Source organism: Adiantum capillus-veneris, chromosome 5 (genome assembly GCF_014529385.1).
Source record: "Adiantum capillus-veneris isolate H3 chromosome 5, ASM1452938v2, whole genome shotgun sequence".
Lineage (NCBI taxonomy): Eukaryota > Viridiplantae > Streptophyta > Polypodiopsida > Polypodiales > Pteridaceae > Adiantum > Adiantum capillus-veneris.
Window position 1 is genome coordinate 137,325,590 of NC_140935.1, and position 72,089 is coordinate 137,397,678.

The 72,089-nt window shown below is 39.6% G+C and overlaps 1 pseudogene; it reads left to right on the plus strand.

The window, feature by feature from the left end:
* The first annotated feature begins 4,892 nt into the window (after positions 1-4,892).
* LOC147458163 (uncharacterized) lies at positions 4,893-11,436 on the plus strand (annotated as a pseudogene).
* Positions 11,437-72,089: the final 60,653 nt, after the last annotated feature.

A 72,089-nucleotide genomic window follows, 5' to 3' on the forward strand; every position in this document is an offset into this window, starting at 1 on the left:
CACAAACCACTACCTAAATTGGTAGCTTTTATTGTCGATTGAAGGAAAAATCCATTTGCTTGCAAGTGCTCCACATCAACTGTGGCAATAATTGTGTTCCCTGCACTACAGGCCAAACACCTGGTGCTGGCCCTAGAGCCCCTACAATCATTTCATGTATCCACCATGTATGCATGTTATTGGAGTTTCAAACCACACAAAACCTTCCACTAAACCACCTGGATTTGAACCAGAGGCAGGATACTTTCTGCGTCCCCAAAAGCATGGAGCAGCAGTTCCACGTGTGACATCGTCATTCCCTTCATTGATGTATCGTGCACATCTGTTACTCTGATTATCAACAATCCCATAGCAAGTCATCTTTCGACCAGGCTCAGTTCTTCTTATAGCCCAAAGTGTCTTTAGAACATTAACCTCGTGCCAATATTTTCCAACTCCATAGCTAGTCTCTCGATGCACATCTGGCCCTACAACCGGCTCTGTAACTGTCACAACCGGCTTTCAAAACCCATCTCAGACATTGAAGAGTGTGTCAAGTCAATGAGGGATTTGGAAGCTGGCGTTGTTGATGATCGGCCCAAAAATCGCTTTGTGAGATCATCGATCCCAGGACCAGTAGAGCATTGTATTTGACGCTTTGTAGCACTGCCATTGCCATGTCTGCACCAACTGCCTCATACAAGCTAATTTTATCTTTGTAACCAATAGATGCACGCATGATTGCATGCTTAACCTCAGACAAGTTTGTTGTTGGCACAAAAATTCCAAACTCATCCTGTGTTACAAATCTCCCTCCCCAATGTTGTACTCTTACATCCCACCAAGCCATCCAAGTCTCTAAACAAGCCATCTCTCCATGGAAAACATGCCCTGCCTTCCAAAATTGGCGTAGATCTTCTTTACAAATGTCTGCTTGATTTCGGCACAAGATTTTGTGATCCTCTTGTGAATATGGACGAATACATTTCACTGCATGTCGAATCATGGACTGCTCCCAATGAAAGCCACATGATCGTTCTTTGGAAGGTATTTTTGTTTTTTCCCCACCAAAGTAAACAGTCTGAACATCAACCCAATTTGCATTTGCTTCATCTTCCATAAACCCTCTGAATTCTGGCTTTTCATACCCTTGATCTTGCACCACTTTATTTAACATTTTCCAAAACTCTATTTGAGAAAATTTATTTTCAACAGTGAATTCACAGGTTGCAATTGTCATTAATTCACGCACAAATGGGTTGTAGACATGAGCAGACATTGTTGGCCACCCTTGAATACGGTGCACATGATCAAAATGAACCCACATTTTCTCTAAAGTTCCTCCTGGACACATCTTATTCACCAAGTCAACTCCACTCCCTGGACCTATGATCGACATTTTGAACACATGTGGCTGCTCTGAACCTCCAAGCTGTCCAGGAAAAAGTACACTATGAATGAAATGATACCTACACCTGCTCTTGAGGTCTAGGACAGCTTCCAAACCTTTTGCACTGAAATGCTTTGACCTCTCGGCAATCTCTAAGCTCCTCTCTATTCTTCACTTGTTAGATAGAGGAGTAATGGTATCAAGAAATTCTGAAAACTCTCCATCTTCAATAGTGTCATTTTTGCAAGCAGTTTTCATCACTAGCTTATCTATTATCACATCTTGGGTAGCAACACGTTCTAATTGCTTGGCAGTTGTGAAAGGATCTTGGTTTGCTTTAGTTTGCAGAAGCGAATCTATCATTTGATCAGTAGACCTATTCTTTCCCTAAACACAAGGGTGCTTATGCTCTCCCATATGAATAGCACATCGAGTAACTCTTTGCTTATCTTTTGGCAACAAACAGTAATAAATAACAGCAGGACATGTTGCAACACAAAAAGGCATTTGATTGCAATGGACACAAACCATTGTCCCTAGCTTAGGTGTCAATATTCTAATGGAAATAACTTTAGAGAGACGACCACGCCATCGTGATTCATTATGAACTCTTGCTCGCAAATAGAAAGGACATGCATCATTGACACAACGGAGATGACCTGAACACCTACTGAAGCGAATGGAACTAGGAAAGCAAGCACTACTACAAGTGACATATTCTGTCCACAAATGACAATCATGACGCTGCCCCATGCCAACCATTGTATTGTCGTTGCTTGTTGGTGGAAATTCAAATGCAACATATCCATCGTATTGAGCAGGAATCTCCTTACATTGAGCAATTTCATTAGTCTTATTCAAAGCAGAATGAAGATTGTTTTTATTGGGCATTGATCGAATTATATCCATGACACTGGTCTGATTCTTTGTGACATCACTTGAACCAATATCCAGAACTATTGGAGAAGCTTCAGTTCCCGGGGAGCCTTGATGTTCATGAGTGTTTGTTATTCGAACTTTAAAAAACTGGCACACTTCATGATCCAGTAAAAAGACCTCTTCACCAGAACTTGACCTCGAGGATTCCATTTTTACATGTTCCCCATTCATGTTAATGGGTGCAGAGTAAACGAACTCGTAAACAAGCCAAAACCTTCTCTCACTGACTGCAAAGGTAATTCATGGAATCTGTTTTCAAGAAGTAACAAAACTTTCTGACCACGAACTGAACCATAGATAGTAATCTGACAACCCATTGTAGCTGCAATCCACTAGAATGACACAACAACTTTCAAATATGACGATTCCCTTTTTAACAAATCTAAAGATGTTTTTTAATGTTTACAAAAATAAATAAAATTGATTTAATATAAACTTTAAACTTTTTTGCAACAAAAGCGTTTCATGATTCTCATGCAAATGATTATTCCATATCCTGCTGCCATAAATGCAGAATCGCACATTGCAAATGATTATTCCATATCCTGACCGCAATTCAAGACACATTAGTGATGATTTTCTTTTCAACATATTTTAAAAAGAATATATACAATTAGATTTAATATAAACTTTTTAAAAATAAGCAGCGTGAACATTTAATGATTGAAAATTATTAAAAATTAAAATCATGAATGCACCAACAAACGTCGTTCAAGACAAATAACTACTCCACCAACTCAAAATCACTACTCCACTCTTTTGGTTTATTCTAAAAAATGCCTTACCCCATTGAAGATCTCTGGCTTTCCTGGGAGAGCTTGATGTGAGCGCACATTAACATGTAGTTCTGGAAGCAGCTCTCAAATGTGCAGCAGAGCACGCGCACTTTGGGAGCAGGTGTCACAGCAACTCTCAAAGAAATACCTCGAATCCGTTAAGCTCTCAAAAACAAAAAGCTAAGCAAAGCGCACGTTAACGTGCAGTCTTTGGGAGCAGTTCTTTGGGCGCAAAGTGGTGCAGGTCTCGATCGGAGGAGTTCTCAAAAAACAAAAGGTAAGATGTGCGCACGTTAACGTGGGGTCTTTGGGAGCAGGTCTTTGGGCTCCAAAAACCAAAGCTTAGCTCAGTAGTGAGCGCACGTTAAGGTGCGGTCTTTGGGAGCAGAGTACTTAAGTGTCCATCAGTAGGCTCAAATCGGTGCAGTTCGCGGAAGGTCTCGGCAACGGTAGTTCTCAAATCGTGGCAGGTCTCGGCAACGGGAGTTCTCGACAATTCTTGGCAGCGGCAATTCTCAACAGTTACTCGGCAAATCGCGATAGTGCTCGGCAAGACTGAGTAAATCTCGAGACTCGACAGCGGCAGGACTCAGCAAATCGCGGCAGGTCTCGACAGGTCTTTGGCAAATCTCGGCAGGACAGAGAAAATCTTGACAGGTGTGAGTTTGTTACTTACTGATATTAAAATTTTATTTGATTAAGTGGAAAGTGAGCCTTTGTATGTACTTAATGTTACTGAGACATCCTCACCGTGAGCACCATGAGCACCATGAGCACATCCCGCTGTAGACACTTTCTTCACACATGCAGACTCGAATTCTATCTTGGAAGGGGTTGTTCAAGGGAAGCCACTATTGGGATACCCGTATTTTGATGATCAGATGTTGAATTGTCGATGTATAGAAGAGCAATGGGGGAATGGATTGGCCCTTAAGAAGCATGGAGAGGAGTTGCTCACTCACTCTATAGTGGAGAGCAAGATTCGATCAGTTATGGCAGATGCCAAGATTCGTCAGAATGCTCTCCAGCTGAGTGAGGACGCAAGGCGTGCAGTACAAAGCTCAGATCCTAGTTCAAGTGCTCCAAATTTCAAGAGATTCATCCAAGCCTTGACTGAAGCTCAGGATGTGGTATTTTTTTAAGATTTAAGCAAAGTGATGGCAGGAAGTGTGGCTCTCAAAAGAAGGAATCAAGATCGGTTTCAATCGGCCTTACTTTGCGGTTTGTCTTTCTGGTTCTTTGGAATGAAATCTGTGGGGTAGTGTTCTTTTTGTCCTTGTTAGTATACTCTGCACATCAGCAAGGCCCAACGGAGTCCCAACATGTCACATGAGCACCATGAGCACCATAATGTGTGAAGATTTCTCTGTCATGGTTTCAAGGTTTTTGAAAACAGTTTATTATGAGCATTGGTGCGCATGTGCAGAGTATAGAATGTGAAGAGTTCAATTCGTCAGAGTATAGAATGTGCAGAGTATAGAATTCACGCACCCATGATGACTGAGCTTGCAGTAGCTTATAGATGTTTACTCCTCGGTGGTGTTGGTCTCTACAAAAGCACGTACTCAGAGTTATTGAACATACGCACATCCATCTCTCTCTCTCCTCAAATAAGCGAGACATTACTGAGACATCCTCACCATGAGCGTGCGGTCTCTTGAGGCTTTCAAAATATGGTTATGAGTCTGAGTTGCACATGCAGGTGAGAAAGCACCTGCAAAGTCTGAGCGCTAGAGCATCTGTCATCCGAGTATCCACACAAAGCTTGCATCTCCATGCCAGCATCACCAAAAAATCGGAGAGGCGCAATGGCGGGACATAAAGGACGCCCTCCTGTTAGGTACATTTTCTCACCATTTTTTTGATGTCATTATTATACATGTAGAGGTGCCCGTCGTTGTGCATGCCTAAAAGCAAATTGTATAAAAAATAATGTATATATTTTTACAAAAGCAAATTGCTTCTAGAACTACCCGTTGACGAGAATGTTTGTAGCTTGATAAATTTTATTTAGTGTCTAAAGATCTGCCTGTTAATGTGAATGCCTAGAGACGATGTTTACATATGAAAAAAAGCTTTCAAATCATCCAAGCTTGCTAAATTTCATATTAATTAAAATGTCAATTAGTGTCTAAAAACCTGCATGTTAACATGCATGCTCAGAGAAACGTGATTAATGTTTCAAAAGAGATTATTTTTGTTTTTTATATTCAATATTAAGAAACCCTCATGTGATGTGTCCATTGGATTATTATATTTTATGAAATTTTTTCCACATTCAAAGGAGGTGCTGTCCAAATATTTTCAAAGATTGATTGTGTATTTTATTGAAGGGCAACTTAAAGACCTTCATGTCAACGTGCATGTTTAAAATCAATGTTTCATTAGAGAAGCAGAATATATTGTTGTATTTCTAGAATTTGTTTTTATGCACAAAAGAGGTTCTAGTCATACATGTTACATGTTAGCATGCATCTTTACAAGCAATGTTTTGTTGGAGATAGTATTTATTTTTTGTCTTCAATCTTTATTTTTTGTCTCCTCCAATGGACTATGTAAAGATTTTGCCTCCTCCAATGGACTATGTAAAGATTAAATTCTATTTGAAACATTGCTTATGGACATGCATGTTAATGTTCATGTTTAAAGGCAATGTTTTCATTGTTAACGTTCATGTTTAAAGGCAAGTTTTCATTGCTTATAGACATGCATGTTAAAGTTCATGTTTAGAGGCAATGTAATTTTTTTTTCAGATGTTGATTGTGTATTTTAGTTGTAGTCCATCTCGTGGAAGATTAAAGAAAAGTCTACGTAATGAAAAGTCTACACAACCACTTGAAAGTAGTGAACAGGTGTCATCAGTGTCAGTAACAGAAATGTCAGAGTGTCATGGCATTGAAGAGGAAGAGATTCACTGTTGACCAAGGGTCTATGCACGAAATTGATGACACATTGGCTCCTGCAGAAAAAGAACTTCAAATTATCCCTTGAGAAATGCGAGATGAGGTAACTGCAGCTGCAGAGATTGACGAGGAGCAAAATATTTTTTATGCATAGAGGTGCCGATGTACTTTAGACCACACGTATGTTCAGTTGCTTCGACTGTCCTCCTATACCATTGTGTAGGTTGATTCCATATGCTAGAGTCAGAGGTTTAAGAGATGATTTAGGTGGATTAAAAACGGCTTTTGCAAGGGAAGGATATATGCAAGAAAAGGGAGATTTCATTGTTTCACTTTGGACATTTAAGAGAGAGCAAACCATTGCTACAAGTAAGTTGAAGCTTCTTAAATTTGTTAAGTGAATTTCTATTTTAAAAAATCTTTTTGAATTCACTAATTTTGGTTTCTTGTTTTGAAGATGAATGACATCAAGGAAAAGTGGGATCCTCTTTGGATAGAAATCAATCAGGAGTATGAGTTCGAGCTCAAAAGCCAACCAAGGTTTCCAGATCTGTCAGACCACATGTTTTGTGTTTGGGAGGGCAACCATCGCACGCTTGCATGGACTGAAGCTATCAAAGAGAAGTTTTCCACCTCAAAGGAGAGACATTGTAGGGTCCTTTGTACTATCATAGATCCCACCAAGGTTCCTGAGATTGCATTGCTAAGTAGCTTGCAACGAATGAATGTGTGAGTATCTACTAAAGCATATATCTTGTTGTTGAATACTTTATTATGGAAACAAATCAATATGGGTTTTTGCAATATGAACATGCTGCTTTGGTGGCCACTCACATACAGGATGAGATTGTGAACACCAATCACATATGTACAGCTGAACATGAAAGCTACCTAAAAACTCTCCCCGACAAAGACCAGAAACTAATTGCATCTGTGCGAAGAAAGTATGCTAAAGGTGCAGAACCTTGGTATCCACTCACACGACGCTACCTTGGCATGCTAGTTTATGATGTGAGTTTTGTTTTGTTTTTTTTGCTTGAAAATTATTTTTTAAGTCATTTGAATAACTCTTAGACAAATTGATTTATTTTTTATATTCAAATAGCTAAAGAGAAAGAGTCTAGATTGACTCAACTCAAGCAAGGAATGCCTGTAGAGGATGTGAAGAAGGAGGAGAAGAGCATTCATCGTGAGATAATACATAAATATCAAGAACGCATTGGAAAGGTACACTTCACCAAATAATCAAGCAATAGTCATTGTGTTGATTGTTGTTATGGATGTGAAGTAAAACTTCATGCTCTTTGTATTGTGTTGTAGCTCTTGAATATTTTGGATCCCAATCTTGGGATAGACTGGTTGGCAAAGATTATGTCACTCAAATGGGGACATGACAGCTGGGAAACATTAGAGAAGCTAAACTTGATTGCACTCCATGATGCCCTATGCAGAATAGAATCCAATGGGTTTCATTACTCGAGTCTGATAGGATCACAAGGACTGCTTTTGGTTTGCAGAAGGGAGATAATTTGTTTCAACAGTGAGTATGATTTACTAGTTATTTAATGTTTGGCTTGATTTGTCTAAGAAATAATATTTGTTGTGGTGTTTTGTGTTTTTTAAATTTGTAGTTGGCTGCGTAGAGAGGGCTACCTTGCTCGTGTCTATGAGAGAGCAACACAACTTGTTTTGGATAATTCAAATGTTCCAGGAGGGGCACCATTGCCACATGAATGCACATTGGGGTTCTACTTTGATGAAATTAAGTTTGAAGCTAGGCCTTTTCTCTATCCTTTGGAGGTTTCTTTGGAGGCCAAAAGCAAAGATGTAGAGAAACAAGCACTCAAGAAAGTTGATACTTTTCGAATGGCAGCTCAACGATTGGCTTACAGGTTTGTAACAATTTTGATCTTGCTTTGTATGTCACTATCAAGTCATGTGTTCAATGTTTTTGTTTCTTGTTAGGTTTTTGTCACTTTTGGTTTCAAAGGGGATCTTGCCAACTCTCCCATTTGTGGTGAGATAGTGGGCATAGACTACGTCAAAGGACACATATATGTACCCCCCTAGCATGCCCACTTTGACAACATGGGAGAGAGATACATGTCCATGGTGGTTAGATATGGTGCAGGGTCACATCCTTGAGAGAGAGGAAGAGCTTCGAGAAACCATGCTTAGGGATGCAGCAGCAGAGGCGAGACAACCACCACCTGCTACTTCAGAGGCGAGACAACTAGGTATGCTTATGTCATTCTTTAACTTTTATGTTTTCATCTTGTTGATTCTTGTAGGTTCAAAAACTGTTGTACATGTCTTTTAATGTGTCCACTTGTCTAGTGAGAGGATGGAGACTGTGGTTGATACCACTATTGTGAAGGATGTTCTAGAGCATGGTAAGTGTCGGAATTTTTATTGTCGACTTTTATTAATACTTTGTGAAAAAGTTCACATATCATAAATATGTTGTCGCCGCAGACTCCTTGGCCTTGATTGTTGTTAGGAGGAGCATACAATTTGTCTATGTTTTGGAGTCTCCTTTGCGTTACCCAATGCTTCCTGCTGATACATGACGTATTGCTATTGTTGGCGATTACATTTCTATCGTTGCATACTATAGAGAGGGTACTCGAAATGCATCGTGGAATCTTGTGCATCAACATATGTCTCGAGTTCACTCAAGCGGTGTGCCATACACTCCTGGGGGAAAGTCTGTTTCGTGGGCCGCAGATTTTGTTTTCTTGGATCTTTCTTTTGGTGGATTGCATATTGGCTCTTCTTCTCCATCTCGTTGGGATATTTTCATTGAGGAGCATGTACGATCTGCTATCCATTTGACTTTTTCTACACTTGTAGATTCTGGATGGCTGCTCATTATGGCTTCTACTCCAGGTATTTGTGTTGTGTTTGATTACTTGCACTAATATTATTTCATAATATCGATAGTTTTTTCTCACAAGAACCTATGAATAGGAGAGGTTATTGGATAGGTGGAGAGGTTCTGTCGTGCTTCAGAGATGGTGGTACATCGTCGCATTATAGTGCTCCATCATAGTTCATATGGATATGTTGAGAGTTTATCTGGTCGAATTCAGGTATTGTTTTCACTTCAGTATTGTATAGTTTTGTTGAGGCTCTTTCTTCAATGTTTCTTCAATGTTGTGGTTTTGTAATTTGATTTGCATTGCCAGTGCTCTATGCTACTTATGGTACACAGGATTAGGATGCAGCCAGCATGCTTTGGGCTGAAAGTACCACTATGTTCTCTGGCTTGCGTATCCAACCTTCAGATTCATTCATGACACACCATTTTTCGGAGCCTTCTTTAGCTAGATCAGGATCAGGGATGCCTTGGCGGGGTGAGATGCAACGGAGCCAGGCTTTTGTTGCAGCTTTTGTTGAGCTGCTTTGTCGACATGGAGGTATTTGTTTGGAGCTTGGGTGTGGTATATCTCCCGTTTTGGTTGCATGCTTATCATCTGAACGAGCATGTGCTGCGCTTGTGTAACAAGACTTGATTTTGAGGTGTTTTAGTAATAAATTTTGTTTTCTAGGAAGTTTTGGTCGTTTTAAAGTTAGTCCACTATGTAGAAGGATGTGTGGATTGTTTTCGTCCAATAAAATTTTTTGATCCGGAAGGCACTTTCTGGGGCATTTTGGAAGGTGTTAACGTGGGATTTTGAAAAAGTGATGTATGAAGCGATTGAAGCCTGCGTTATAAGGAGCAACTTTGGTTCTTTGAGTCTTTAGAGATTTTGATGTTTTGATGCTCGTTGAGGGCCAAAGATTAAGAAAAAAGTTGGATTTGCTGTTTTTGCATCATTTTTGTAGAAAATGCTGTTTTGCAGGTTGATTTTCAACAAATCGGAGCAGGCTATGGAAATTTTCCATCACATAGTCGTCGAAGAGCACAGCGAGGGCAACAAGATTGTGTGAGGCGGACTTGGGCTGTTTTGGCTCCGTTTGGGAGTTATGTTCAGTTGAAGATAGCTGCAAAAAAAAACTAACCTCTACGGATCGCTTCGCGATCACGTTTTTTTACCTTGTTCTCGCAGGTATATTGGCGCGCAAGTCGAGTCGACCGAACGCCAAAAAAAGAAAAGCGGCTATTTTAAGAGGTCACAGGCTTTTGGAGGAGAATAGAAGGACGGGTGGTGCGTTTTGGGGGGATTCACCGATCTCTCTTCTGCGAGTGAGAGTGCGAGTGCGAGTGAGACGCCGCATGCAAGCGAACTGAAGCTCGAGGGTGGTCGGGAGGTTCGAGCTCCGTACAATAGAGTGCGCCCATATATATTTTGCTCCTCTGTTGTATCAAACACTATCAATACAAAGATTCCTTCCTCTGTTTTGCTGTCTATCTCTATTATTCGGTTCCCGTGACAGCTTGACACCGATGAGTCTCTTATTAGAGACTATGTGGTTCCCTTGCTTTGCCCTAAAAAGCGAAGCCGAGAGGAGGCATCTACCTCTCTAGATGTTGAGGATGAGGGTGACATGCCATTGCATGTCGACCCTTATGATGACTAGTGAGACTTCGCTCCTGGTATGACATTGACATTACTTTTCTGTTTTTGAACTTTATGTTGTGTTTCACTTTTTGGAATTTATGTATCTTGCGTAAGAATTAAGTCTAATGTTATTAGATCCATAGATTAAATTTTGATTACATGCATAATAACTACATATACTTTTGTTTGTTTGTGGAAGTGCATTGCCGATTTATGTAGAGGCAGCGGCTCAAAAAATGGTGAAGGAATTGAAGATACGACTTTCGTATCTGTGAAACGCCTCATAAACGCAATGTTTTCATTGATGACGAATGCGACTCTTCATAGAGTCTAAGAATTATTAGCGAGTGCTTATGATGTAGAGTTTAAGTATTGACAAATGGACATATCATTCCTTCTATGATTTTCAAAGTGTTTGAAATCTTTATGTGAGGTGTCCATTGGACCATGGTTAGTTTGAAATTTTCTTCATTTTACAAAGGAAGCTTTGTCCAATTTTTTGTATGAAAATGATTTGACAACATAATTTGTATTATGGATAATATATAACATTGTGAATTGATGAGACGAATGCGCCTCCTTCAAGAATCTAGAAAATTGTTGGCAAGTGTTTGTGAAAATGTAGCTTGTTGAGTTCATTTTCTTGTATTATGATTCACTTCCCTATTTTGTTTGCTCTGTGTTTTGGGTCTTTATGTTATGTTTCACTTTTTGGCATTTATGTATCTTGCGAAAGAATTACGTTTAATGTTATTAATGAGATCCATAGATTGAATTTTGAGTGCATGCATATTGACTACATTCACTTTTGTGGAAGTGCATTGCCAATCTATGTAGAGGCAGCGGTTCAAAGGATGGCGAAGCAATTGCGATACGACTTTCATATCTGTGAAACGCGTCATAAACGCAATGTTTTCATCAATGACGGATGCGACTCTTCATAGAGTCTAGAATTATTAGCGAGTGCTTATGATCTAGAGTTTAAGTATTGACAAATGGACATGTCATTCCTTGTATGATTTTGAAAGTGAATATTTTGAAATCCTCATGTGAGGTGTCCAATGGACCATGGTTAGTTTGAAATTTTTGTCATTTTACAAAGAAAACTTTGTCCGTTTTTTATGGAATTCTCTTGTATTAATGATTTGACAACGTAATTTGTGTTATGGATAAACATTAAGTCATTGATGAGACGAAAGCAACTACTTAAAGAATTTAGAGAATTATTGGCAAGTAATTGTGATGTAGGGTTTAGTTATTAACAAATGGAATAGTGTTTGTAATATTATACCTTGTTGAGTTCATTTTCATGTATTATGATTCACTTCCTTAATTTGTTTGCTCGGATCTGTGTTCACTCGGAAAATGTCGCTCGGGGTATGGTAAGACTCGACCTTGTGGTATGCTCACACTATGGGAGAGAGAATGTTGTTGTTACCGCACAGCATTACCGCATAAGAGGAGAGAGAGAGCTTCAAGAAAGAGAGAGATTGTATGGTGCAGACCCGCCGGCGCGTTTCTCGTATTTTTCGCGAGTATTACCGCTGTCAGGAGTTTTTTCGAGCAAGGAATTGCGCATATGTACATACACATGCATGGTGCATCAAATAAAGGATTGCCCAATTTCCATAGCCAGGTGGTTACGTGGGGCCCACATGTGTACAGGTAGGACAACATGTACATAGTGCATCGATTTTCACTATTACCAGTACCAGTGTGTTTTTTCTACAATAATGAGGAGTTGGTAGCGCATCAAACTTCTCGAGGAAGCTATCCGCGGGCCGACGACATGATGTAAGCAGGTGCGTCAGATGGCATCTAGTGGCGTCAGGAGGGCGAACGAGGTCAATATTTGCACGCAGATGAGGATGGACACAACGTGGGTGTTTTCTTGTGAAAGTTACGCAGAAAGGTTATCATTAGGACCACTTTTTGGGGCCACTTCACGTGGTGGCGAGATGCATTATTGGAAAAAAGCTGAGTGCCAAGTGTGCAAATGATTCAAAAAGGTGACAACTATGCACTGCGAGGTCAGTTTTTGGCCTGTTCGGGATCCGTTTGAGGTCATCTAAAAGGCCAAAGGTGCCCAACTAAAAAAGCTAAGTGTGGGAACTGAAAAAAAGAGAGAAGACCAGAAAAAACGTGGAGAAGAGAGGAGGAACAGCCGCAGCTGTGTTTTTGCTCATTTTGGAGCCTGTTTTGGCCGTAAACTGCTCATCCGAGGTCGGATTTGAGCACTTTGACATTGTAGACTGGGGTTTTGGGCCGTTTCGGATGCGATGGCGCTGTCCATTTTGCCAAATTACTCACTCTTTTTCTGCTTTTTTTCTGTGTAATCTTCTCTGGTGAGTGAAGCTTCTTCTCCAATTTGTGATTGTATCTGGTATCTTTTACCCATATTGTGTGAGCTGTTTGCCCCATTGGTGTTGGCCCAAGCTCATTTGTATCTAAACATCAGAAGTTCTCCTCTTTTGAGCTGATTTTTTTTTTTTGTGTGTGTGTGTGTGTGTGTCTCTGTGTGGAGTGGGCAAGTGGATAGTCTCTCTCCTCTCACTCCAGAGGTGTGTTCCCTGTCTCGGCCAGGTGTGTTGTGTAAGCCGAGTGGTGCCCCATAGTGTGTGTGTGTATCTTCCCAAGAGTGTGTGTCGGGTCGTTATAGAGACGCTGTGTGTGTTTTCATCCCGCTCACATTCTTTTGGCGCCCCCACGGAGGATCTTCTTCGAGTACCTTCTGCTTCGAGCTTCAAGCTTCGAGATTCGGGATTACAGGTTGTAGGTTGCAGATTACAGGTTACAGGTTACAGGGACAGGTACAGGTGATTCACACAGGTACAGGTAGCTGGAGTACAGTGATATACTAGCAGTGATGTCACTTGCAGTTGTTGTGGGAATGCATCACTTGGCGCCTATTTGAGCGCATTGTCTGCTGGATTGTACGTTACTTGTGGAAACTGCCATTGTACGCATTTGTGGAGCCATATTTGGTTTTATTTGGCAGTCCCAGCCATTTCTGAGACTTGGTCTAGAAGATAGTCATTTCTGAGACTTGACTATATGCGATTTGCATTAGCCTTCGTGTGAGGGTCGATAGCGTGAGGTTTTATTGAGCTGGGGGATTCTCAAATGTAGAGATCCTTTCAGTGATACAGGTAGCTGGAGCACCCTTTTTGTGACCTCGCCATAGGCTATGTACTAGTGAGTCCTATTTGATGCTCGGGTTCTATTGTTGACAGTTTATGCATACATATACAATCTATATTTTGGGTTCCTACTGCTCTACTTCTGGGGAAACTCTGCCAAAATTTTTCCAAGTTAGGATGGCTGGTTTTTTGGTCTTGTGAGCCATTTATGTTGTTATGCTGCTAAAATTTTGGCAAAATCAGAGGATAAGACAGGTGTGCTTTCTTGGGAGCTTCATGGTTGGCTTTAATGGATGATCAAAACGGACCTCAATTCACTCCTTTTCATTTAACTCAAAGAATCCAGATAAATGTTCATGTGTCTAGGAAGATTTTTTTCCAGCAGCGCATAGTCTTTATGTTCGGGCCAAGAAGATTAAGGGAGATACTGGAATATCCTTTACCTATTGTAATTCCAATGATCAACTACGAAAACTCATTTGATGTACATGTGTTTGTCCTTATCTAAGTTGAGCTCCATTGAAGTTTCTGGGAATTGAGTCAGTCAAAAGTTGTGGGTTCTTGCACGTGTGTTCAAAGGGGTTCTCAAAGCATTAAACTTGGGTAGCCATGGCTTTCTCTTATCCGAAATTTCATGGAAGAAGTGGTGAAGATGCGGAAGACTTTCTGGAGCAAGTCGAGGTGGCATGCATAAGCAACAATATGTGTGATGAGGAGAATATTTTGAGGCTATTTGGATTGCTTTTGAAAGATGAGGCCCGTGTTTGGTTCATGGATTTGGAAGCTCAAGAGGCAGTGAATTCTTCTTATGGTTTGAGTCTTGACAAGTTTATAGAAGCTTTTTTAGAGCGTTTCCAAGTTTTTGAAGATGCAAATGCAGTATGGAATGAGCTCAATGCTCTTAAGCAAGGTTCTTGTCAAGGTGTTGATGCCTATGTACACGGTTTTACAGATTTATGGACTCGTTGGTGTGTTGCTCTTAAGGATGAGACCCCCCCTTGTTCATTGAAGAAAAGGTCTTTTGTTGATGGTTTGTCACCTTGGTTGCGGTTCGAGGTTGAGTTGAAGAGGCCCGAGTATTTTGAAGATGCGGTATGCATTGCAAAGCACAAGGAATGGAAGTTTAAACGTCTTGAGGAACATGGTATCAGTACAGGTATGCATGTGCAAGATCGATTTGACATGGAAGATGAAGTTAGGCCTAAGCAGGTGAAAAGTAGCCTATCCTATGATGTTTCTCGTTTCTTCCCAAGGTCTATTGTGAAGCGTAAAGAGGTCTTGCAGGTTGACAGGTTTATGGAAGAGCCTAAAGAGGTGAGTAATGCTTTGGATACAGGATGGAAAAGTCTTGAAGAGGATGCATTGGCTACTTGTGTACCTTGTGATTCTGGGTGTGAGTGTGAGGTTGAGGTTATTGATGATGAGCACGTATCTTTGGATACTAGTTCCTTGGAAATTAGGGAAGAGGGCAAGGTTGAGATCCATTTTGTGGATTTGTTGGATGTGGAGCCTGTGTTGAAGCCATATTTTGATGTATGTGCAGTGATAGAACTGATTTGTGAGCATGATTGTGGTTTAGAGCAGGGATCTGTATTCTTGGAGACTGATGAACCCATGCTAGAAGCTATGGATAGTGGTGATAGCCATGATTATGATGTGGATAAAGTTATGCGTGATGATGAGAAGGGGTTTGGCATATATGAGTCCAATCTCAGCTATGTGGATGCCTATGCTAGGGATATGTGTGCTGCGGGGATACTCTTGTGCTTTGGATATCAACAACTTTACCTTCACACAATGCTTTTAGCTACTTGGGTGCATGATTTGCAGGTTGTTGCTATGGCTGGTGAAGCCAAGCTGCCAGGTGATGAGTCACTTGAGTTGTCTCTATCGGTTGGGTTGAATGTGGCATGCAATATTTATGCTTTTGGAACTCCAGACAAGGCGGATGTGTTAGTTGGATATGCCTATGGTGCATTTTGGTTGATTGTTGACAAATGTAGGTGTGGTGTTATGATGCTCCTTGTGAATCAAGCGATATGCTTTTGGCCTTTTGATCCAGGTGGAATGAGCATCTACTAGTGCTGCTGCTGAGCATGAATGCTCTAGCAGGCTAGGGGGTAGGCAAATTATGTCAGGAGTTTTTTCGAGCAAGGAATTGCGCATATGTACATACACATGCATGGTGCATCAAATAAAGGATTGCCCAATTTCCATAGCCAGGTGGTTACGTGGGGCCCACATGTGTACAGGTAGGACAACATGTACATAGTGCATCGATTTTCACTATTACCAGTACCAGTGTGTTTTTTCTACAATAATGAGGAGTTGGTAGTGCATCAAACTTCTCGAGGAAGCTATCCGCGGGCCGACGACATGATGTAAGCAGGTGCGTCAGATGGCATCTAGTGGCGTCAGGAGGGCGAACGAGGTCAATATTTGTACGCAGATGAGGATGGACACAACGTGGGTGTTTTCTTGTGAAAGTTACGCAGAAAGGTTATCATTAGGACCACTTTTTGGGGACACTTCACGTGGTGGCGAGATGCATTATTGGAAAAAAGCTGAGTGCCAAGTGTGCAAATGATTCAAAAAGGTGACAACTATGCACTGCGAGGTCAGTTTTTGGCCTGTTCGGGATCCGTTTGAGGTCATCTAAAAGGCCAAGGGTGCCCAACTAAAAAAGCTAAGTGTGGGAACTGAAAAAAAGAGAGAAGACCAGAAAAAACGTGGAGAAGAGAGGAGGAACAGCCGCAGCTGTGTTTTTGCTCATTTTGGAGCCTGTTTTGGCCGTAAACTGCTCATCCGAGGTCGGATTTGAGCACTTTGACATTGTAGACTGGGGTTTTGGGCCGTTTCGGACGCGATGGCGCTGTCCATTTTGCCAAATTCCTCACTCTTTTTCTGCTTTTTTTCTGTGTAATCTTCTCCGGTGAGTGAAGCTTCTTCTCCAATTTGTGATTGTATCTGGTATCTTTTACCCATATTGTGTGAGCTGTTTGCCCCATTGGTGTTGGCCCAAGCTCATTTGTATCTAAACATCAGAAGTTCTCCTCTTTTGAGCTGATTTTTTTTGTGTGTGTGTGTGTGTGTGTGTGTCTCTGTGTGGAGTGGGCAAGTGGATAGTCTCTCTCCTCTCACTCCAGAGGTGTGTTCCCTGTCTCGGCCAGGTGTGTTGTGTAAGCCGAGTGGTGCCCCATAGTGTGTGTGTGTATCTTCCCAAGAGTGTGTGTCGGGTCGTTATAGAGGCGCTGTGTGTATTTTCATCCCGCTCACACCGCAATAATAACAGCACAGATTACCGCAACAGGAAAAGAATCCTATTCTATTTTGTTACTTTTCAGAAATTGGTACCCGCTTTTTGCATGGAGTGTAATAAATTCCATTCTCATTGGGATTTTTAGTACCTCTCTTCTCTTTGCTTGCCTCATCTATTGGTATGATTCTCCTACTCTAGTCATTTGTACTCCATGAGATTCTATAAACAAAAATATTTTGTTTCCACCTCAAAATCTTATGTCAACTATGCATTCATATGGAAATGGAAATCGAACGATGATCAAAATTGTATTGTCACCCCCTTTTTGCACGGAGTGTAAGAAATCCCATTCTCATTGGGATTTTTAGTACCTCTCTTCTCTTTGCTTGCCTTATCTATTGGAATGATTCTCCTACTCTACTCATTTGTACTCCATGAGATTTTATAAACAAAAATATTTTGTTTCCACCTCAAAATATTATGTCAACTATGCATTCATATGGAAATGGCAAGCGAACGATGATCAAAATTGTATTGTCTTGCGTTCATAAACAAATAGCCCTTTTGTACAACATAAGTAGAGAAAGAAGTCAAAATCCAAAAGATATTTATTAATTTTCATCCTCCAAGAGATCTCTACAAGCGCTTACATCCATGTCCAACCCCATGGTAGCTAAATCAACAAATAAATCTATTGATTCATCCTACAGCCTCTCCTATTGAATCATCATCATCCTCGTCCTCCTCCTCACTATGGTAATTGGTTATTGGGAATGGTTGGTTCTCCTTGACCTCAACTGCATCATCGTCATTGGCATCTTCTTGAGATGGTATGGTGGGATCTGCCAAAGTCTCTATGTTTGTATCTGGAAAGATAGCTCTGGTCCGTGGTGTAACTGGAATAACATACCATAGTCGTCTTCCATACATAAAAGGCACATAAAACACCTGAAGGTCATAGAGCAAACAACAACATGAATGTAGTTTTGTATGTATCATATAATGTTTTAGTGAGTTGCACATGGACTTTACCTGCTCACAACTACTAGGTTGCACCAAGTTGTCGGTCTTCCTACGATGAAATTGCCCGGAGTCTACCATATAGAGTCCATTCTCATGTCTCTTAACCTCACCCGCAAACCATCGACAGTCAAAGAGATATTTGTGAAATATTCTGAAATCCACTTTGATTATCCTCTCTATTGTTCCACATTCCCTCACCTCTTGTGTTGTCATGTCAAAGTTGCCCATAACTCCACTATCGTGAGTGGCTCGAGGCTCATCTATCTTGCGGGTTCGAAAATGATATCCTTCGGACCACATAGAGTTGAATGTGAAGGCTTGCAAAAACCAATCAAGATAGATGAGGAGAGAGAGAGAGGTGACACACATACACACACACACACACACTAAACACATTGAGTATATTACCCTTGGTAGACATCTTCGCGCGTACTCCCATTCTTTAGAGCTTATTTGTTCTCATTGTGCGTTGGCCTTGGTCATGGCATTGTGTATCCACCCAATTGGAATTAGATAAGGGTATTTGGCAAGATCTTTAGGAAAGGGAGGTGCTCGCCTACGGCCATGCGACCTCTTTCATGCTTCCCTCTCCCTTTCTCTCGTTGTACGCACCTCCACATACATATCCACCCATTTGCCCATGATGGGAGCATTGAATAAACAATGATTGTTTATTATGGCTTGAAATTCCCTATCCAAAATCAAGAGAGAACCTTTCCCACTTGGAATGTTTGTGTGTTTTTTTGGATCCTCTTCCTCCGTCTTTAAACGAGGCAATGATGGGTCTATTGTGAAAAGATATTGAGAGACATACACAAAAGCCTCTTGTACAATCCAACCCTCTGCCATGCTTGCTTGAACACATGTACATGAAACCATTAGTGATTAAATTAACCAATAAAAAGCGTTGTGAATACAATCCAATCCTAATAAGGTTTAAGGCTTAAGATCGATGAATACCTCTAGTTGTGATTGTAGCCTTACAAAGTCTTTCAAGGTCTTTCGGAACCTCTCAAGAAAGAACATCCATCTAGAGTGAACCACACCACAAATGGCTATCTCCTCAACAAGATAGAGCAATAGGTGAACTTGGCTAACAAGGATAGAATGTGGGAATGCATCCTCAATAGCACAAGTTCCTTCAATCGCTAGAAGTCGAGTTGTTGGAATGAGTGAAACTTTGATTTCTTTGGAACTCACAAACCTGTAACCAAAAAACCCTTCATAATCTTCATAGTAAAGTTAGTCTTCAAAGTAAAGTTTAGGAGGGAGGATCAAATGTTCTATACCTGACAACTTCTCCCACCTTGAATATTGCAGTCTTTACCTTCATGTCCGCAAATCCACTAATGATAATTGGAAGCACAAACTATTGCACAAACAAAAAGACTTATTAGTATCCAGAACCCTAAACCACATACACACACACTCACATATACACATACACACACACACATTATACACATATACACATACACACATACACACACACACACACACACACATTACCTGAAGAATCTTGTGCCAATTATGGGATTTGAGCCCATACAGTTGTGTGGATCCTCCTTTCTTAGTTTTAGTGAAGGCACCCTTGAGCGAACGCATATAACCTGTTGGAGTACGGATGGATGCAATGACTTGTTTCATTCGCTCTTGATCCACCCTTGATAGAATCCAAGGTGCCTTTGGAGGAACCATCTTCCCCCGAGGCCCCATGCGAGGTGTGGCCGAAGGAGGGAGCATCCTTATGGCCCTCATGTCCTCTCTAGCCCCCAATGAAGTGATCCCATATAGCTTGCCCAACATTTTTAAACACATGCATTGGGTCCAATAGGTGTTGGATTTTTAATGAAGCCCAATAGGGTAGTGATAAGAAAATAGAGTAACTAGACATACCCCTAGGTGGATCATTGGGAGGAGGCAATGTGTTGTGATGCTCGTTCCAATGTTTTGCCCAATCGGCGATGGTCCAATGGAGTGGCTCCATCCCATTGCACGGTGGAGCATAAGATGGATGTGTGGGTGGCAAGAAGCGATGGTTGTTGGGGTAGATCACCTTACCAAGTAGAGCGGGTCTCTCTGTCATCACGAGTGAGGGTCCACAAGTTGGACATACCCTATGTCCAGATGTCGATAGTCCTACAAAAACAAAAGACATAACCACATATAAGTGACCAATCCAAAGACATTAAAGAGCATCAAAAAGTATAAGCTTACCAGAAATCTCTCCAAGCCCGGGGTAATCATGCATGGTCCACATGAGAATGCACTTGATCATTGTGCGCCGATCACGAAGTGGTCTTGATACATCAAAAACATCTATGTCGTTCCATAGCTCTTGAAGCTCTTCAATCAAAGGTGCTAAATATACATCCATGTTCTTCACCTTGTGTTTTCGTGGGACTAGAAGAGAGAGCAAAATGTTCCCCTTCTTGGCTGACTCCCATGGTGGAATGTTGTAGTTCACAACAACCACTGGCCAAGTACTCCATGAGGTAGACCGATGCCCAAATGGGTTTACCCCAGCACTAGCCAGACCAAGCCTCAAGTGATGAGGCTCTTCTCTAAACTCCGGCCATGTCTGCTCAATGTGTTGCCATGCCGACGAGTCAGCCGGCACTCTCATAACCCAATTGGTGGAGCGATTTGTCATATGCCATGTAAGAAGCTCGCTTGTTTCTTTGGTGTTGAATATGTGCTTGATGCGGGGAATGAGGGGGAAATGACGAAGAAACTTGTGAGGTATTGTGGTTCCTTGCATTCCCTCTTTGTACCTTGATTCTCCACACTCCGGGCAAGCATCAAGCCCTGCATGTTCATTGCGGAATAGCATGCAATCATTGATACATGCATGTATGCGATCATAGTCCATCCCAAGCCCTGTCACCACGTGTCGTGCCTTCCTTAGATTTTCTGAAAGATGATTGCCTTTAGGCATCATGTTGCCTAACAACCTATGACATAATTAAAGAACCCACCCACATCGTACGGCAAGTGTGACCCCCCTCCCATGACTGCTTCCTAGCACAATCGCTCTTACGTCCTCCTCCCGCCTCCGCCCCCGATCACACTCCAATGGGGAGTGACATCAATGGATGCCAAAACCCTCGGATCACTAGTTTCCATTCCAGCGCGTTTTCTCGGATCGTCCCATAGTCCATAATCATCCACGTGAGCCAATCATATACGCCGAATCCGTGCAATTGCACGCTTACATCGCGTATATGGACATGGTAATCGCTCGCTCAACCATCGAGTTCGTTCCGCGCCAACCGGCGGACCCACGTCATCCCAATCGTCCTGCACACACGACCACACACTAAATAAGAGAAAGAAAAATCAAGAATGTTGGTACTGACATGACTGACACTCATTAAAGATAGAGGGGAGGTGGGTACAAGAGGTCATGCAGTCGGCCTAACCTTAATGTCTCATCAGAGATTTTAGCGGTAATACTGGCGGTAATATGAGCGGTAACCGGCGCGGTAATACTCACAGTAAAATTCCAGGCAAATGTTTTTATATAAAGGGGGCACCTACGTGCCCCCGCGAAATTGAATGTCAAAAATTCAAAAAACGACCTCTTCTTCTGCGGGGGCCTGTTTCCCTCTCCATCTCCAAGCTCTCTCTCCTTCTCCCTCTCCATCTCCAACCTCTATTACTCTCTTCATCTCCATCCCCACCATATCCAAGAGATCGAGGTCACGAATGTAAGTGCTCAAACTCTCTCTCTTTCTTCTCCTTCTTGTAGTTTCTACGCACTAATTTGTGTCCAAGCACACACTAATGCAAGCATTAGTGTGTGCATGCATTATACACACACTAATGCTTGTATTAGTGTGTGATTGTGCACAAATTAGTGTGTTTTCACACACTATTTTGTGCACAATGCATGCATTATACACACACACACTAATGCAATCATTAGTGTGTGCATACCTCTCTAACACACACTAATGCTTGCATTAGTGTGTGCTTGTGCACTAATTAGTGTGTTTTCACACACTATTTTAGGCACGATGCATGCATTATACACACACCATTAGTGTGTGATTGTGCACAAATTAGTGTGTTTCCACACACTATTTTGTGCACAATCACACACTAATGCAAGCATTAGTGTGTGCATGCATTAGTGTGTTTCCACACACCAATTTGTGCCCAAGCACACACTAATGCAAGCGTTAGTGTGTGCATACCTCTCTAGCACACACTAATGCTTGCATTAGTGTGTGCTTGTGCACAAATTAGTGTGTTTTCACACACTATTTTAGGCACAATGTATGCATTAGTATCACACTAATGCGGGCACAATCATACACACTAATTGTAATAGGACTAATTTTTGAAGTTCTAAAAGTCGAAAAGAATGGAGTAGGGCATATCTTTCGTTTCGTACGATTTGAAAGATTGTTGAATAGTCTATTAAATAGAGCTTATATGAATGAGTTTGAGATATTAAGAGAGAACATATATTCTTTTTTTAAATAATACACTAAAGACGTATTTGATGAAGATTAATGAATAACAGATAGTCTGTCTATGAAGAGTAAAATTGAGATTTTTATTAATATCAATGTTTTATATTTATGTGTTTTAGCTTAAAATGCATGGGTAGGCTTAAAATAAGTTGAAAAAGTAGTGGAGACCCAAAAATAGAGGTTTTATGAGTCGCGACCTAAAAGTTGCGTTTTCAGCCAAACAGAGACGTTTTTCGTAATTCTGTCCTCGTAACCTTGTAGACTAGACCTATTCCCGTCGTTTTGAGTACCTAGCTTGCTCTATTATGAGTTTGTTTGTAGAAGTTATGATGAAAACAAATAGAAGGCAGCAGCAGTGTAGTATACACAGGGACAGGCAGACATACAACATCATACAGTTCTCCCTGCTATAAACCAAGAAGTGGATTGTTTCTTCATGGTAGAGTATTGCAATTGAGATTATGAAGGTATATAATTATGTATTTTTACTTTGATTATCATGTTGAATTGGTTGCACGAGTATGTTCTTTTCACTATTTTGTAGGCGATGCAGAAATCAGTTTGTGAAACCGGATCTGTGCAAAGTGTCATGATAAAAATATAACCTTTACGGATCGCTCAGTGATCACGTTCTTATCTTATTCTTGCAGGTATACTTGGTGCGAAAATCGAGTTGATTGAACGCCTAAAAAGCGACCATTTTGAGAAGCCGCATGCTTTTTGAGGAAAAGAAGGATTAAAGAACGACGGATGGTGCATTTGGGGATCATTCACAGATCTCCTCTTCTGCGAGTGTGAGTGCGAGTGCGAGTGCGAGTGCGAGTGAGACGCTGCATGCAAGCGAACTGAAGCTTGGGGGTGGTCGGGAGGTTCGAGCTCCGTACAACGGAGTGCGCCCATATTCAATTGCTCCTCTGTTGTATCAAAACTCTACAAAGATTCATCAATACAAAGATCTCTTTCTCTATCTTTTGCTGTCGATCTCTATTATTCCGTTCCGGTGACAAGTGGTATCAGAGCAAGCGGTTGATTCTGGATATGGAAGGATACGAGAGGAGGATGAAGGAGCAAGAAGACCTGATTTCGTGACTATGAGAAGATATGGAACAAGAAAATCGGAAGCGTGCTGAGGCTCTGCGGAGCAAAGCAGCACGAGAGCCTGATATCTATGTGGACCTTGATGGCAAACATGAAGGTGAAAACCATGCTACACCACCAAGAAACAATAATCATTCTGGCGACGCTCGGATACTTGGCGATGGTGGAAGTGGTGATGGTGGAAACGGTGATGGTGGATGTAGAGGTTGTCAACGCGAAAAAGAAACGATGATGATATGGAAAAAGTGACAACCAAATCATTCTTAATGAAGACTAAGCTTAAAGAGTTTGATGGCATAAGAAAGATATGCGAAGATTTAGAAGCGTGGATTGAAGAACTCAAAGATTTGGATTATACTTTCAATATTGAGAACACGACCACTAGACTTTCGAATGCTTAAGCAAGGTGACCGATAAGACAATATGTACCAAGATGGCTGAATTGGAGACTTTTGGCGATGCGTACGATAAAGGTAAGTCATCTACCCCTTCTTTGTGATGTTTTATGTCTTTGATACGTCCTTTGAAAGCTTCTGTGATGGAATTTATGCGTAAAAGTTGAGATTTAAATTTGAATTTCTTAATTGATTTGGATAGTATTCATTGATTCTTCTCGTCTAAATTGATTGAGAAATTAAACTTGAAATTAAATCGAGAAGTTAAAAGACTTTTGGACTTAACCAGTGGTAATAATAGTTTCACAAAAGAGTTAGTAGAATTTATTTATTTTTTTCTTTGAGGAGTCGGAAACATAAAGATGATTTCTATATTATTCACATTGATATGCATGGTGTTATCATTGGTATCAATTAGATCATTGAAAATCATGTTTTGATTGATTGTTAAGAAAGAAAAATATATCTTTAATCATTTGATGATGATAAGTCACATTCTTTGTGGAAAGAAAGAGATTCTAAATCTAGTTTTGGCAATGGAATTGATAAGGTGACTTAGATAAGAGTGTGAGACGTTGCTTGTGTTTGCTTGTGTGAGACGTTGCTTGTGTTTGCTAATGAGATTAAAGAAGAATCTGGGGATAAGCATAAAGAGACAAATCCACAATTTATAGAGGATATCTTACATGAATTTAAGGATGTGTTTCTGGACGATCTTCCTGGTATGCCTCCGCCTAGAGCGGTAGACCACTCCATAGATCTATATCCAGGAGCAATACCTTATTCAAGAGCTCCATACAGGTTCAATATTGATGAGCTTAAAGAGATCAAGATACAACTTGATGATCTTTTGAAAAAGGGTTTCATTAAACCTAGTGTATCTCCTTGGGGTAGTCCTGTGTTATTCCAAAAGAAAAAGGATGGTACATATAGGTTATGCATTGACTATAGGGTATTAAACAAACAGAGCATTAAGAACAAATATCCTCTTCCTCGCATAAATGAATTGCTTAGCCATTTGAGTGGTGCCACAATATTTTCAAAGGTCGACCTTTGTTCTGGCTACCATCAAATCCGCATCAAGGCCGAGGACATTCCAAAGACTGCTTTTCGTACACATTATGGGCATTATGAATTTACAGTTCTTGCTTTTGGTTTGACTAATGCACCAACAACTTTCATGTGCTTAATGAATAATAGTTTTCACCCGTATCTTGATGACTTCATTCTGGTAACTCTTGCATAATATTTTTGTGTATTCTACGAATGAAGAAGATCATGCATTGCACTTAAATAAAACATTTGAGGTTTTGCGTGAACATAAATTGTATGCCAAAGCAAGTAAGTATTCTTTTGCAAAGGATCAGATTGTGTATTTGGGAAGAGTGATTTCTAAAGAGGGGATTCACATTGATCTTGATAAAGTTAAGACTATGTTAGTAAGAGATGTAAGAAGCTTTATGGGTCTAGCACAATATGAGAGAGCACACATTAAAGATTTCTCTAAGATAGCAAGTCCTTTGACCGAATTGACCAAGAAAGACAAGGGTTTTGTGTGGACTTCTAGCTGTGAGACTGCTTTTGAGACCTTGAAGGCTAAAATAGCGGAAAATTATGTTTTAAAAGTTCCTGAGATGGGCAAACCATTTGTCGGTTCCTGTGACAAGGTGAACAATTAGGTTGTGTTTTAACACAAGAAGGAAGAGTGGTTTCATATGAGTTTAGGAAATTAAGACGACATGAATTGAACTATACAACACATGATCTAGAATTGCTTGCTGTTGTTCATGCATTGAAGCATTGGCGTCATCTCTTGCTTGGTGTAAAATTTGAATTGCGTACTGATCATCAAAACTTGAAGTATATTTTCACTCAGCCATTGTTAAATAACAGACAAAGAAGATGGATCGAATTGCTGGCTAAGTATGACTTTGATTTGAAGTATTTGTGTGAAAAAGAAAATAAAGTTGCAGATGCATTGAGTTGTAGGCCCATGTGTAATTTTTTGACTGTTGTGCGATCCAATTTGATTGATGAGATACATGCTGAAGTTGAAAATGATTCCTTTTATATGGCTATTTTGAAATTCTTGCGTGAGAATATTGGTGAGATGTATGAAAACAGATATCACTTGTATAAGGGAAATCTGTATTGTTATGACCGCTTGTGTATTCCTGCAAATTCTTCTTTTAAGAGTCAAATTCTGCATGAGTGTCATAATTCACCTTTTTTTGGTCATCCTGGATTAAATAAGACATATGAAAAGATTAAAACCTCATTCTTTTGTCCGCGTGTGAAATTGGATGTTAAGAATTATGTGTGTGAGTGATTTCAATGTCAACAAGTTAAGATTGAGCATAAGAGGATGCCTGGTGACCTTCAACCCTTAGACATTCCTTTACAGAAGTGGGAGTGTATATCCATGGACTTTATCATTAGACTTCCTACTACTCGTGGAGGGTATGATTCGATCTTTCTGGTGGTAGATAGACTCACAACACAAGCTCACTTCTTTCCTGTAAAAATAAGTGATGCTGCATTGACCATTGCACACTTGTTTGTGAAAGAGATATTTCATTTGCATGGCATGCCCAAGAGTATAGTGTCTGACAGAGATTCTAAGTTCACTTCTCATTTCTGGAGAGCGACTTTTGACTCTATAGGTACCCAATATCGCATGTCTACTGCTTTTCATCCTCAAACTGATGGGGAAACGGAGAGAGTGAATCGTATTCTAGAAGATATGTTACGAATGTATATCAATGAAAACCAATCTAATTGAAATGAATATCTACCTTTGGTTGAATTTGCATATAACAGTTCATATCATTCATCTATTAGGATGACTCCGTTTGAGACCATGTATGGCTACAACTGTCCCACACCTATTAATTTCCTTAACTCGAGGAATAAGGTAGAACTCTCACGTGAGATGCTTGAGAAAATGGATAGCGAGTTGGTCAAAATCAGGGGGAATATTAGAGAAGCTCAAAAGAGACATAAATTGTATTATGACAAGAAACATCGTGTTGTGGAGTATAAAACTGGTGCTATGGTTTTTTTTAAAGGTTATTCCCAAGAAGTCTCATTTGATTCTTGGAAAGGATAAGAGATTGTCTCCACCATTTGCTGGGCCATTTAAAATTTTGAAGCGCATTGGTTCATTAGCTTACAAATTGGAATTGCCTTCTCATGTTAAAGTGCATCCTGTATTTCATGTGAGTTTATTGAAAAAGTATGTTCCTAATGTGCATCATGTTTTACAAAAAAACTCTAAGTTGAAAGATAACGGACCATTGATTGTAGAACCACACTTAGTACTAGGTAGGTGTGTTAAACATCTGATAAATAGAGACATTGTGGAAGTTTTAGTTAAGTGGCAGAACTATCCAGTAGAGGATGCATCATGGGTTGATCTTAGTGTTTTGCAAACAGAATTTTTCTCTCTTTCCAACTCTGAGGACAGAGTTAATTTTGATAAGGGGAGAATGTAATAGGACTAATTTTTAAAGTTCTAAAGGTCGAAAAGAATGGAGTAGGGCATATCTTTCGTTTAGTACGATTTGAAAGATTGTTGAATAGTCTATTAAATAGAGCTTATATGAATGAGTTTGAGATATTAAGAGAGAACATATATTCTTTTTTTAAATAATACACTAAAGATGTATTTGATAGAGATTAATGAATAACAGATAGTCTGTCTATGAAGAGTAAAATTGAGATTTTTATTAATATCAATGTTTTATATTTATGTGTTTTAGCTTAAAATGCATGGGTAGGCTTAAAATAAGTTGAAAAAGTAGTGGAGACCCAAAAAGAGAGGTTTTATGAGTCGCGACCTAAAAGTTGCGTTTTCAGCCAAACAAAGACGTTTTTCGTAATTCTGTTCACGATGCCTTGTAGACCAGACCTATTCCCGCCGTTTTGAGTATTTGGATTGCTCAATTCTGAGTTTGTTTATAGAAGTTATGATAAAAACAAATAGAAGGCAGCAGCAGTGTAGTCTACACAGGGACAGACAGACATACAACATCATACAGTTCTCCCTGCTATCAACCAAGAAGTGGATTGTTTCTTCATGGTAGAGTATTGCAATTGAGATTATGAAGATATATAATTATGTATTTTTACTTTGATTATCATGTTCAATTGGTTGCACGAGTATGTTCTTTTGACTATTTTGTAGGCAATGTAGAAATCAGTTTGTGAAACCGGATCTGTGCAAAGTGCAACCTCTATTATGTTTGCTCTTGGAGAGATCTTTTGTTGACTCTTATATGACATTTTGATGACTTTATGATTAAAATATTGAGTTAATTCTACAGAGATATTGTTTGACTGGTTAAGTCATGTAAGTGAGTTTTTTGTAGATTGGATGACCTATAACTGGTTAAGTCATGTGATTGAGATAATCATGACTGGTTAAGTCTTATGATTGAGTTTGATGGATTGGATAAGTCATGACTGGTTAAGTCAAGATTGGTTAGGTCATGTGATCGGGTTCTAATGAATCGGATAAGTAAGGATTCATGAAGTGATACGATTGAGCTTTTGGTGGACTGGATAAGTCTAAGTTTCGAAAGTACCCTACTCATTTGAGTTATTACAAACATTGATGTACACTCAGGGGAATCCTCAAATCACTTCTACATTGGAAAACCCTCATAACGATGCTCTCTATACGGAGATTCAGGAGAAGAAGTTGTTGCTCAAACAAATGCAACCACCTTCTTTTAAAGGAGAGGGTGATGATATTGAGAAAGAAGCAGAAGTATGGATTGAAGCTATGGATGATTACTTCTCTGCTGCAAGGACCACACCTGCAAATCAAGTAATGTTAGGAATGTCTCTTCTCTCAGGGGAAGCAAAATTATGGTGGAAACAACATTGTCGTGACATGGGAGTGTTGGAGAACTCTCAAATTTGGTGGGAGATCAAACAAGCGGTGAAGGAAAGATACTTACCTCCTGTCCATGAAGCAATAACGATGAATGAGTTCTTTAGCCTAAAACAATACAGTTTATCTTTGGAAGAGTACTACTCAAAGTTTGTAAGGCTTAGACGTTATGCACCATCAATGACCATAGAGCAACAGGTAGGTGGCTTTTGTCAAGGATTAAGAGAACCCATTTGCTCGCGATTGGAAGCCTTGAAACCTACCACTGTACAAGATGCTTTACTACGAGCCAAACCTTTAATGAAGGAACAAGGGATTGCAAAAAGAATTGAACGGAATCAAAGTTTCAACGATAGACAACCACAAAGGGTTTATGCTGCTAATGCGACAGATTCTGGACGCTTAAATGTTCGATGCTTTGAATGTGGAGAGTTGGGACGTTATGGAAACTCTTGCCCACGACTGAATAACGGAGTAGGCGTAGTAAGTGAAGCAGACTATGAATATTACCCTTTTAGAGATAATAATGGTCATTACTAATTGGAGTAGGAGTATCCTCAGCTTTTCTCGAGATGAGGACATCTCGAATCCCTAAGTTGGGGAGATTGTAATGTACCCAACATTTATCCATATAAGTCATTTCAGTTATTTTGAGATTTTCAATTTTGTGAGTCATCGTGAGTTTATCAAAGCAATCGGATTGGAAATCGGGTTCAGAATCCATTTATTTATGATCTTTCTTTATGTGGAACAATAAGTTTATGTGGGAACCTAATCTATGTGTGAAGAAAAAGCTTAGAGATAGTATTTTTAGGAAAGAAAGAGAGGTGAGTCAAAATTAAGATATATCTTTCTTTCTCTCTTTCAAAATAGAATGGGAACTTGTAAGTATAGAGCTTTTTAAAATCGCACATAGGATTCACATACCCAAAAAAATAGTTAAAATAATAATAATAATAATAAATTTTTTTAGCCGCGATGACGCGCGAGTTTTTTTCTTCTCCTATTCTTGAAACCTCTTAGTATTTTTAGCACCTCCTGAAGGCCTATATAAAGGACCCTTCTCCTCTCACTTTGAATACAAACATCTACAGAAGCGGAAGCTCTCTTGCAACGACGTGCCGGCGGAAGCCTCTCTCCCTTAACCTCTCACCTTCAAGCCATCTCCATCTCCAATCTTCGACGTGCCTTGACCCGATTTTTGAAACTCTCTCTCTCTCTCTCTCTCTCTCTCTCTCTCTCTCTCTCTCTCTCTCTCTCTCTCTCTCTCTCTCTCTCCAACAACGCGCTTTCCTTTTCTCCATTCCGAAGCTATGGCTCCGAAGCGGGTAACACGAAGTTCTAATGACGCCCATACCGTTGCACCACCAAGGAAGGTGGGAAGGAAGGTGTCTACTCCGAACAGATCTGCTGCGGAAGCATCAACCGAAGAAGAAGTCGAAGCCGTCCAAACTCCAGCACAGGAGTTAGCTATACGCGCTCCAAATCCGGTAAGACAAATTTATAATTCTGCATTGTTATTCATGTTTGGCTTGGGAAGCTAAACATAGGGAACCCCTTAAACCGTCCGAAAAATGTGATTCTATCACATGAAACAAGCATATGTTTTCATAGACTAGTGAAAGGTCTGTTTGATAAATTGTTACTGTTTGTTGGATTGTTATTGTTTAATCAATTGTTATTGTTTGATAAGCGGTTTCTGATTGATATAAAGAATTGGTTGATTATGTTTGATGAATCATTTAATGATAAGAATTGTTGAAAGAATATATTTTGTTCTCGCGAGTAGCGAGATGATTCCACGGATAGCAGAGATTAAGCTGAGGTTATCGTTTCTGTTTTGTTACTCGTGGTTAGCGAGATGCCTCGCGGTTAGCGGGATGCCTGGCGGTTAGAAAGATGCCTCGCTGTTAGCGAGATGCCTTGCGGATAGCGGGATGCCTGGCGGTTAGCAAGATGCCTCGCGGTTAGCGAGATGGGAAGGTTGCGCAATTCGTGGTTAGCGAATAAATCCTTTGCAAAGGCTCTGTTGGTTAGACCGAGAAAGTCCGCGGGTAGCGGCAAAATCATGAGAAATTGGAAAAGTTGTCTTTGTTTAATAATAGGGTTGCCTTCATTACCATTGTTTGAATTGTTTTGGTATTGTTTGAAGGGCTGTATAAAAGAACCTGTGTTTGGAATTAATTAAGGAACGAGGTTTGTATATGTAAAATAGTGTGGATAAAAGTGTGCGTGTGGGGTGGAAAGTAGGGACTGGCTCAAGTTGCCAGTGAAGGATGGGTGGACTCAATGAGTCGAGTACTTTTCACTTTGTCTCAGTTAGTTAGAGATTTATCCCATGTTATATTTTGGATTTAAGGATCGCTGCCATGCCTCTTAAACGCGGGGAAAAAGGCGTTGTTTTTGGATCCTTAATATGTGAAAGGGATTTCTTCTCTTATAATGTAAGATCTAGAGTCCGTAGAACCTTTAAGCTCATCGACCTGGCTTGTGGCGTAGGTTCTTGCAACTACGAGCACAATAGGTGGAAGTCTTCTTCTCTTTCATAGCTCGTATCCTTGCTTCGCCTTATCGGAGTAGGGTGTCGTCAACGAATTTAGAGGATAAAGAAGGCTATCTTCCAAGTCGCCCCGATCTTTTAGGACGAGGACCTTACAATTGGTATCAGAGCTTAGGTTAAAAAGATTTAGTTGACTACTTCAAGCTTCTTCATGTGTATTGTTTTCTATCCCATTATGAGACTCGCAGGGATATTACAATATGCCGATTGATGTATCATAGTTATGGTTGAAACCTCTATTATATATGTTTGCTCTTGGAGAGATCTTTTGTAGGCTCCTATATGACATTTTGATGACTTTATGATTAAACGATTGAGTTAAGTCTACAGAGATATTGTTTGACATGTTCAGTCATGTAAGTGAGTTTTTTTGTAGATTGGATGACCTATGACTGGTTAAGTCATGTGATTGAGATAATCATGACTGGTTAAGTCTTATGATTGAGTTTGATGGATTGGATAAGTCATGACTGGTTAAGTCAAGATTGGTTAGGTCATGTGATTGGGTTCTAATGAATCAAAAAAGTAAGGATTGATTAAGTCATACGATTGAGCTTTTAGTGGACTAGATAAGTCTAAGTTTCGAAAGTACCCTACTCATTTGAGTTATTACAAACATTGATGTACACTCAGGGAAATCCTCCAATCACTTCTACGTTGGAAAACCCTCAGAACGATGCTCTCTATACGGAGATTCAAGAGAAGAAGTTGTTGCTCAAACAAATGCAAACACCTTCTTTTAAAGGAGAGGGTGATGATATTGAGAAAGAAGCAGAAGTATGGATTGAAGCTATGGATGATTACTTCTCTGCTGCAAGGACCACACCTGCAAATCAAGCAATGTTAGGGATGTTTCGTCTCTCAGGGGAAGCGAAATTATGGTGGAAACAACATTGTCGTGACATGGGAGTGTTGGAGAACTCTAAGATTTGGTGGGAGATCGAACAAGCGGTGAAGGAAAAATACTTACCTCCTGCCCATGAAGGGATAAAGATGAATGAGTTCTTTAGCCTAAAACAATACAGTTTATCTTTGGAAGAGTACTACTCAAAGTTTGTAAGGCTTAGACGTCATGCACCATCAATGACCATAGAGCAGCAGGTAGCTCGCTTTTTTCAACGATTAAGAGAACCCATTTGCTCGCGATTGGAAGCCTTGAAACCTACTACTGTACAAGATGCTTTACTACGAGCCAAACCTTTAATGAAGGAACAAGGAATTGCAAAAAGAATTGAACAGAATCAAAGTTTCAACGATAGACAACCACAAAGGGTTTATTCTGCTAATGCGACAGATTCTCGACGCTTAAATGTTCGATGCTTTGAATGTGGAGAGTTGGGACATTATCGAAACTCTTGCCCACGACTGAATAACGGAGCAGCCGTAGTAAGTGAAGCAGACTAAGAATATTACCCTTTTAGAGATAATAATGGTCATTACTAATTGGAGTAGGAGTATTCTCATCTTTTCTCGAGATGAGGACATCTCGAATCCCTAAGTTGGGGAGATTGTAATGTACCCAACATTTATCCATATAAGTCATTTCAGTTATTTTGCAAAGTAATTGAGATTCTCAATTTTGTGAGTCATCGTAAGTTTATCAGAGCAATCGGATTGGCAATCGGGTTCAGAATCCATTCATTTATGATCTTTCTTTATGTGGGAACCTAATCTATGTGTGAAGGAAAAGCTTAGAGATAGTATTTTTAGGAAAGAAAGAGAGGTGAGTCAAAATTAAGATACTTGTTTCTTTCTCTCTTTCAAAATAGAATGGAAACTTGTAAGTATAGAGCTTTTGAAAATCGTGCATAAGATTCGTATACCCAAAAAAATAATAATAATAATTTTATTTTTTTTAGCCGCGATGAGGCGCGAGCTTTTTTCTTCTCTTATTTTTTCTTATCTCTCTCTCTCTCTCTCTCTCTCTCTCTCTCTCTCTCTCTCTCTAACAACGTGCTTTTCTTTTCTCCATTCCAAAGCTATGGCTCCGAAGCATGTAACACGAAGTTCCAAGGACGCCCATACCGTTGCACCACCAAGGAAGGTGGGAAGGAAGGTGTCTACTCCGAATAGATCTCATGCGGAAGCATCAACCGAAGAAGAAGTCAAAGCCGTCCAAACTCCAGCACAGGAGTTAGCTATACGCGCTCCAAATCCAGTAAGACAAATTTATAATTCTGCATTGTTTCTCATGTTTGGCTTGGGAAGCTAAGCATAGGGAACCCCTTAAACCGTCCAAAAATGTGATTCTATCACATGAAACAAGCATATGTTTTCATAGACTAGTGAAAGGTCTATTTGATCAATTGTTGCTGTTTGTTGGATTGTTATTGTTTAATCAATTGTTATTCTTTGATAAGCGGTTTCTGATTGATATAAAGAATTGGTGATTATGTTTGATGAATCATTTAATGAGAAGAATTGTTGAAAGAATATATTTTGTTCTCGCGAGTAGCGAGATGACTCCACGGATAGCGGAGATTAAGCTGAGGTTATCGGCTCTCTTTTGTTCCTCCTGGTTAGCGAGATGCCTCGCAGGTAGCGGGATGCCAGGCGGTTAGCAAGATGCCTCGCTGTTAGCGAGATGCCTTGCGGATAGCGGGATGCCTGGCGGTTAGCAAGATGCCTCACGGTTAGCGAGATGGGAAGGTTGCGCAATTCGTGGTTAGCGAATAAATCCTTTGCAAAGGCTCTATTGGTTAGACCGAGAAAGTCCACGGGTAGCGGCAAAATCATGAGAAATTGGAAAAGTTGTCTTTGTTGAATAATAGGGTTGACTTCATTAGCATTGTTTGAATTGTTTTGGTATTGTTTGAAGGGTTGTATAAAAGAACTTGTATTTGGAATTAATTAAGGAACGATGTTTGTATCTGTAAAATAGTGTGGATAAAAGTGTGCGTGTGGGGTGGATAGTAGGGACTGGCTGAAGTTGCCAGTGAAGGATGGGTGGACTCGATTAGTCGAGTACTTTTCACTTTGTCTCAGTTAGTTAGAGATTTATCCCATGTTATATTTTGGATTTAAAGATCGCTGCCATGCCTCTTAAATGCGAGAAAAAAGGCGTTGTTTTTGGATCCTTAATATGTGAAAGGGATTTCTTCTCTTATAATGTAAGATCTAGAGTCCGTAGAACCTTTAAGCTCATCGACCTGGCTTGTGGCGTAGGTTCTTGCAACTACGAGCACAATAGGTGGAAGTCTTCTTCTCTTTCATAGCTCGTATCCTTGCTTCGCCTTATCGGAGTAGGGTGTCGTCAACGGATTTAGAGGATAAAGAAGGCTATCTTCCAAGTCGCCCCGATCTTTTAGGAGGGGACCTTACAATTGGTATCAGAGCTTAGGTTAAAGAGATTTAGTTGACTACTTCAAGCTTCTTCATGTGTATTGTTTTCTATCCCATTATGAGACTCGTAGGGATATTACAATATGCTGATTGATGTGTATCATAGTTATGGTTGAAACCTCTATTATATAAGTTTGCTCTTGGAGAGATCTTTTGTAGACTCCTATATGACATTTTGATGACTTTATGATTAAAAGATTGAGTTAATTCTACAGAGATATTGTTTGGCTGGTTAAGTCATGTAAGTGAGTTTTTTTGTAGATTGGATGACCTAAGAGTGGTTAAGTCATGTGATTGAGATAATCATGACTGGTTAAGTCTTATGATTGAGTTTGATGGATTGGATAAGTCATGAACTGGTTAAGTCAAGATTGGTTAGGTCATGTGATTGGGTTCTAATGAATCGGATAAGTAAGGATTGATTAAGTCATACGATTGAGCTTTTAGTGGACTGGATAAGTCTAAGATTCGAAAGTACCCTACTCATTTGAGTTATTACAAACATTGATGTACACTCAGAGGAATCCTCAAATCACCTCTGCGTTGGAAAATCCTTAGAACGATGCTCTCTATACGGAGATTCAAGAGAAGAAGTTGTTGCTCAAACAAATGCAACCACCTTCTTTTAAAGGAGAGGGTGATGATATTGAGAAAGAAGCAGTAGTATGGATTGAAGCTATGGATGATTACTTCTCTGCTGCAAGGACCACACCTGCAAATCAAGCAATGTTAGGGATGTTTCGCCTCTCAGGGGAAGCGAAATTATGGTGGAAACAACATTGTCGTGACATGGGAGTGTTGGAGAACTCTCAGATTTGGTGGGAGATCAAAAAAGCGGTGAAGGAAAGATACTTACCTCCTGCCCATGAAGCGATAAAGATGAATGAGTTCTTTAGCCTGAAACAATACAGTTTATCTTTGGAAGAGTACTACTCAAAGTTTGTAAGGCTTAGACGTCATGCACCATCAATGACCATAGAGCAGCAGGTAGCTCACTTTTTTCAACGATTAAGAGAACCCATTTGCTCGCGATTGGTAGCCTTGAAACCTACCACTGTACAAGATGCTTTACTACGAGCCAAACCTTTAATGAAGGAACAAGGAATTGCAAAAAGAATTGAACGGAATCAAAGTTTCAACGATAGACAACCACAAAGGGTTTATGCTGCTAATGCGACAGATTCTCGATGCTTAAATGGTCGATGCTTTGAATGTGGAGAGTTGGGACAATATCGAAACTCTTGCCCACGACTGAATAACGGAGCAGCCGTAGTAAGTAAAGCAGACTATGAATATTACCCTTTTAGAGATAATAATGGTCATTACTAATTGGAGTAGGAGTATCCTCAGCTTTTGTCGAGATGAGGACATCTCGAATCCCTAAATTGTGAAGATTGTAATGTACCCAACATTTATCCATATAAGTCATTTCAGTTATTTTGCAAACTAATTGAGATTTTCAATTTTGTGAGTCATCGTGAGTTTATCAGAGCAATCCGATTGGCAATCGGGTTCAGAATCCATTTATTTATGATCTTTCTTTATGTGGGAACCTAATCTATGTGTGAAGAAAAAGCTTAGAGATAGTATTTTTAGGAAAGAAAGAGAGGTGAGTCAAAATTAAGATACTACTTTCTTTCTCTCTTTCAAAATAGAATGGGAACTTGTAAGAATAGGGCTTTTGAAAATCGCTCATAAGATTCGTATACCCAAAAAAATAATTTACAACAAAAAAAAAAAAAAATTGATTTTTTTTTAGCGGCAATGACGTGCGAGCTTTTTTCTTCTCCTATTTTTTCTGATCTCTCTCTCTCTCTCTCTCTCTCTCTCTCTCTCTCTCTCTCTCCAACAACGTGCTTTTGTTTTCTCCATTCCGAAGCTATGGCTCCGAAGCGTGTAACACGAAGTTCCAAGGACGCCCATACCGTTGCACCACCAACGAAGGTGGGAAGGAAGGTGTCTACTCCGAATAGATCTGATGCGGAAGCATCAACCGAAGAAGAAGTCGAAGCCGTCCAAACTCCAGCGCAGGAGTTAGCTATATGCGCTCCAAATCTGGTAAGACAAATTTATAATTCTGCATTGTTATTCATGTTTGGCTTGGGAAGCTTAGCATAGGGAACCCCTTAAACCGTCCGAAAAATGTGATTCTATCACATGAAACAAGCATATGTTTTCATAGACTAGTGAAAGGTCTGTTTGATAAATTGTTACTGTTTATTGGATTGTTATTGTTTGATAAGCGGTTTCTGAATGATATAAGAATTGGTTGATTATGTTTGATGAATCATTTAATGAGAAGAATTGTTGAAAGAATATATTTTGTTCTCACGAGTAGCGAGATGATTCCACGGATAGCGGAGATTAAGCTGAGGTTATCGGCTCTCTTTTGTTCCTCGTGGTTCGCGAGATGCCTCGTGGGTAGCGGGATGCCTGGCGGTTTGCAAGATGCCTCGCTGTTAGCGAGATGCCTTGCGGATAGCGAGATGCCTGGCGGTTAGCAAGATGCCTCGCGGTTAGCGAGATGGGAAGGTTGGGCAATTCGTGGTTAGCGAATAAATCCTTTGCAAAGGCTCTGTTTGTTAGACCGAGAAAGTCCGCGGGTAGCGGAAAAATCATGAGAAATTGGAAAAGTTGTCTTTGTTGAATAATAGGGTTGCCTTCATTAGCATTGTTTGAATTTTTTTGGTATTGTTTGAAGGGCTGTATAAAAGAACCTGTGGTTGGAATTAATTAAGGAACGATGTTTGTATATGTAAAATAGTGTGGAAAAAAGTGTGCGTGTGGGGTGGAACGTAGGGACTGGCTCAAGTTGCCAGTGAAGGATGGGTGGACTCAATGAGTCGAGTACTTTTCACTTTGTCTCAGTTAGTTAGAGATTTATCCCATGTTATATTTCGGATTTAAGGATCGCTGCCATGCCTCTTAAACGCGGGGAAAAAGGCGTTGTTTTTGGATCCTTAATATGTGAAAGGGATTTCTTCTCTTATAATGTAAGATCTAGAGTCCGTAGAACCTTTAAGCTCATCGACCTGGCTTGTGGCGTAGGGTCTTGCAACTACGAGCACAATAGGTGGAAGTCTTCTTCTCTTTCATAGCTCGTATCCTTGCTTCGCCTTATCGGAGTAGGGTGTCGTCAACGAATTTAGAGGATAAAGAAGGCTATCTTCCAAGTCGCCCCGATCTTTTACGACGAGGACCTTACAATTGGTATCAGAGCTTAGATTAAAAAGATTTAGTTGACTACTTCAAGATTCTTCATGTGTATTGTTTTCTATCCCATTATGAGACTCGCAGGGATATTACAATATGCCAATTGATGTGTATCATAGTTATGGTTGAAACCTCTATTATATATGTTTGCTCTTGGAGAGATCTTTTGTAGGCTCCTATATGACATTTTGATGACTTTATGATTAAACGATTGAGTTAAGTCTACAAAGATATTGTTTGACATGTTAAGTCATGTAAGTGAGTTTTTTTGTAGATTGGATGACCTATGACTGGTTAAGTCATGTGATTGAGATAATCATGACTGGTTAAGTCTTATGATTGAGTTTGATGGATTGGATAAGTCATGACTAGTTAAGTCAAGATTGATTAGGTCATGTGATTGGGTTCTAATGAATCGGATAAGTAAGGATTGATTAAGTCATACGATTGAGCTTTTAGTGGACTGGATAACTCTAAGTTTCGAAAGTACCCTACTCATTTGAGTTATTACAAACATTGATGTACACTCAGGGGAATCCTCAAATCACTTCTACGTTGGAAAACCCTCAGAACAATGCTCCCTATACGGAGATTCAAGAGAAGAAGTTGTTGCTCAAACAAATGCAAACACCTTCTTTTAAAGGAGAGGGTGATGATATTCAGAAAGAAGCAGAAGTATGGATTGAAGCTATGGATGATTACTTCTCTGCTGCAAGGACCACACCTGCAAATCAAGCAATGTTAGGGATGTTTCGCCTCTCAGGGGAAGCGAAATTATGGTGGAAACAACATTGTCGTGACATAGGAGTGTTGGAGAACTCTCAGATTTGGTGGGAGATCGCACAAGAGGTGAAGGAAAGATACTTATCTCCGGCCCATGAAGCGATAAAGATGAATGAGTTCTTTAGCCTGAAACAATACAGTTTATCTTTGGAAGAGTACTACTCAAAGTTTCTAAGGCTTAGACGTCATGCACCATCAATGACCATAGAGAAGCAGGTAGCTCGCTTTTGTCAAGGATTAAGAGAACCCATTTGCTTGCGATTGGAAGCCTTGAAACCTACCACTATACAAGATGCTTTACTACGAGGCAAACCTTTAATGAAGGAACAAGGGATTGCAAAAAGAATTGAACGGAATCAAAGTTTCAACGATAGACAACCACAAAGCGTTTATGCTACTAATGCGACAGATTCTCGACGCTTAATTGTTCGATGCTTTGAATGTGGAGAGTTGGTACATTATCGAAACTATTGCCCACGACTGAATAACGGAGCAGCCGTAGTAAGTGAAGCAGACTAAAATTATTACCCTTTTAGAGATAATAATGGTCATTACTAATTGGAGTAGGAGTATCCTCAGCTTTTCTCGAGATGAGGACATCTCGAATCCCTAAGTTGGGGAGATTGTAATGTACCCAACATTCATCCATATAAGTCATTTCAGTTATTTTGCAAAGTAATTGAGATTCTCAATTTTGTGAGTCATCGTGAGTTTATTAGAGAAATCGGATTGCAAATCGGGTTCGGAATCCATTTATTTATGATCTTTCTTTATGTGGGAACCTAATCTATGTGTGAAGAAAAAGCTTAGAGATAGGATTTTTAGGAAAGAAAGAGAGGTGAGTCAAAATTAAGATACTTCTTTCTTTCTCTCTTTCAAAATAGAATGGAAACTTGTAAGTATAGAGCTTTTGAAAATCGCGCATAAGATTCGTATACCCAAAAAAATAATTTACAAAAAAATATTAATAATATTTATTTTTTTTTTAGCCGCGATGAGGCGCGAGCTTTTTTCTTCTCCTATTTTTTCTTATTAGTCTCTCTCTCTCCAACAACGTGCTTTTCTTTTCTCCAATCCGAAGCTATGGCTCCGAAGCGTGTAACACGAAGTTCTAAGGACACCGATACCGTTGCACCACCAAGGAAGGTGGGAAGGAAGGTGTCTACTGCGAATAGTTCTGCTGCGGAAGCATCAACCGAAGAAGAAGTCGAAGCTGTCCAAACTCTAGCACAGGAGTTAGCTATACGCGCTCCAAACCAGTAAGACAAATTTATAATGCTGCATTGCTATTCATGTTTGGCTTGGGAAGCTAAGCATAGGGAACCCCTTAAACCCTCCGAAAAATGTGATTCTATCACATGAAACAAGCATATGTTTTCATAGACTAGTGAAAGGTCTGTTTGATAAATTGTTACTGTTTGTGGGATTGTTATTGTTTAATCAATTGTTATTGTTTGATAAGTGGTTTCTGATTGATATAAAGAATTGGTTGATTATGTTTGATGAATCATTTAATGAGAAGAATTGTTGAAAGAATATATTTTGTTCTCGCGAGTAGCGAGATGATTCCACGGATAGCAGAGATTAAGCTGAGGTTATCGGCTCTCTTTTGTTCCTCGTGGTTAGCGAGATGCCTCGCGGGTAGCGGGATGCTTGGCGGTTAGCAAGATGCCTCGCTTTTAGCGAGATGCCTTGCGGATAGCGGGATGCCTGGCGGTTAGCAAGATGCCTCACGGTTAGCGAGATGGGAAGGTTGCGCAATTCGTGGTTAGCGAACAAATCCTTTGCAAAGGCTCTGTTGGTTGGACCAAGAAAGTCCGCGGGTAGCGGCAAAATCATGAGAAATTGGAAAAGTTGTCTTTGTTGAATAATAGGGTTGCCTTCATTAGCATTGTTTGAATTGGTTTGGTATTGTTTGAAGGGCTGTATAAAAGAACCTGTGTTTGGAATTAATTAAGGAACACTGTTTGTATATGTAATATAGTGTAAAAAAAAGTGTGCGTGTGGGATGGAAAGTGGGGACTGGCTCAGGTTGCCAGTCAAGGATGGGTGGACTCTATTAGTCGAGTACTTTTCACTTTGTCTCAGTTAGTTAGAGATTTATCCCATGTCATATTTTGGATTTAAGGATGGTTTCCGTGCCTCTTAAACGCGGGGAAAAACGCGTTGTTTTTGGATCCTTAATATGTGAAAGGTATTTCTTCTCTTATAATATAAGATCTAGAGTCCGTAGAACCTTTACTCTCATCGACCTGGCTTGTGGCCTAGGGTCTTGCAACTACGAGCACAATAGGTGGAAGTCTTCTTCTCTTTTGTTGCTCGTATCCTTGCTTCGCCTTATCGGAGTAGGATGTCGTCAACGGATTTAGAGGATAAAGAAGGCTATCTTCCAAGTCGCCCCGATCTTTTAGGATGGGGACCTTACAATTGGTATCAGAGTTTAGGTTAAAAATATTTAGTTGACTACTTCAAGCTTCTTCATGTGTATTGTTTTTTATCCCATTATGAGACTCGCAGGGATATTACAATATGCCGATTGATGTGTATCATAGTTATGGTTGAAACCTCTATTATATATGTTTGCTCTTGGAGAGATCTTTTGTAGACTCCTATATGACATTTTGATGGATTTATGATTAAAAGATTGAGTTAATTCTACAGAGATATTGTTTGACTGGTTAAGTCATGTAAGTGAGTTCTTTTGTAGATTGGATGACCTATGACTGGTTAAGTCATGTGATTGAGATAATCATGACTGGTTAAGTCCTATGCTCGAATTTGATGGATTGGATAAGTCATGACTGGTTAAGTCAAGATTGGTTAGGTCATGTGATTGGGTTCTAATGAATCGGATAAGTAAGGATTGATTAATTCATACGATTGAGCTTTTAGTGGACTGGATAAGTCTAAGTTTTGAAAGTACCCTACTCATTTGAGTTATTACAAACATTGATGTACACTCAGGGGAATCCTCAAATCACTTTTACGTTGGAAAACCCTCAGAACGATGCTCTCTATACGGAGATTCAAGAGAAGAAGTTGTTGCTCAAACAAATGCAACCACCTTCTTTTAAAGGAGAGGGTGATGATATTGAGAAAGAAGCAGAAGTATAGATTGAAGCTATGGATGATTACTTCTCTGGTGCAAGGACCACACCTGCAAATCAAGCAATGTTAGGGATGTTTCGCCTCTCACGGGAAGCGAAATTATGGTGGAAACAACATTGTCGTGACATGGGAGTGTTGGAGAACTCTCAGATTTGGTGGGAGATCAAACAAGCGGTGAAGGAAAGATACTTACCTCCTGCCCATGAAGCGATAAAGATGAATGAGTTCTTTCTCTTGAAACAATACAGTTTATCTTTGGAAGAGTACTGCTCAAAGTTTGTAAGGCTTAGACGTTATGCACCATCAATGACCATAGAGCAGCAGGTAGCTCGCTTTTGTCAAGGATTAAAAGAACCCATTTGCTCGCGATTGGAAGCCTTGAAACCTACCACTGTACAAGATGCTTTACTACGAGCCAAACCTTTAATGAAGGAACAAGGGATTGCAAAAATAATTGAACGGAATCAAAGTTTCAACGATAGACAACCACAAAGGGTTTATGTTGCTAATGCGATAGATTCTCGACGCTTAAATGTTCGATGCTTTGAATGTGGAGAGTTGGGACATTATCGAAACTCTTGCCCACGACTAAATAACAGAGCAGCCGTAGTAAGTGAAGCAGACTAAGAATATTACCCTTTTAGAGATAATAATGGTCATTACTAATTGGAGTAGGAGTATTCTCAGCTTTTCTCGAGATGAGGACATCTCGAATCCCTAAGTTGGGGAGATTGTAATGTACCCAACATTTATCCATATAAGTCATTTCAATTATTTTGCAAAGTAATTGAGATTCTCAATTTTGTGAGTCATCGTGAGTTTATCAGAGCAATCGGGTTCAGAATCCATTTATTTTTTATCTTTCTTTATGTGGAACTATAAGTTTATGTGGGAACCCAATCTATGTGTGAAGAAAAAGCTTAGAGATAGTATTTTTAGGAAAGAAAGAGAGGTGAGTCAAAATTAAGATACTTCTTTCTTTCTCTCATTCAAAATAGAATGGGAACTTGTAAGTATAGAGCTTTTTAAAATTGCGCATAAGATTAGCATACCCAAAAAAATAATTTACAAAATAATAATAATAAAATATATATATATTTTTAGCCGCGATGAGGCGCGAGCTTTTTTCTTCTCCTTTTTTTTCTTATCTCTCTCTCTCTCTCTCCAACAACGTGGTTTTCTTTTCTCCATTCCGAAGCTATGGCTCCGAAGCATGTAACACGAAGTTCTAAGGACGCCCATACCGTTGCACCACCAAGGAAGGTGGGAAGGAAGGTGTCTACTCCGAACAGATCTCATGCGGAAGCATCAACCGAAGAAGAAGTCGAAGCCGTCCAAACTCCAACACAGGAGTTAGCTATATGCGCTCCAAATCCAGTAAGACAAATTTATAATTCTGCATTGTTATTCATGTTTGGCTTGGGAAGCTAAACATAGGGAACCCCTTAAACCGTCCGAAAAATGTGATTCTATCACATGAAACAAGCATATCTTTTCATAGACTAGTGAAAGGTCTGTTTGATAAATTGTTACTGTTTGTTGGATTGTTACTGTTTAATCAATTGTTATTGTCTGATAAGCGGTTTCTGATTGATATAAATAATTGGTTGATTATGTTTGATGAATCATTTAATGAGAAGAATTTTTGAAAGAATATATTTTGTTCTCGCGAGTAGCGAGATGATTCCACGGATAGCGGAGATTGTTGAGATGTAGAGAGAAAGAGAGAGAGACGAGACAAGAGACACACCATATACGCTCACAAACACTGATTCATATTGAGGACAAGATACAAATATATATGTGAGACCATGTTCAGTAGAGTGATCCATATATAGCTCCAACACCCCCACTCAAACAAAGGTCTCTAGCTTTGGATGAAAAAACCCTTGGGGAGTTCAAGGGAAAAACCCAAGCCCCTATACAATGTGAAAATATGAACCAGCGATGATGATGTGGAAGTGAATTGTGCATCTATGTACAAATATTCAAGTCACTTAGAGATCACAATGTGCAAATGTGGAGTGTGCATAGTGCATGGTACCTAAAAGATTACAATGTCATATGTACAAAGCTATTACAATAGCAAAGAAGCTAATCTAGAAAGAGTGAGGTCGAAGAAACTCCAAGCTACGAGCGCAAGAGGATGAAACGTGACTTGTTGAGGCCTTTGGTCAAAATGTCTGCAATCATCTGGTCACTTGGACAGTGTTCAACCATAATGGTTCCTTTGCGTACTTCATACCTGACATAATGATAATGGACAGCAATGTGCTTTGACTTATTATGTTGAACATAGTCTTTTGCAAGACTAATAGCACTTTGGTTGTCACACCGCAAGGGTGTGCTAGAAAGAGGAGAGTGACCAATATCAACCAGCATTTGTCGAAGCCAAATCAACTCACGAACTGCAAGTGATGCCGCAACATATTCTGACTCAGTCGTAGAAATTGCAACACAGTGTTGTTTCTTGCTAGTCCAAGAAACAAGACAACCATTTATAAAGAAGCAATTTCCACTAGTAGATCGCATAGATAAATGTGAGCTTGCCCAGTCTGCATCTGTGTAACCCAAAAGAGAAAGAGATTGCATAGAATCCGATGTGAGTTGTCGTCGATAGACTAAACCAAAATCTGTAGTGCCTTTCAAGTATTTCAACACACGCTTTGCAGCAGACCAATGCTTAAGAGAAGGACATGCAAGATATTGTCCAAGATAATTAGCAGCAAACAGAATATCAGGACGAGTGTTCATGCCAATAAACTGAAGACATCCAATCAAGTTACCATAAGGTTGATTTGTGACAAGTTGACCGCCATTGTCAGAAGTGTTCTTCGTAGAGCTTGCAAGACAAGGTGTGTTGGCTGAATGTGCAGATTCCATACCAAATTTTTGAATAGTATCTGCAATAAACTTTGACTGTCGAAGGAATAAAATACCTTTTGTACGGTTCTGTTGGATTTGAATTCCAAGACACGAGTGAATCTCTCCAAGATCCACCATATCAAATACAGAAGACAATAACTTTTTCACTTGCTGAAGAAATCCCAAATCATTGGAAACAAGGATGGTATCATCCACATAAAGAGCAAGAATCACAAAACTGCTACCTTGGCGTTTTATGTATAAGTTGGGGTCTGACGAGCAAGAGATAAATCCTTTAGAGGTGAGAAAAAGATCAAATTTTGTATACCAGGCTCGCAAAGCTTGTTTGAGACCATATAGTGCCTTATGGAGTTGAGCAACAAGGTCTTCTTTACCTGGAATAACAAACCCTTCTGGTTGTTCCATATAAATTTCCTCTTCCAAGTCACCATTAAGAAAAGCAGTTCGCACATCCATTTGATGAGCTTCTAAATCAAATTCAACAGCAAATGCCAATAAAACTCGAACACTTGTAATGCGAACAACTGGTGAAAAAGTCTCTTGATAATCAACACTAGCTACTTCGGAATAACCTTTTGCAACTAAACGCGCCTTGAACTTGTCAAAAGATCCATCTGCTTTTACTTTTGTCTTATACACCCACTTACATTTAATAGTTGTACGACCAGGAGGTAATTCAGTTAGTATCCATGTACCTTTAGAGATAAGAGAATCGTACTCTGCTTCCATAGACTCTTGCCATTGATCCTTTTGTGGTGAAGAGATAGCTTCATCATAAGTAATTGGATCTTCGGAAGTAGAAAAAGCATTATCAGCAATATCGTCATCATAAACATGACATGAGCCATGTTCAAAATCAATAGGCAGATCAACAAAAATATCAATATCATCATTGGCGACATTCGGAATGGATGGTCGTGAAGAGGAAAGTTTCTCTATAGGAAGAGTTTCATCTTCTGAAAGAAATGGAAAAGCTTGAAGCAATGATTTAGTATCATCAGAATCATCCATGGACCATGAGCCTCCCATAAGCTGTTCGTTAAAAATAGCATCACGATTCACAATTACTTTCTTGGAGGAAGGGTCATAGAATTTGTAGCCTTTGGAAGTGTCAGCGAGATGCCTCGCGGGTAGCGGGATGCCTGGCGGTTAGCAAGATGCCTTGCGGATAGCGGGATGCCTGGCGGTTAGATGCCTCGCGATTAGCGAGATGGGAAGGTTGCGCAATTCGTGGTTAGCGAATAAATCCTTCACAAAGGCTCTGTTGGTTAGACCGAGAAAATCCGCGGGTAGCGACAAAATCATGAGAAATTGGAAAAGTTGTCTTTGTTGAATAATAGGGTTGCCTTCATTAGCATTATTTGAATTGTTTTGGTATTGTTTGAAGGGCTGTATAAAAGAACCTGTGTTTGGAATTAATTAAGGAACATTGTTTGTATATGTAAAATAGTGTAGAAAAAAGTGTGCGTGTGGGATGGAAAGTGGGGACTGGCTTAGGTTGCCAGTCAAGGATGGGTGGACTCGATTAGTCGAGTACTTTTCAATTTGTCTTAGTTAGTTAGAGATTTATCCCATGTCATATTTTGGATTTAAGGATGGATGTCGTACCTCTTAAACATGGGGAAAAAGGCGTTGTTTTTGGATCCTTAATATGTGAAAGGGATTTCTTCTCTTATAATGTAAGATCTAGAGTCCGTAGAACCTTTACCCTCATCGACCTGGCTTGTGACCTAGGGTCTTGCAACTACGAGCACAATAGGTGGAAGTCTTCTTCTCTTTCGTTGCTCGTATCCTTGCTTCGCCTTATCGGAGTAGGATGTCGTCAACGGATTTAGAGGATAAAGAAGGCTATCTTCCAAGTCGCCCCGATCTTTTAGGATGGGGACCTTACAATTGGTATCAGAGCTTAAGTTAAAAAGATTTAGTTGACTACTTCAAGCTTCTTCATGTGTATTGTTTTTTATCCCATTATGAGACTCGCAGGGATATTACATTATGCCGATTGATGTGTATGATAGTTATGGTTGAAACCTCTATTATGTTTGCTCTAGGAGAGATCTTTTGTTGACTCCTATATGACATTTTGATGGCTTTATGAGTAAAAGATTGAGTTAATTCTACAGAGATATTGTTTGACTGGTTAAGTCATGTAAGTGAATTTTTTTGTAGATTGGATGACCTATGACTGGTTAAGTCATGTGATTGAGATAATCATGACTGGTTAAGTCTTATGATTGAGTTTGATGGATTGGATAAGTCATGACTGGTTAAGTCAAGATTGGTTAGGTCATGTGATTGGGTTCTAATGAATCGGATAAGTAAGGATTGATTAAGTCATACGATTGAGCTTTTAGTGGACTGGATAAGTCTAAGTTTCGAAAGTACCCTACTCATTTGAGTTATTACAAACATTGATGTACACTCAGGGGAATCCTCAAATCACTTCTACGTTGGAAAACCCTCAGAACGATGCTCTCTATACGGAGATTCAGGAGAAGAAGCTGTTGCTTAAACAAATGCACCCATCTTTTTTTAAAGGAGAGGGTGATGATATTGAGAAAGAAGCAGAAGTATGGATTGAAGCTATGAATGATTACTTCTCTGCTGCAAGGACCACACCTGCAAATCAAGCAATGTTAGGGATGTTTCGCCTCTCAAGGGAAGCGAAATTATGGTGGAAACAACATTGTCGTGACATGGGAGTGTTGGAGAACTCTCAAATTTGGTGGGAGATCAAACAAGCGGTGAAGGAAAGATAGTTACCTCCTGCCCATGAAGCGATAAAGATGAATGAGTTCTTTACCCTGAAACAATACAGTTTACCTTTGAAAGAGTACTACTCAAAGTTTGTAAGGCTTATACATTATGCACCATCAATGACCATAGAGTAGCAGGTAGCTCGCTTTTGTGAAGGATTAAGAGAACGCATTTGCTCGCGATTGGAAGCCTTGAAACCTACCACTGTACAAGATGCTTTACTATGAGCCAAATCTTTAATTGAATGGAATCAAAGTTTCAACGATAGACAACCACAAAGGGTTTATGCTGCTAATGCGACAGTTTCTCGACGCTTAAATGTTCGATGCTTTGAATGTGGAGAGTTGGGACATTATCGAAACTCTTGCCCACGACTGAATAACGGAGTAGCCGTAGTAAGTGAAGCAGACTAAGAATATTACCCTTTTAGAGATAATAATGGTCATTACTAATTGGAGTAGGAGTATCCTCAGCTTTTCTCGAGATGAGGACATCTCGAATCACTAAGCTGGGGAGATTGTAATGTACCCAACATTTATCCATATAAGTCAGTTCAGTTATTTTGCAAAGTAATTGAGATTCTCAATTTTGTGAGACATCGTGAGTTTATCAGAGCAATCGGATTGGGATTCAGGTTCAGAATCCATTTATTTATCATCTTTCTTTACGTGGAACAATAAGTTTATGTGGGAACCTAATCTATGTGTGGAGAAAACGCTTAGAGATAGTATTTTTAGCAAAGAAAGAGAGGTGAGTCAAAATTAAGATACTTCTTTCTTTCTCTCTTTCAAAATAGAATGGGAACTTGTAAATATAGAGCTTTTGAAAATCGCGCATAAGATTCGTATACCCAAAAATATAATTTACAGAAAAATAATAATAATATTTTAATTTTTTTTAGCCACGATGAGGCGCGAGCTTTTTTCTTCTCTTATCTCTCTCTCTCTCTCTCTCTCTCCCTCTCTCTCTCTCTCTTCAACAACGCGCTTTTCTTTTCTCCATTCCGAAGCTATGACTCCGAAGCGTGTAACACGAAGTTCTAATGATGCCCATACCGTTGCACCACCAAGGACGGTGGGAAGGAAGGTGTCTACTCGGAACAGATATCATCCGGAAGCATCAACGGAAGAAGATGTCGAAGCCGTCCAAACTCCAGCACAGGAGTTAGCTATACGCTATAGCTATCCGGTAAGACAAATTTATAATTCTGCATTGTTATTCATGTTTGGCTTGGGAAGGTAAGCATAGGAAACCCCTTAAACCGTCCTGAAAAACGTGATTCTATCACATGAAACAAGCATATGTTTTCATAGATTAGTGAAAGGACTGTTTGATAAATTGTTACTGTTTGTTGGATTGTTATTGTTTGATAAGCGGTTTCTGATTGATATAAAGAATTGGTTGATTATGTTTGATGAATCATTTAATGAGAAGAATTGTTGAAAGAATATATTTTGTTCTCGGGAGTAGCGAGATGATTCCACGGATAGCGGAGATTAAGCTGAGGTTATCGGCTCTCTTTTAATCCTCGTGGTTAGCGAGATGCCTCGCGGGTAGCGGGATGCCAAGCGGTTAGCAAGATGCCTCGCTGTTAGCGAGATGCCTTGCGGATAGCGGGATGCCTGGCGGTTAGCAAGATGCCTCGGGTTAGCGAAATGGGAAGGTTGCGCAATTCGTGGTTAGCGAATAAATCCTTTGCAAAGGCTCTGTTGGTTAGACCGAGAAAGTCCGCGGGTAGCGGCAAAATCATGAGAAATTGGAAAAGTTGTCTTTGTTGAATAATAGGGTTACCTTCATTAGCATTGTTTGAATTTTTTTGGTATTGTTTGAAGGGTTGTATAAAAGAACCTGTGTTTGGAATTAATTAAGGAATGATGTTTGTATATGTAAAATAGTGTGGAAAAAAGTGTGCGTGTGGGGTGGAAAGTAGGGACTGGCTCAAGTTGCCAGTGAAGGATGGGTGGACTCGATTAGTCGAGTACTTTTCACTTTTTCTCAGTTAGTTAAAGATTTATCCCATGTTATATTTTGGATTTAAGGATCGCTGCCATGCCTCTTAAATGCGGGGAAAAAGGCGTTGTTTTTTAATCCTTAATATGTGAAAGGGGTTTCTTCTCTTATAATGTAAGATCTAGAGTCCGTAGAATCTTTACGCTCATCGACCTGGCTTGTGGCGTAGGGTCTTGCAACTACGAGCACAATAGGTGGAAGTCTTCTTCTCTTTCATAGCTCGTATCCTTGCTTCGCCTTATCCGAGTAGGGTGTTGTCAACGGATTTAGAGGATAAAAAAGGCTATCTTCCAAGTCGCCCCAATCTTTTAGGAAAGCACAAAATAAAAGATACAACTGAGAAACTCTAGAGAGAACACTAGTGGGAGCATGATATTATAGTTGCCTAATAAGAATCAATAATAATTGTTCTTTACTTGTAGGACCCAATTATTTATGCACGTATTTGAGCATTTTCTTATGCTACACAAGGACTCCTAATAATTTTACAATGAGAGTTACTAAGTGATCAATAGAGTTATTGAGAGAGATAGAAGCATTATTGAATAGAACTGGTTCTCAAAAGGGACACATCTCTTTATTGATAGACAATAGTGAAGAAAATACTTAGGAGTTGGTTCAAAATATTTGAATGAGTGGAGATTGAGCGTTGTATTTCTTTCAAAAGGTGCAAAAGTCTATGCAAAACCAAGCTAATTTATCTCTCAATGTAATAGCACTAATAGAATTTCAATGTACATAACTTTCATTTTTTTCTAAAGTGATTTTTTGTGCGATGCTGTGAGGTTTTATACTGGAAAGCAAGGTTGTTTTCTTGTTCTATTATGCCAAGCAAACACTTGATCTAGTTTTTGAAAAAAATGTTATTCTTGTATTTTGGTGCTTTTTTGTGAAAAGTAGAGGCGAATTTTTAATCTACTAGATTTAGGGAATTTGAGGTTAAATTTTGTGAAAATTTTCTTTTTGAGTGCCTTTTCGATGAAAACCAAAATTTATTTCCTAGTTCACGGAGGCCAAGTGAAGTTGGAGTTAAATTTTAGAAAAATGTACTTTTTAAAGCTTTTTGGTGTTCATGGCAAAATGAAAGCAAAAAGGCTAAAAGAAAATACTACCTTAGAAATAGAGCTATAACAAGCCACAAAGAAACTAGAACATAAAAGGGAACACAAGGATCAAATGAGAGGAGCGATGTCAGTCAAGATATCATCCTGAGGTTCAATCTTGGTGGTTGATAAAGTTATAGAACCTTTAGAGGCTCTATCACAAGCTTATGAGGCTAGACTAGAAACAAATAAGATAATGGAATAGAGATGGTTGAGATATTTGCACCCCAAAAATTGAGAAACAAAGACTTGAAATGTGCAAAATGCTCATAGACAAAGCTCAAGCTCTAATGGAGCCATAGAAACAAAACATCCCTAAGCAGGAAGCACTAATCCATGGAGGGAATAAGGAAATTGAGCAGAGAGAAAATGAAATGAATGATCAAATGATAATAGAGACAAAAACACCAATAGACAATAGGGTAGTGGCTAATACCACAACTACTCAAAGTCACAAGTGGTGATGCCAATTCCTATAGTGTCAGATCCATGACCACAAGCCTTATGGAAAAAAATATGAAACAAGAAGGATGGTAGTGTGACTTTTAAGTCTACACCTATCACTGAAATAAACATGCATCATGAGTTTAGCCCAAGAGATATACAATTTTTATACAGTGATGCATGGATAGAAGCATCCATGGAGAGTAAACCCAAAACATTGAAAACTATGACGTCTTTTATAGGAGAAAACAAAACAAAATCCGAAATTAGGGTAGTGCCTTCACAATGGAAGCCAAGTCCAAAAATAATGGACACTAAAAGCCTACTTTGGGGGGTTCACTTAGTAATTATGTGACTATCACGTGAGTGCAGTAGAAGGGGCTATTAAATTTTATTTTTTCTCACAGATTTACATACAGAAGGGTATTGTAAAAGGAAATTGGGAAAAAATTTACAGATTGAATAGGAAAATGGTGTGTTTTATCTGTCAAAAAATTAGAGATAAGGAGTTTTTTAAATAGTCATTGAACACACATGATGTACACAATTTATACATAGTGATCCCCCTAAGAAGTCTACATGAAATAATGTCAACTCCTATAAAATGCACAATTACTCTCTCAAAGTTGTTGAAAATAAAACCACATCTATGGGGAGAAGTGGAAAAAAATCTAGAGAAGATGGGATTGAAAATTCCTCTTCAAGATATTTCTTTAGATGATCAAATGGGTAGAATGATACAAGAGAAACCATAGGCAAAACCAATACCTCTAAACAAGGTGGGTGATTATTGTTAAGGGGACGAAGGGAATACCACCTTGCCAATGGAACATAAAGGGGTAAAAATGATTGCTGTACTCAATAGCGGGGATAGAATGACCATTTCCGCTAAATTAATCTATGAGAAATGAAAATAAAACTACACTTTGTAGATGGCTATGTAGAGAGACCTATGGGTATGCTAGAACAAATAGTTGTAACATCTTGTGGGATAAATTACAAACACAAATTTTCAATAATAGAGCTTGAAAAAGACAACAATCTTGATATCATTTTGGGACATCCATTCATGAGAAAACTTGAATTGGTACAAGATTGGGCCTATGACCACATCTACTTGAGGCAAAAAGAGGTTACAGCAAGTATCAATGTGAAAGACCATAGCTGTAGAGATGTTAGTTGAACTGCTATGGAGGATTTTGACTCAGCAACAATCATACCTACATCGCCACATACCAAAGCACACCTTTGGATGTTTGGAGCTTCCAAGCGTAAGAGTTTGGCAAGAGAAGTTTGCAACTTATAAAGAGTAATAAAAGACGAAAAATACATCCGCAAACCATTTCTTGAGGATTTCTTTGATCCATTCAGATGGAACATAATATTGGCTAACCTATATGTGTGCATAAATGAAGCTATTCCTAGAAATCTTTGTGATGAAGAAGGCTATGCCATAGCTCCCTATTTTATGATAAAAGTGTTGAAGGAAGCTAATGAAATTGTGAGTATGAAAGAAAAAAAAGTGAGACAAACAACTATGTCCAGACATTCCCTTGGGCTAACACATTCGTAAGTGCAAGAGACAAGGAATGTCCTTGTTAAACTCAAGTGGTGGAGCTCAAAAGAAACGTGTCTATCAAACTCCGTAATAATATGAATGCAAGATTTTGATTTTGTACATTTTTTGCAGGTTGGTGTAACGTTAATTCAATATGTAGAAACTTGGCTCCAATGGTGATGGGAATCAGTTACAATGGTCAAACAACACGACGTGCTCTACTGCAACATATCATCAAGCCAAAGGAGTTGGTTGAGCTATTGGATGATCCATCCAATGCTGGCATTGCTAATGTTCTAGGCATAAGTATTTGAGTGAGCTAAAGAGCATTGTGTCGCCTGAAGAGATGATGGAGGTGTGTGACAGCGCAGGAATAAGTTTCAAGGCCTATGAAGCTTTGTATATAAGTTTCATACTTGATCATTGGACAAAAGGTTTGTTTAGGTTTTTTCCAATGACTTAAAATGTTAGTGCTGAAAAAAGTGCACCAATAATGATGTTGTAAGCTTGTTGGGTGGAATTCAGTATAAGGAGGATGACATGCCATTAGAAGACAACAAATACTTTTGCTAAAACGAGTTCAATAATGTGTATGTTGACTTGTTGAAGCTCCAAGAGTCAATGATAAGATTTTATGGGTTGACACAGAAGTGTGTGATGGAAAATGATATTTTGTATGAAGCTTGTTGAGTGCCTGTTGTTAAAGTTCAACGGCTCGAGAGGGTAAGCGTTATGCTGATGAGAAGGGCCTTGGTGGGTGTTGATGTGGATCTAAATTACAATGAGGAGGGAAACACAAACTTGACACCAAGGGTTTTTATCATATCCTTTGGATTTTTCATCCCTTGACCTAGGACTAAGGCACAATGGGAGAGGACTGACCGAGGGTGCTTGCTTGTAAAGGCATACACTTCCGCATCTTGATCCACCAAGATACACTTGTGAATTTTAAGGGTAATGGAATCTTCAGCAAACGATGGCACTTAATGCTTTGCACTTGAGTAGTTCCACAGAAGCATGCTTGGATAACTTTATGGCAACAACTCAAAGAGTAGATGGCCCTAGATGGACAAGGTAGTGTCATAGGGAGTTATCCCTACCCACAGGAACGTTGCGCAAAAATCCAGTATGCATTGCATACTTATCAACAGGGTATGCAGTCTACAGAACATTCCAAACAAATTCAAGACTTGCTATAAGGTACAATAGACTATCAACAAGGCTAAGAAATGCTTACTTGAGTTTCTTCATCCATCTCTTCAAGAGTTTTCCTTGTAAGTTCGATGCTAGTGCGATCTTCTCCACCCATAGTGATCAACCATTTGTGCGGATGAAAAACACTTTTTGGGATGCTTTCATAAAGTGAGGCAGATGATTTGATTTCTATAAGTGTATTTCCATGGTTTGTACCAAATTTTGTTCGTTTCCATAGGGAGGAAAGAGTGGCTTGTTGGGAGACCTTGGTCTTCAAAGTCAATATAAAAGTTGACCTTCTTTTGCTTTCCTATGGGATCTTTCATATCCGCATACATAGCAAGCACTGAGAGCGACTCATCTTCTCTGAGTTCTAGTGTCTTTGCAATGTCATCAAAGAACAAACAGTGACGACCATCCACCACCACTACATGGAAAGTGTGAATTTGGAGGTTAGGAATTTTTTCCAACACCTTGTCTCCCTCTATCATCCAATCTTCCTCCCGATTGGAGCTGGGATCTTGGAGGAGGATGAGTGTCATAATAGCTTCAGCCTACTCATAAACCTCTTTGATAACTTCATTTGATTCCTCCACAATGGTCACATGTGGTTTTGGGTTCGCCTTTTCCTTTTATTTTCCCTTCTCCATGCCCTCAAGCATAAGCAAGACCAGAACCATTTCCCAAGAGATCAATTTGGTGCCTATCCACCCCATGCCCTACAAGTCTATGAGGTCATCCTCATCCTTTGTCCTGCAATTCCACTCAGTAAGACATATAATAAACCTCAACAAGTAATAGTGAAAGTTTTTGTCGGCCGCATAGAGGTGTTTGAGAAAATCCACTAGCAACCATGCCATGTCAGATCCCTCAAAGACTATTGCATATTCTTCCAGGTACTCCATCATGTAGTTAAGAAAGATTTTGAATCCCTCTAGATGAAGGTTAGCAATGGAATGCATGTCAATCGTACCCTCAAACACACTAACTAGTTCATGTGCACAATCTGCAAGTCCTATCTTTTGCATTTGTGTGAGAAGTGGATCAAAAGATGTTACCATGGGTTTGTTCATGAGCTGAAAGCTAGTGGGAAGAGAGATGAAAGCTAGTGTCAATGTGAGAAATGAAGTTTAAAACCTAGAAAGTCACTTTTATACTCAATGTCACTTTTACAAGCACTTAAAATTAACGTCAAATTAACTTAAAAGTTCTTTAATTATAAACAAAATCACGCGACAAGACATTGAAAGATACCAAAATTGAAAGTATTCATTCTCCAAATTAAAAAACTTGCACAATTCAAACAAAATCTTGAAAAAATTAAGGATGAAAAAGAAATTTCAAATACCATATGCATTAATGGGAGCGAAATCGCTTCAGTTACAATATTTTACATTAATACGTTGCTAAAAACCAATGTTTTCACATAGAAATCTCTTCACTTTTTTGGAACAAACAACCTTTTCATTGTTACAAAAACATATTGATTGGGCAAGGTATATCTAAGATTAAGATACTCACGAAGGTGACTGAGATTCTAGTCATTATTCACCGAGATGTCGTGCAGTCCATTGTCATGGAGGCATATTTGTAGATCAATTGATTCTCTAGCAGTAGCATCAGAGTCAAGTGCCTCCCATTCACCCTTCATCAGCTTTGATCTTCTATAGGAGAAGACTTTTGACAATATTTTCTTTGCAATATGGTATCTGCACACCACATTCTAAGCAACTAGAGAGGACTTGATTGTATCTCTCTAGTGTTTGACCACCTTAGTATCCCATCCAGCTGCAATGAAGCCATTGATCACACTTCCCCCTTTGCAAGTCCACATTGTTGGTGTCATGTGAACACTATGCAGGAAAAAGATAAACACAAACACATGAAGGGACATAAACCAAGTTACGGAAGCTTTGTGGGAACCAAAGGTGCACTTCATTGTTGAATGCACATCCACCTCGATTCTCCTACTGGTTGTTGTGATCAAGGCACTATCTAGCTTAGGTCGTTCCATACTCTGCAAGGTTGGTGGGAAAACTAGAGAAAGATTACCAATACCCAGTTTGCCTAGGCGTTACATAAGTATGGTTATAAAAAAAAAATTCCCATGAGACAAGCTCTACAGATGGACAACTAGCAAAGAGAAACTTGCCAAGGTCAATGTGGATGGCCTTAAAAGTTCCTGTGAAGGACTCTAATGGCTTCCACTCTACAAAATTGGATGGGAAAACATCTACAAACATGAACAAGCAATGAGAACCTCATAGAAATCAAAGCAATATATACGACACAAATACAAAATATACAATCTAAAAATTTGACAGAGGGGTGACATTACAATTTGCAAGGAGCCTTGATGGAGCCACTTATTGTCGCTAGCTTTAGTTGTTGTGAAGCAACATACACAAACATACACATGATGCACCTTTGCAAGTCGCTTGCCTCATGGGTTTTCTTGAACTCCATGATTCTTCCCTTTCAATAGTGTGCTCAAGAAGACATGTGTCTCCTGAAGACCTTGTGTGCACCTCTTGAGTTGGGCTGCATTCTCACCCGCATTAGTCGTTTGAACTCTAGCGTCACCCAACATCCACTGCCATCTTGTATATAGCTGCATGAAATGGAGTCAATGACATTCCTAGGTCGTCGAGTACCTGATGATGCCATGGGGAATAGTGGCATAACCTGAAAACAAACACTTATGATTAGACATTGCACATCCATGTTCTCAGCTGTATAAAGAGAAAGATTCTTGATAGTACACAAAGACAAAGGGTGCCACTTATTGCTATACTTCGCGCTCCACCTACTTGTTGGCTTAATGGGGAAGATAATGTTGCAAAGCTTGAGAGGGAGGTAGATCCTCTCTAGATACCTTAATGAAGAAGGAGGTAGGAAACCTATTGAGGAAATAAAGAGGGATGATCTAGTAGAAGGATATGCTACAGATCTTCAGCTTTAGGTAGAGGTGTTTAGTGAGGCCCATGCAGAAATAGAGAACTTAAGCTTGAGGAGAATGGAGCAATCTTGAGGAGAATACAGTAAGCTTGAGGAGGGAAAGGAGGTTCAAACTTGTACTACAAATATTTTGGAAGAAAAACTGAAAGGAAGGAAAGAAAAGAAACTTGCAAGGTGAAGTGAAGAGAAGTGAGAGATGGTATAGTAGAGAGAGAGGGAGGAAATGATCATCACGTTTTTGGATGGACCCCCTTTTAGGAGAGAGGGAGGGAGAAACTGATAGCCACCATTAGAAAGAGAAAGGATTGGTTTTTACTCAACTATTTAGAAAAAAAATTAATTTTTTTGAATTTATAAGAGATTTTCTCTTTATATTTACTAAAAGAGTACAAGTTTGACCACTTACTTTTAGGCCCTACCATACCCACCATTTCAATCCACATGGCATCCACCCATTTTTCCCTTCCATAATTTCCTTTTTAATCCCATGGCAAATAAAGAGGCCCCCTTAGATCCCATTCACTTCCTAATTCACACACCCACACATAGAAGATGAGCAGAGAAGAGAGAAGGAGAATGGGGAAGATGGCACCACAAAATTGGCACTCTCATTTAGAAAAATCATATACAACCTCCATATGCCACACCATGGCCTTCTGGTTAACAGCAAGCTATCACGTATATCATTTTTCAGACCTTATAATTGACGAGCCGGGGCTACAAGCTTCTAGATTGTATCACCTATCATTACCTATCTTTAGTTAGAGCTCCCAAATTATTAGTTTTGACCACCAAAAACCTTAGCTAAGGTATAAAAGCCAATTTTTGTAAGTTATTGTCAAGTTTTGAATAATGAAATACATAGCGTGAGCTAATGGTGCTCACTTCTCTCCTTCTCGCTTCCTACTCCCTCCCTGGTTGTCACATTGCAGTCGGGTTTGCTACATTGCAACCGCAGATAAGATCTCTACGCATTGACGTAAACGCATCACAATATTTTGTAGCTTTTGGCGTCGCCGACCCGTGGCCTAATTTCATCATAAGTATGAATTTACACTTCAAAATAAAAAACTAAGAATAGGCGGGGTATTGGGGCATCATTGCTAAGCATTTACATGCATTTTGGATCGAGAATGACTAGGTCAAAAATCCACTGCTGTTAATAATCTCGATTCTGACACTTGATCTAAAGTGCAATTTGAGACCATAAGCATGTGTTCTTAGGTCTTATAAACTTATCCTAGAAGTTTCGTCACGTTTGGATGTCATTTTTTGCTGTAACGGATGTGATTTGTCTGCCGATGAGCGATTGGCTTTTGGTGATTTCAATCACTTGAGTGTAGCTTGAGTTAGATGCAAGTTATTTGTTGTTTTCCAAGAGATTGACAACCTCTTGTAGCCTCTATTCACTAGTCGAGTTAGCTTTGTCACATGGATTGACAATTTAATCGTGGTTCTCGCTAAGTCTGCAATAAGATAGGATAGCGAGGTTAGACAACCGTCCCACATTTGGCGCCATTGTCGGGGATCGAACAGACCTAAACTAGGAAAAAACATGAGCGTCTTGTGAAGTTATCCTTTAACTTCCTCTAGGAACTCCTAGAGTTAAAAACTTTGTTTTAGAAACCGCATAGCTTAAGATTGTCGTCTTTTGCTATGTAAAGGTAGCTTGGAGGTAAGTTGTACTTTTTGGGTGCCTTTAGGATTGTAGGATTGTAGAACTAGATTAGGATTTTGAGAATGATTGATAGACAAGACAACTCTTAATATCACTGCTCAGGAAACCATAAAAAACAAGAAAATGAGTGTTGTGGACACTTTTCACAACCCCATTGCATGAGAACCTAGGAGTTGGGTAAGTAGGATCCGAGGTGGATTTCAGAACATTTCTCTCTCCGAAAGAATCATTGTGAGTTGTTATTGAAGTTGCAGAATTTCAAGTCTATGGATAGAAATAGCACGAAGAGACTCCAAACCACTCAATCCAACTGGAGAGTATGCTTAAAAGTTGTATGAACCAGTGGATAAGCTCAAGGACACATTGAGGTAAAAATTTCAAGAGTGGGCCAAACCTCATATTATTTACTTTTTTGACATTTTAAGCCAAATTAAGTTTTGACTTGATTCATAGGCTTAAAATAACCCATGAAATGACTGTGCATGAAAAAAGTGCAAAAAATGGTTCATTTCAAGTCTGAAGTAAATAATCACAATTATTTACTTTCAACTCAAAATTGACCAAGGTTGATACTAGTGACTCATTGCATGTGTACAAAGAACTTTTGTGAAGGCACAAAAGATTTGGATCAACAAACTCGAAAAAAACTAGGTAAAAACTAAAGTTTGTACTCACTTTTGAGAACTTGAGTGTAAATTGGGAAAAAAACAGTTTAAACTTGATGAAATTTGATTTATAGGCTTATACTGATGTGATAGACATGTGTACATGCTCAGTTGATAAAAAAGATGCAAAAATTTACTAGAGTAAATAATCACAATTATTTACATATGCCTCATTTTTTAACTTTTTTGACCAAGTTAGCATACCACTAGTTTTACCATGCTATAATAAGTCCACAAACAAAATTTGGTAAGATTTGAGTCATTGGATTGAAAATTGTGATCGCAGACAGAAAACTGATGACCATTTGACCAAAAAATATCCAAACTTGATGAAACTTGGCTAGAGACCTTAAGTTGAGGTGCTTGACAGATCTGTGTCAAGATTGAGATAAAAAGTTGCAAAAAATTAGCTAGAGTAAATAATCACAATTATTTACATCTGCTTCAAAAATTGACAATCTTGCATATTTGACACTATGACATTTGGAGCACATTACCGCTCAGATAGACACATAAAAACAAAGGAAAAGTTTAAGTCGATAAATCTCGGGAGCGGTAATGCAGGAGTCAATCCTCGCGGTAATGGTCCTCCAGCAATGGCGCGGTAATGTTCCCGGCTACATTTCCGCGTTTATTTCCGCCTTATTTACCGCCAGTATTACCGCGATTATTACCGCACACGCGAGTATTTTTTTTAGAAAAGCAGATGACCATTTGGATGGTCCTTGGTGGGACCCATCCAAATGGTCATTTGCCTTTTTTTTCCTATACATTTAATAAATAAAAAAACAACAATTTCATTGCACCAAAACTTTGGACCAAAATCAAATGGTTAATTATATTGGAGAAACTGTTGATTACAAAATTACCCTAATATGCGATGCATGGCGGCTATACAACTGTGGCCAAAAGAAGACTTTGGGCCAAAATCAAGTGTTTAATTATATTGGATATTACAAAATTGCCCAAATAGGCGATACATGGGGGCTATACAACTATGGCGAAAAGAAGACGTTCGGGCCCAAAAACACTTGGAGGATTGAGCTACTCGGATCGTGGGACCTCTCAAGGGACTCCTTGACTCTGGAAAAGAAAAAAAAAACAAAACCTTCAATTAATACAAATGGATACATAAAGCTGCATGCAATGATTTTTTTTTAAAAGGTCACACTTACAGGCTGTAGTGTACGACATGCATTTTGAAATTCTTCACGATTGATTTTGTTGTTTTCATATAGCCAGCACCATGTCTGATATTCGGAGTGTCTCTCTCTGTATCTCTGGATCTCTCGGCTTGAACGGGTCATAGTAATATTTTGTTGTATATCAATTAAAAAATATCACAAACCTAACCTTATTACCACAAATTAAATCAATTTAAATGAAAATACGCACACTCACAAATTTATCTTTCCGCCCGAGCCGTAATGCGTGGGCATTTGCTGCGCCCTCGTCTCCACCTGCCGAGTGTGCGCCTTAGCACCTGCGGCTCTCTCGTCCTCTAGATTTCTCCCACTCCTCGTCATGAACATTCTAGGGCTATAGTTGTGACCCTCAAATTCAAATGTTCTCTTTGTTGCCCTCTGCACAGTGAACTTCTTATTTTTGAAGAAATTCTTGATGTATTCCTCGAGCCACTGCCTGGAGAACTCTTCCACTTGCGGATTAGGGAACCGCATGAGCAAGGTCGTGTGAATGTACATCAAGTCGGCTAGGTCCTGATCTTTGAAAGATTTAAAGCAATCTTGGTATGTCGAGTGGATAAGCTGGTTAAGGTTCCCTCGAAATGTCCTCCCCAAAGATGAACCTAGATCCACGAGCGTCCGGGGTTGGCGCATCATGGTCCTCATCCTCATGTGGAGATCCAAGGAGTGATCGAGGAGGTCGGGGTGTAAGAGGAGGTAAATCTGTAGCACTGCCCCCTCCACCACCAAAGCAGCACGAGCCACTACCTCGACGAGAGCGTAAGCCACCACTACGGGAAGAGCGCTGGCCACCCAAAGAGCGCTGGCCCGAGCCCGAACCGCTGGGTGGTGTAGGCGACGGATAACTCGATGGTGCGGGCGTAGATCGCTGCGAATGCAAGGTGGAGGGAGCTGCAGGTGATGGAAAAGTTGAGGGTAAGGTGGAGGGAGGCCCACTGGGAGGCACACTTTGCACGATCGGAGTGCCGACGCCCGGTGTTGCAAGTGGTGAGAGCCCATAGGCAGCCAACTATGTTGGTGTGTACCGCCCTCGAAGACTCTGCTGCGAGGATAGCCACTCTGCCTGGGCGTGGTATTCCCTCTCGAGGTTGGGGTTGTGTACTGCATCTCGGAACCATCGAGAGCCGAAGGTGGATTGTGACTGGTGGGAGGAAGACTGCGAGTAGTAAGCATCACAAGCGTCCTCTTAAGAGAGGCCCTCGGCGATAAAGTCCTCTATGGATCGATAGCCAGGCGTGGAAGAGGATGCCATATCCTACAATTTCACAAAAAAATGGGACCTTAATTAACATTGGATTCTAGTCAAAGTGAGATTCTTTATTGCATAGGATTCCTTTTATCTCCTATTTAAGAAATGGTTTATGTGCTTTTCTTTTTTGCATCCATTTAGAGCGTATGTGTGTGTGCTTCTAATTAATCTATTGTGTGTGGCAAAGAAATTAACCTAGTGTGTGTGTGTTGGACCTTAATCTACTGTTGGGCTTCTCGGTGACCATTGGGGTCTCAATCAACTTCATCGCACACCCACATGGAGGTATGTTTTGGTATGCTAATGCTAATGGAGGTATGTTTTGGTATACTAATGCATGCCCAAGCACACCCTAATGCTTGCATTAGGGTGTGTGTGCATGCATTGGTGTGTTTTCACACACTAATTAGTGCACAAGCACACACTAATGCTTGCATTAGTGTGTGCAATTTTTTCACACACCAATGCTCACAATAGTGTGTGCTTGTGCATGCATTAGTGTGTGGACACACTAATTTGTGCACAAGCACACACTAATGCAAGCATTAGTGTGTGCTAGAGAGGGGTGCACACACTAATGCTTCCATTAGTGTGTGTGTGTATAATGCATGCATTGTGCATAAAATAGTTATCCTAAAAGATCCTAAAAGATCGGGGCAACTTGGAAGATAGCCTTCTATATCCTCTAAATCCGTAGACGACACCCTACTCCGATAAGACGAAGCAAGGATACGAGCAACGAAAGAGAAGAAGACTTCCACCTATTGTTTTCGTACTTGCAAGACTCTACCCCACAAGCCAGGTCGATTAGGTTAAAAGGTTCTATGGACTCTAGATCTTACATTATAAGAGAAGAAATCCCTTTCACATATTAAGGATCCAAAAACAACGCCTTTTTCCCCGCGTTTAAGAGGCACGGCCGTCATCCTTAAATCCAAAATATGACATGGAATAAATCTCTAACTAACTGAAACAAAGTGAAAAGCACTCAACTAATCGAGTCCACCCATCCTTGACTGGCAACCTGAGCCAGTCCCCACTTTCCACCCCACACGCACACTATTTTACATATACAAACAGTGTTCCTTAATTAATCTCAAACACAGGTTCATTTATACAGCCCTTCAAACAATACCAAAAGAATTCAAACAATGCTAATGAAGGCAACCCTATTATTCAACAAAGACAAATTTTCCAATTTCTCATGATTTTGCCGCTACCCGCGGACTTTTTCGATCTAACCAACAGAGCCTTTGCAAAGGATTTATTCGCTAACCACAAATTGCGCAACCTTCCCATCTCGCTAACCGCGAGGCATCTTGCTAACCGCCAAGCATTCCGCTACCCGCAAGGCATCTCCCTACCCGTGAGGCATCTTGCTAACCGCAAGGCATCCCGATACCCGCGAGTCATCTCGCTAACCACGAGAAACAAAAGAGAGCCAATAACCTCAGCTTAATCTCCGCTATCCACGCGAAATCATCTCGCTACTCGCGAGAACAAAATATATTCTATTCTTCTCATTCAATGATTCATCAAACATTATCAACCAATTCTTTATATCAATCAGAAACCGCTTATCAAACAATAACAATCCAACAAATAGTAACAATTTATCAAACAGTCCTTTCACTAATCTATGAAAACATATGCTTGTTTCATGTGATAGAATCACATTTTTCGGACGGTTTAAGGGGTTCCCTATGCTTAGCTTCCCAAGCCAAACATGAATAACAATGCATAATTATAAATTTGTCGTACCGGATTTGGAGCGCGAATAGCTAACTCCTGTGCTGGAGTTTGGACGGCTTCCACTTCTTCCTCGGTTGATGCTTCCGGATGAGATCTGCTCGGAGTAGACACCTTCCTTCCCACCTTCCTTGGTGGTGCAACGGTACGGGCGTCCTTAGAACTTTGTGTTACACGCTTCGGAGCCATAGCTTCGGAATGGAGAAAAGAAAAGCGCGTTGTTGGAGAGAGAGAGAGAGAGAGAGAGAGAGAGAGAGAGAGAGAGAGAGAGTGTTCGAAAATCGGGTGAAGGCACGTCGAAGATTGGATATGGAGATGGCTTGAAGGTGAGAGGTTAAGGGACAGAGGTTTCCGCCGGCGCGTCGTTGCAAGAGAGCTTCCGCTTCTGTAGATGTGTGTGTTCAAAGTGAGAGGAGAAGGGTCCTTTATATAGGCCTTAAGGAGGTGCTAAAAATACTGAGAGGTTTCAAGAATAGGAGAAGAAAAAAGCTTGCGCGTCATCGCGGCTTTAAAAAAATATATTATTATTAATATTATTTTTAAATTTTTTTTTTTGGGTATGCGAATCCTATGCGCGATTTTAAAAAGCTCTATATTGACAAGTTCCCATTCTATTTTGAAAGAGAGAAAGAAAGAAGTATCTTAATTTTGACTCACCTCTCTTTCTTTCCTAAAAATACTATCTCTAAGATTTTCCTTCACACATAGATTAGGTTCCCACATAAACTTATTGTTCTACATAAAGAAAGATCATAAATAAATGGATTCTAAACTCAATTTCCAATCTCATTGCTCTGATAAACTCACGATGACTCACAAAATTGAGAATCTCAATTACTTTGCAAAATAACTGAAATGACTTATATGGATAAATGTTGGGTATATTACAATCTCCCCAACTTAGGGATTCGAGATGTCCTCATCTCGAGAAAAGCTGAGGATACTCCTACTCCAATTAGTAATGACCATTATTATCTCTAAAAGGGTAATATTCTTAGTCTGCTTCACTTACTACGGCTGCTCCGTTATTCAGTCGTGGGCAAGAGTTTCGATAATGTCCCAACTCTCCACATTCAACGCATCGAACATTTAAGCGTCGAGAATCTGTCGCATTAGCAACATAAACCCTTTGTGGTTGTCTATCGTTGAAACTTTGATTCCGTTCAATTCTTTTTGCAATCCCTTGTTCCTTCATTAAAGGTTTGGGTCGTAGTAAAGCATCTTGTACAGTGGTAGGGTTCAAAGCTTCCAATCGCGAGCAAATGCGTTCTCTTAATCCTTGACAAAAGCGAGCTACCTGCTACTCTATGGTCATTGATGGTGCATAACGTCTAAGCCTTACAAAATTTGAGTAGTACTCTTCCAAAGATAAACTGTATTGTTGCAGGCTAAAGAACTCATTCATCTTTATCGCTTCATTGGCAGGAGGTAAGTATCTTTCCTTCACCGCTTGTTTGATCTCCCACCAAATCTGACAGTTCTCCAACACTCCCATGTCACGACAATGTTGTTTCCACCATAATTTCGCTTCCCCTGAGAGGCGAAACATCCCTAACATTGCTTGATTTGCAGGTGTGGTCCTTGCAGCAGAGAAGTATTCATCCATAGCTTCAATCCATACTTTTGCTTCTTTCTCAATATCATCACCCTCTCCTTTAAAAGAAGGTGGTTGCATTTGTTTGAGCAACAAATTCTTCTACTGAATCTCCGTATAGAGAGCATCGTTCTGAGGGTTTTCCAACGTAAAAGTGATTTGAGGATTCCGCTGAGTGTACATCAATGTTTGTAATAACTCAAATGAGTAGGGTACTTTCGAAACTTAGACTTATCCAGTCCACTAAAAGCTCAATCGTATGACTTAATCAATCCTTACTTATCCGATTCATTAGAACCCAATCACATGACCTAACCAATCTTGACTTAACCAGTCATGACTTATCCAATCCATCAAACTTAATCATAAGACTTAACCAGTCATGATTATCTCAATCACATGACTTAACCAGTCATAGGTCATCCAATCTATAAAAAAACTCACTTACATGACTTTACCAGTCAAACAATATCTCTGTAGAATTAACTCAATCTTTTAATCGTAAATCCATCAAAATGTCATATAGGAGTCTACCAAAGATCTCTCCAAGAGCAAACATAATAGAGGTTTCAATCATAACTATCATACACATCAATCGGCATATTGTAATATCCCTGCGAGTCTCATAATGGGATAAAAAACAATACACATGAAGAAGCTTGAAGTAGTCAAGTAAATATTTTTAACCTAAGCTCTGATACCAATTGTAAGGTCCTATCCTAAAAGATCGGGGCGACTTGGAAGATAGCCTTCTTTATCCTCTAAATCCGTTGACGACATCCTACTCCGATAAGGCGAAGCAAGGCTACGAGCAACAAAAGAGAAGAAGACTTCCACCTATTGTGCTCGTAGTTGCAAGACCCTACGCCACAAGCCAGGTCGTTGAGGTTAAAGGTTCTACGGACTCTAGATCTTACATTATAAGAGAAGAAATCCCTTTCACATATTAAGGATCCAAAAGCAACGTCTTTTTCCCCGCGTTTAAGAGGCACGGTAGCCATCCTTAAATCCAAAATATGACATAAGCTAAATCTCTAATGAACTGAAACAAAGTGAAAAGTACTCGACAAATCGAGTCCACCCATCCTTGACTGGCAACCTGAGCCAGTCCCCACTTTCCACCCCCTACGCACACTTTTTTCCACACAGTTTTACATATACAAACAATGTTCCTTAACTAATTTCAAACACAGGTTCTTTTATACAGCCCTTCAAACAATACCAAAACAATTCAAACAATGCTAATGAAGGCAACCCTATTATTCAACAAAGACAACTTTTCCAATTTCTCATGATTTTCCCGCTACCCGCGGACTTTTTCGGTCTAACCAACAGAGCCTTTGCAAAGGATTTATTCGCTAACCACGAATTGCGCAACCTTCCCATCTCGCTAACCGCGAGACATCTTGCTAACCGCCAAGCATTCGCTACCCGCAATGCATCTCGCTACCCGCGAGGCATCTTGCTAACCGCCAGGCATCCCGCTACCCGCGAGGCATCTCGCTAACCACGAGGAACAAAAGAGAGCCGATAACCTCAGCTTAATCTCCGCTATCCACGTGGAATCATCTCGCTACTCGTGAGAACAAAATATATTCTATTCTTCTCATTAAATGATTCATCAAACATGATCAACCAATTCTTTATATCAATCAGAAACCGCTTATCAAACAATAACAATCCAACAAACAGTAACAATTTATCAAACAGTCCTTTCACTAGTCTATGAAAACATATGCTTGTTTCATGTGATAGAATCACATTTTTCGGACGGTTTAAGGGGTTCCCTATGCTTAGCTTCCCAAGCCAAACATGAATAACAATGCATAATTATAAATTTGTCTTACCGGATTTGGAGCGCGTATAGCTAACTCCTGTGCTGGAGTTTGGACGGCTTCCACTTATTCTTCGGTTGATGATTCCGGATGAGATCTGTTCGGAGTAGACACCTTCCTTCCCACCTTCCTTGGTGGTGCAATGGTATGGGCGTCCTTAGAACTTTGTGCTACACGCTTCGGAGCCATAGCTTCGGAATGGAGAAAAGAAAAGCGCGTTGTTGGAGAGAGAGAGAGAGAGAGCGAGAGAGAGAGAGAGAGAGAGAGAGAGAGAGAGAGAGAGAGAGAGAGAGAGAGAGAGAGAGAGAGAGAGCGAGAGAGAGAGAGAGAGAGGGAGAGAGTGTTCGAAAATTGGGTGAAGGCACGTCGAAGATTGGAGATGGAGATGGCTTGAAGGTGAGAGGTTAAGGGACAGAGGTTTCCGCCGGCGCGTCGTTGCAAGAGAGCTTCCGCTTCTGTAGATGTGTGTGTTCAAAGTGAGAGGAGAAGGGTCCTTTATATAGGCCTTAAGGAGGTGCTAAAAATACTGTAAGGTTTCAAGAATAGGAGAAGAAAAAATCTTGCGTGTCATCGCGGCTTTAAAAAAATATATTATTATTAATATTATTTTTTGAATTATTTTTTTGGGTATTCGAATCCGATGCGCGTTTCCCATTCTATTTTGAAAGAGAGAAAGAAAGAAGTATCTTACTTTTGACTCACTTCTCTTTCTTTCCTAAAAATACTATCTCTAAGCTTTTTCTTCACACATAGATTAGGTTCCCACATAAACTTATTGTTCCACATAAAGAAAGATCATATATAAATGGATTCTGAACCCGATTTCCAATCCAATTGCTCTGAAAAACTCAAGATGACTCACAAAATTGAGAATCTCAATTACTTTGCAAAATAACTGAAATGACTTATATGGATAAATGTTGGGTACATTACAATCTCCCCAGCTTAGGGATTCGAGATGTCCTCATCTCAAGAAAAGCTGAGGATACTCCTACTCCAATTAGTAATGACCATTATTATCTCTAAAAGGGTAATATTCTTAGTCTGCTTCACTTACTACGGCTGCTCCATTATTCAGACGTGGGCAAGAGTTTCGATAATGTCCCAACTCTTCACATTCAAAGCATCGAACATTTAAGCGAGACTTTGATTCCGTTCAATTCTTTTTGCAATCCCTTGTTCCTTCATTAAAGGTTTGGCTCGTAGTAAAGCATCTTGTACAGTGGTAGGTTTCAAGGCTTCCAATCGCGAGCAAATGGGTTCTCTTAATCCTTGACAAAAGCGAGCTACCTGCTGCTCTATGGTCATTGATGGTGCATAACGTCTAAGCCTTACAAAATTTGAGTAGTACTCTTCCAAAGATAAACTGTATTGTTTCAGGCTAAAGAACTCATTCTTCTTTATCGCTTCATGGGCAGGAGGTAAGTATCTTTCCTTCACCGCTTGTTTGATCTCCCACCAAATATGAGAGTTCTCCAACACTCGCATGTCACGACAATGTTGTTTCCACCATAATTTCGCTTCCCATGAGAGGCGAAACATCCCTAACATTGCTTGATTTGCAAGTGTGGTCCTTGCAGCAGAGAAGTAATCATCCATAGCTTCAATCCATACTTTTGCTTCTTTCTCAATATCATCACCCTCTCCTTTAAAAGAAGGTGGTTGCATTTGTTTGAGCAACAACTTCTTCTCTTGAATCTCCGTATAGAGAGCATCGTTCTTGTTGAGAGAGAAGGAGGGAGCACAGAAGTAGAACCCCAAAGTGTGTAGAATACACACATGAGATGATGTATATATAGAGGGGACCTGGGTGCCATATATAGAGAAGCCATATATTGAGTAGCTTCACATATAAGCTCAACATTGTTGAGATAGAAGGAGAGAGCACAGAAGTAGAACCCCAAAGTGTGTAGAATACACACATGAGATGATGTATATATAGAGGGGACCTGGGTGCCATATATAGAGAAGCCATATATTGAGTAGCTTCACATATAAGCTCAACACCCCCGCTCAAATAAGGGTCCCTAACTGTGGATGAAAAAACCCTTGGGGGATCAAGGGAAAAACCCACAGCTCTATATACACCTACCGTTATATTATAAAAATCATTGAATATACAAATGTTTACGAGGAGCTACATCACTCCTTTTACAATGAATGTTTTATGAGGAGTTACATTACTCCTATCCTATCAATACAATAATGAATACAAAGGTTCAATAAAGAGGTGTAAAAGCTATCGATTAGCTTGTAATCAAAAGTGTCTCCGTGAATCTGCTGTGTAGCTTGTCATCAATATTGCATCACCAAACATGTCTTCATGTTGTCATCAATATGGCATCACCAAACATATCTTCATAAATCTTTTATTGTCACCAAGTTTGTCTTCATAAAATCAATTCTTTGATCAATCCTACATAGATCATAGACTCCAAAAAAAAACATGTCATGAAAATTATTAGCATCGTTAATGAAATAATTACGTTCACAATGCCATAAGAGATGGTTCGCGACGCCACTCTTTTGACGACATATATACGCACGACAACATATGGTGCATAAAGTATAAACGTAAAAGTACAAAATGTGTGATTACGTGATACAAATGATATGTGTATATACTACATAAAACAACATTTATCAATGTAGTGATCAATGAATACCATCAAAGTATTAACAAAATATCATCATTATATCAATAAAAATGAATAAATGATCATGGTATCAACGAAAAGCATCATGATATCACCGAGAATAATCATTGTATCAACGAAACAACATCATGGCATCACCGAGAATAACCATGGTATCAACGAAACATCATCATGGCATCACCGAGAATAACCATGGTATCAACGAAACAACATCATGGTATCACCGAGAATAACCATGGTATCAACAAAACATCATCATGGTATCAACAAAAATCACCATGGAATCAACGAAATATCATCATGGAATCACCGAGAATAACCATGGTATCAACGAAATATCGTCATGGCACCACCGAGAATAACCATGGTATCAAATACATATCATCATGGTATCAACGAAAATCACCATGACCAAAGTATTAACAAAACATCATCATGGTACCATCAAAATCACTATGGTATCAATGAGAAATTATCAATAAAACGACGTAAACTATATCTCTAAAAGAATAATTATACGAGAATCAATGAACGAGTGTATCATATAACAAAAGATCATGTACCAACAGTAGCTCGATAGAATTTGGACGATCATCAACGGCTCGACTGAATCGGAACGATGTGTAACTGGCTTCTGCAGCAAAGTTACGTCAGTAACAAATATATGATTGATGAAGAAAAATATAATTGAGAAGTTTTCAATTATGAGAAAAATCAAAAGCAAAAAGTAAAATTTTGATTTTCAAACATATTCGCAGTCCGAGACGATAACCCAAAATCGGTGCAGAATTTAGAGAAACTTTCTTTTGCAAAGTTATAGACCACATCGATTCCAATCCTCATCGTGGGTAGTTTCTTCTGCAAAGTTGTAGAACACATCGATTCCGGTCTCTCGCGCGGGTAGTTTCTGCAAAATCGTTTTCAATAAGTAGGAAAATAAAAAAAACAAAAAACGGAAATTGCTTTTTAGGTATGTACGTAGTCCGCGAACGATAACTCAAAATCGGTGCAGAATTTGAAAACACTTTCTTCTGCAAAGTTGTAGACCACATTGATTCCGCTCTCTCACGCAAGTAGTTTCTGCAAAATCGTTTCTAATTAGCAGAAAAATAAAAAACAAAAAGCGAAAATTGCTTTTCAGGTATGTACGCAGTCCGCGAACGATAACTCAAAATCGGTGCAGAATTTGAAAACACTTCCTTCTGCAAAGTTGTAGACCACATCGATTCCGATCTCTACAGCATGTAGTTTCTGCAAAATCGTTTCCAATTAGTAGAAAAATCAAAAACAAAACGCAAAAGCTGTTTTTCAGGTATGTACGCAGTCCGTGAACGATAACTCAAAATCGGTGCAGAATTTGAAGAAACTTCCTTCTGCAAAGTTGTAGACAATATCGATTCCGATCCCTGGCGCAAGTAGTTTCTGCAAATCGATTTTGATCAGGAGAAAAATCGAAAACAAAAACGTACTGCTCTGATACCATGTTGAGAGAGAAGGAGAGAGCACAGAAGTAGAACCCCAAAGTGTGTAGAATACACACATGAGATGATGTATATATAGAGGGGACCTGGGTGCCATGTATATAGAAGCCATATATTGAGTAGCTTCACATATAAGCTCAACATTGTTGAGAGAGAAGGAGAGAGCACAGAAGTAGAATACACACATGAGATGATGTATATATAGAGGGGACCTGGGTGCCATATATAGAGAAGCCATATATTGAGTAGCTTCACATATAAGCTCAACATTGTTGAGAGAGAAGGAGAGAGCACAGAAGTAGAACCCCAAAGTGTGTAGAATACACACATGAGATGATGTATATATAGAGGGGACCTGGGTGCCATATATAGAGAAGCCATATATTGAGTAGCTTCACATATAAGCTCAACAGTTCTGAGGGTTTTCCAACGTAGAAGTGATTTGAGGATTCCGTTGAGTGTACATCAATGTTTGTAATAACTCAAATGAGTAGGGTACTTTCGAAACGTAGACTTATCCAGTCCACTAAAAGCTCAATCGTATGACTTAATCAATCCTTACTTATCCGATTCATTAGAACCCAATCACATGACCTAACCAATCTTGACTTAACCAGTCATGACTTATCCAATCCATCAAACTCAATCATAAGACTTAACCAGTCATGATTATCTCAATCACATGACTTAATCAGTCATAGGTCATCTAATCTACAAAAAAATTCACTTACATGACTTAACCAGTCAAACAATATCTCTATAGAATTAACTCAATCTTTTAATCGTAAATCCATCAAAATGTCATATAGGAGTCTACAGAAGATCTCTCCAAGAGCAAACATAATAGAGGTTTCAATCATAACTATCATACACATCAATCGGCATATTGTAATATCCCTGCGAGTCTCATAATGGGATAAAAAACAATACACATGAAAAGGCTTGAAGTAGTCAACTAAATCTTTTTAACTTAAGCTCTGATACCAATTGTAAGGTCCCCATCCTAAAAGATCAGGACGACTTGGAAGATAGCCTTCTTTATCCTCTAAATCCGTTGACGACATCCTACTCCGATAAGGCGAAGCAAGGATACGAGCAACGAAAGAGAAGAAGACTTCCACCTATTGTGCTCGTAGTTGCAAGACCCTAGGCCACAAGCCAGGTCGATGAGGGTAAAGGTTCTATGGACTCTAGATCTTACATTATAAGAGAAGAAATCCCTTTCACATATTAAGGATCCAAAAACAACGCCTTTTTCCCCGCGTTTAAGAGGCA